This window comes from Gossypium arboreum, chromosome 9 (genome assembly GCF_025698485.1).
Source record: "Gossypium arboreum isolate Shixiya-1 chromosome 9, ASM2569848v2, whole genome shotgun sequence".
Lineage (NCBI taxonomy): Eukaryota > Viridiplantae > Streptophyta > Magnoliopsida > Malvales > Malvaceae > Gossypium > Gossypium arboreum.
Window position 1 is genome coordinate 15,125,180 of NC_069078.1, and position 72,089 is coordinate 15,197,268.

Genomic DNA, 72,089 nt, shown 5'->3' on the forward strand with positions numbered 1-72,089 from the left:
TCAAAATATTCGGTCATTATTTCATCTAATGTTTATAATGACTAGTTGTCCTTTTTGAAGAAAAAAGTATTGATATATTGCATGATAATATCTACCATAGAGGTTGATCCAACTATCATACGATTATAAGAAAATTCTACTTACTTTCAAGAAGTCTCCTCACAACAGACCATTGATGGAGGTCGTAGTCTTGTTTAGGACCTTCTCCCACTAAATATTTCAAAAGCATGCAAGGTTTTTGATTTTCGGTTTCAATTATAACTGATCAATATATGCATGACAAGTACATGTGACATTCTCCCTAATCTATATGACATGCTTATCCCATATATGCATGAATGTACATTTGCAGTCATATAATTATCATAATGCTTATCTCATAAAATTAAAAGTATAAAATTAAATGACTCAAACCAACTAAAGTTTCCATGATTCCATCCTAGAAAAATAAAAATTGCAAAATTCACCAAAAAGCATACTTTGGGTCTTCAATTTTGCCACCATAGACTTCTGTTGCAGTACCAATGTAACATTCCGAAATAAGGCCTAAACGGAACAGTGGTTGCGAAACCACAAAATCGAGGTAGAAAAATTTATTTTATTATTATTTTGAGGTTCATGATATCATTGCATGATTGTTTGAAAATTTCGTGATGAAATTCTATGCATAAAGTGCTTAAGTTGAGATTAGGGACTAAATCGAATAATTTGCAAAACTTGCATTCTAGAAGTTTTTAGTATGAAATTGCTTTGGAATATTAATTAGGAGGGTTTAAATAAAAATTTGACCAATTTCTAAGTTCATGGACAAAATAGGACATTGATGAAATTTTTGAAAGTTTAATAAGGAAGGGCATTTTGGTTATTTGGATATTAAATGAAATAAAAAGGGAAAAATAACACAAAATTCATCATCTTCTTCATTAGCACGAAATTTCAAGGGTTCTCCATAGCTAGGGTTTGTTTCAAGCTTTCAAGCTCCATAGTAAGTGATTCCAAGCCCCGTTTTTAATGTTCTTTACGTTTTCGGAGTCTCGGTAGCTCGATATTATGCTAGCAATAATTTAAGTTAGGGTTCATATTTGGAAAAATACCCATAGGTGAAAAGTGTTTATTTTGATATTTTATGATAGAATATGAGGTTTTAAATTATGTTAGACAACTTGTACTACTCGGTTTTAAGTGAAAACGAGTAAAAGGACTTAATCTGTAAAAATACCTAATAGTCATAAGTACATGTTAGAGTGTGAATTTGATGTTGTCATAGAAGGGAAAAATGATCAGCATGTCATAAAACATAAGAAAATAGGATGAAGTTTAAATTACGAGCCTTGGGGAAAAAGTGCAAATATGTGAAAGTTTAGGGGCAAAAATGTAATTTTCCAAAGTTTGGGTCAAGGACTGTTTTGATAAATGTGAATATTAAATAAGTTAAATTTTCTATTATAGATCAAGAAGAGCGAAATTCGGGGAGTAGATCGGGGAAAAGAAAAAGTAAAGGACTAAATTGTAAAGTTTAGTCACATTTTGTATCGAGGTAAGTTTACAGTAAATAAATGCAATATTCTTTTATTTTACATTATTATTGTCAATTTGCAGCATTTATATACTTATTTTCTTTGAATATTTAAAGTCGAATTAAAGGCGAAGTGACAGAGAAAAAGCATTAGGAAGCCCCGTTTGAACCTTAGGAATGTTAGGATATTGGGGTTGACAGGACAGGACAGGACATAAATGAGCATCCATATCAGTTATATGGCTTTGGAGACAGGAATGAGCCATGTAAGCCCATATTATATATATATATATATATATATATATATGGCATTGGAGACAGGAATAATTCATGTAAGTCCATGTCGAAGACATGGCATTAGCGAGATATTGATAGCGGAATGACCTAGTATCCTTAGTATTCCGAGTGGTTCAATAGGTCATTGTACACGTTAAATTACAGTGAATTATCAGCAAAAGGGAAGGTAGATTATATTTATGAATAGTGAAAGGTCAGGTAAGAAAGAAGGTAAGTGAGTAAAGAAGAAGGTAGAAAATGAGAAGTAAAGAAAGTTTATGAGGCTAGGTGACATTATGTATAATTATTCATTATGTTGAATGTTGTAATTTATTTGCTTGTAAGCTTACTAAGCCTAGTGCTTACTCTCTTTATTTTCTTTTTCTTATAGTTTTTATCAAGCCACTCGGGGATCGAAGGAAACGTCGGAGACCCGATCACACTATCGAAGAAATCACATTGGTATAGTTAGACGTTTCGTTTTGTGTATGGCATGTATAGGAACTTGGTTTCTTTTGATATGATATGATCAATGAATGATGTGTAAATACTTGCTAGTGATTAGCTAATAGAGTGGCTGATGATATACATGTTTAATAGTATGTATGATTAAGTAGTAACTATCACATGAAAATTAAGAAAAATGTGAAAGTAACTTAAAAATAGATTCAAGTATCAGAAATAATGGGATTTTGAAAAATCACAAGAAATTGTAGAGACATGGGTTGATAGTAAATAATATATGAAATTAAATATCGTTTTGTCTATTTTCATATGGAATAAGCAAAAAAGGTAAAGGTTTTGTATTTTATAGGGTATCTGAGTTTTGGTGAAATAGGGCCAGAGCGATTTCTAGATCCCCTATTCCAACTTTAGAAATTCACCATAAATTTTACAAAAACAATTAGGTGGTGTAATTTATATGGTTAGAATCCTTATTGAATCTAGTTTTAATAGAAACAAACGGTATAGTCATATGATTTTTGTAGAGAGAGAAAAGTGGTCCGTAGTAAGTAGATGCCAGTGCAGTCAAATTCTAAAACAGGGGTAACTTTAACTAATAAACTGTACTAATTGGCTTAGTCAAAAATTCTAGAAAAAAAATTAGTAGATAGATATATGAGTCTAATTTCAGGAAAAATTTACTGATCTTAATTTCGAGTTTTGAAACTCAAGAAATGAATTTTTAAGCAGCCATGACGCAAAAAAACAGTTTATTTCGAAAATTAAAATAAGTGGTTTAGAGTTGTTTAAAAGGTAAGATAAGTTTAGTAACACCTCAAGCTTGACTCCGGTGACGGTTTCGAGTGTGGTGGTGTTACAACCAATTTACGTTTCCGTCGTCGTTTCCATTTCCGTGTCGTCGTCGTTAGACCACCACCGGACACCGTCGAACCACCGCCAATCACTTTCTAGTTTGGCTAGGTTGGGTTTGCATCATTTCAATTGGTTTGGATGTGTCTCGATTTTTTAGGTTTTGCTGGGAATAATTAGGTTACAAAATTCCTATGTCCACTTCTGACTCACATATTTTATTCTAAATAAATAATAAAATAAAACCATGCGTGGAGATGATAGTCCATGATCTACAATATATATGCCCGAGATAATAATAAATTACAATTAAATTTCTAGGAATTAAAATTTTGGCAAAATTACTTTATCATCCATAATGAAATAATAAATAATATCATACATTCATTCACATACATTCCCTTAAACATGCGTGCAATTATGAGAATGCCACATCTGATCAAATATAAGCATACATCAAGAATAGAGAGAATTCCGGTCTTGATTTACACTATAAATATATCACAACCGTAGCTCTGATACTAATTGTTGGAAAAAAATTCGATTCGAAAATAATTTTCTTGCACAACAGAGAATAAAAATTTTGAAAACTGACTTGATTTGTGATATTTATAGCAATAACCCTACACCGCAATTGTACCTATGTTTTTAGATAGACGGATCCTTGTCGTTCCTGGCTTTCAACCAAAACATTTTCCCCGCTATTCTTATACCACTAATTGCTTCAAGTGTGGTTTCGAACAAATTGAATCAAACATAAAAATTAAAATTAATTTTCTTTTCTTTTGGGGTGAAAACGAAAATTCTATTCTCAAACAGAAACTAACATAATTTGTTATTTCAAAAAAATATATTTAATAGTTGAGAATAAATTCTCTCTATTTTTCAGTAGAGTAACAATATCTAAAATTTGTGTTTATAGCCCTATTAGTGCCATCTATTTATAGGGAAGAAGGTAGAACCTTTGTTGAATTAGAGAAGTTTATTTCAAATAGAAAAAAAAACTTATTACTTAGAGAAGGATGGGGGTGGGCGGCACACCTTTAGTATTCCTACTAGGGTTACCGCCTCTTCATATTCCATGAGGGGATTTTGGGCCTCTCTCACATCAAGTTCAATTACAAGTATTTTTTGGACTTTTCGACCCAGTACTTTGTAATATGATCAAACCTGTTTTTATGTTTCTATTTTTCAAAATAAACTTCAATATTTATATTTAATTAAATAATTTTCTCATCCCAATTTTACCCCCAGTAAAATTATGATGATTTTACCCTTGATAAAATTTTCGAGAAAATATATTTAATATTTCACCATTCAACTTGTTCACTATGATCGTATAGTTTATTTTCATTTCTAAGCTTTAAAATAGCTTAAAAACACAAACTCAATCTTACAATCATTTTTGAGAAATCCTTGTTCATTTCTAGATGAATTCATTTCTTATTTTCATTTTCATTTCCATTTTGGAGAAAACCAAATACATTTCCAAATTATTTCATTTCTCCTTTTTCTTTTTCATTTTGGAGAAAACCTTAATCATTTTCAAATGTTTCCTATTTCTCTATTTTTCCATTTCACCATTTCTATTCAATTATGTTTATTTGATTCAACATGCAATTCATTTCTAGTTTCAATGAGCTAGTGAATGGACCGATTAGACATATGCAATTGAGGCTAAAATGGTTTATAATTAAGTTCCAACTTTTCACCTATTAATTATAAGCTCATTTAGTCATGAAGTAATTCCACTATAGTATTGTGACTGAGCTCTCCCCAACGGTATTCCATCACGAAAGCAACTTGATTAGTGCTTGTCCAATGACCTTGTTATAAATGTGTTACCATTATAGGATATCCTTAATCTCTTTGGGATAATATTCGTTCTCCCAATATGATCCTATTTTATCTCATAGTAACCATTACATCTTCCTTCATGAAAAGTCAATCACTATCAATTTGAGATCAAGTCATCTATCACAAAGACGAACGACTCGTGGCCAAGTTTACTTTTCATCAACCAAGTAATGCCAATGAGAGGATATCATTCACCCATGTCTTTGGCTATGAACTCCACTGTTGTGAATGATGCTACAGATTACAGAAGTTGTACACCCAACACATCAACTTTCAGTTCCTTATCTATTTGAACTTAGCCTTTTACGTACATCAAAGTGTACGAGTCACACATACATAGTTTGTCATCCATTCAAGGATTTAGGTATGCCACACTATGAACATCACAACTGAATAAATCCATAAACAGATTTAGGATCTATTCTTCTTCGATTCAGTCCGAAGTACTATCAGTCTAGTCAGTCACATCTATGTCTCTATCTTCTAGGAGTCATCCGATTAGTCTTTCAATCAATTTGCTCATTTTTAATTAGACTAAGGACATGTTTAGGTTTTTCTACTAACATAAGTTGTCTTTTTGTATTACGACCTGACCACATAATACTACTTAATATTAATTTAAACATCAGAAAACTAATGAGCAATATTTTCTTCCATTTTACTTTGCGTGCAAAAACCATTTGATGACAATCATACAAAGTATTAATGTAAATCATGAAAAAATTTATTAATTGATCTATTAAAAAAATTACAAGTGTACGTTGACGAAAATACTACACTTAGAGCACCAAATCCAACACCTTAATCCTTTAGTTTAATATCATTCAACTTTGTTAAATTTCATCTATAACAAATCTTATCTTTGTTGTTTTTATTTATCCTTTTTGCTACAATTATTTTGTCCTTTAAGCTTTTACAAGAAAGTTTGGTTTTTATTCACTTTTCTTTAAGTTTAAGTTAATGTCTTCTTTGCTTGAATTTTTGTTGTTTATGTGTTTAGAGATGTGTATTAGTAGCTAAATCTTAGGTGGTTGGCTGATGAAAGTGTTGCCTAGTTCGTTTTTGGTTTAAGGACTAAATCGTAAAAACTAGACTAAATCAAATAGACTTCAAAACTTTCAATTGACGACCCTAAGAGAAAACCTAGGTAAGTGAGGTCGAGAAGATATCTTATCCAACACCAATTTGATACTCTCGGATTCGTTGGTGAGGTCGAGAGATAAACTAAACTAATTTGTCTAAGTTGGTAAAATGGAGACCGAGAGGTAAAATTGAACTAATTTAGAAGTTTAAGTGGTTTAGTTCTCTAGTCTAAAGGTTAATTAACAATAGAGAAGTTAACCAACTACTATATGTTATTAGTTTGTTAATTTCATAAGTTTATTTATTTTACATTTTAGTCCTTTTTAATCTAGATAATTAATTAGCTTAATTAACCTCAAATTATGCATTGCCATAATATAGAAGTTAGTGAGCAGCTAGCTAGACTCCTTTAATAGCATGTCCACGGTATAGAAATCATTAAACCCTTGACTCTTTTAGGTTCTACCTTTGTAATATACTGGTGTTCCATTGGACACTATAAATATTACAACTAACACTGTATGCTTGCAGTTAAAATCAAACTCTTAAATTTTTTTATAAAATTGTTTATTTTTCTATACAGGCATGTATGCGGGTCAAGATGTTGGCGTCGCTGCCTAAGAGTTCGTGGTGATTCTTAACAATTGATGCATGTTTGTAGGGAGATAACTAGCCAAAGCTATGTTTATAGATACAACACTATATTTTTGTTTTAATGATTTTCTTAATTTTGATGTGTTGATAATTGACTAATAGTCATGTTTAATGATGAATATAGGTGGCTCGAAGTTCTGTTCATTTGTTATGTAGATGGTGCTTTGACGCCTAGCTAGGGGTATGATGGCTACGATGGGGGACAAAGATATAAGTCTTTGCATGATTTTTATGGTTTGCATATGGAGTACATAACTACAATTAAGGATAGGTAGGTAGTAACTCGATGTATGATTTGTATTACTTGTATTCTTATGAGGATAGGAGTAAGTAGTGAGAAGAGCCTAATGAAGATTGCTGCCTAACCACTCGGGCTGACACATTTGAGGATGGCATGTCTAAGTGCTATGGAACCATGAGAACCATACAAAACTAGTTAGACTTAGTGTTAGAAGCCGACCAACATCGAGCTAGGGAGAATGTTCCTATGGATGAGTGTGTCGAGCCAGAAAATGTTAAAGTTAAGGAGGAGGCTCCCTATTCAATTGTTGAACAACAAGATTTGAAGGTCGATATTCAACAAGAAATGGAGAATGGAGAAATGAGTGAAGCATTGGGTATTATTGATGAAATCTCTAACTCCAGTGAGGAAAGTGTGGAGAAGTCATTACACTTTTTGGACACCATAGTAGAAATCCCACACCACAAACAGATCGAGGATGTGCCCCAACAAAGGAATATTCAAATGGAGGTGGAGAATTCAAAAGAAGTTGAACTTGTGATCTTGCCATTGATGATCCCTTGAAAGGTGCAATTGAATAGATTCTGTTTCAATGAGAAGTGGCTCACAATGTACTTATCGAAATGATTTAAGTAAATATGGGATCAATTTTTTCATTCACGAAAGGAGGTCTTTACCTATTCAATCTATGTTAAGATGGGATCTAAGTCAAAATGACAGGTGAAAGTTTCTAGCATTCCGTGGTAGTTTAACTTTTAGGGAGTCACTTATTGCCCGAAAAATCATTTCTAAGTTGTCATTGCAAATTTGGTTTGCTGTAAATTATTCAATTATTTGAGTGAGAGTCCATTTAATTTTTGTGTATTTGGGAGTTTAAGTTAAAAATTAGGAATTTTGGGTATTTTATCGTGATACCCATAGGTCAATATCGCGATACCACAGATAGTTTTGGTGGAAAGCCAAAACATCCTTCAATATTGTGATACCAATCCCTTGGTATCGCGACATCCAAAATAGTTTCAAAATTAGTTTTGACCCTAAAATACATAGGGACATCAAGACATCAAGTGGTGGATATTACGATACTGAGGCTAATTTTTCCTTGGTATTACGATACCCCAACCTCGATGTCCCGATACCTCTGTTGGATTCTGCAAAAAGAAAGACTCATTTTGGGTAACATGACTCGTGATTCTCCCCCATTTAACCTGAAACCTCAACCTTGAACCCCATTTTCCTTTAGTTTTAAGCCCTAACTCCATAAAACTCTCCCTCAAAATTCGAATCCACTGAAGACTACTAGTTACATTTCTTTGCAATTTCTTTATTTTTTATGCAAAATGTAACTAAGTAATTACTAAACTATTTTGGATGAAATTGGGTTTTTCTTTTGTTTTTGCCATTATTTCTTTATGTATTTTGTGTTTTTCTATGTAGGCCACCCACAAGAGAATTGCACTACAAATTTGAGCTTCAACGTGAAGGTGGATGACCTAGCTTACATTGATGATCGCTCACAATATTTAGGGAAGTTCAGCAACCTTCTTTCTTTTTGAGGCTTACACATTGGGGACAATAAGAAATTTAAGTGTGGGGGGACTACACATGTTATTTTGCTTTGTTTTTATGTGTGTTTTGCATGTTTTTGGCTTTTATGCCATTTTTTCCAAAAAAATTTCTAAAATATTTTTCTTATTTCTTTTTATTGTTAGTGTTTTTGCATGGTGCTTGGACAGTAATTTGGCAGTTGGCCATTGGTTGTGAATATTGAATAAGTATATTGGACTGTCAAGCATGTATATTTCGATTGATATTAGATAATTTGGTATTCTTAAATGTAAACTAGTTAGTTCAATAAATTAATTTGCATAATAGACTAGAGGAAAACGTTTTTTATGGAAAATGTATAAATTGTGCCATAAGATAAATGGATTGTATAAAGGCTTGTAGATAAATAAAGTTTGAATCGATAGTTTTTCATTCGAATAAATGTAAGCATGATAGAGTTTGTGTATTGTGAAATGTTTTGGGATGGACCTAAGTCATTGTTTGTATAGCCTAGAGCCTAAATGCCTAACCCGTATGCTATATGCCCTTTGTTCCCATACTTTGAGCCTCAAGTATCTCTTTTTTAATGAGCCTGATATTTGAAGCCTTGAGCTTAAATTGAGTTGACAAACTCAACCACTCTCTATTCCAAATACTAAAACATACTATGGAATGGATGTCGAGCCATAGATATCGGGTGTAGGTAGAGACATTTTGGTGGCTTTGTTTGTGTTCTTGAAAGAAAAAAGAAGAGGCTGCTTGATATAGTGTATATAAACTTTTGCTAAGTATACTTAAAGGAAAATAAATTGAAAAATCAAATTCTTGTGAGAGTTAAGAGCATGGTGAGTGTTAAAAGCATTGTGAGTGAAAGAATGAATTGTCACCCCCGAAAAATATTAAAGGTTTGGCATAATTGAAATCCTGAGTACTTAATTAGAAAATTTTATGTTTAAGCGGGTTCTAGTGTAATTATGTGAACCTTACGGGCTAGCTAGGTAAATAGTGATATATTAAATTTAGTTTTGTCAAATTAGAACTAAAAATTTTGGTTAGTGGAAACATTATGATTAAGGGTATTAATAAGACCGAAACATTATGATTAAGGGTATTAATAAGACTGATTGACTTCGAATCAAGGGAAGTGGTGGTGGAAAAACTATATATAGGGAGGATTTTCATACTGATATTCATTTTCTCTTGTCCTTCTATCTTCTTCTTCTCTAGTTCATTCTGTAAGAAAGGAAAACTAGAAAACAAGTTGCATGTAAGGAAGAATCTAAGGTGATAGTATAAACATTTGAGAACTTAGCAATCTGGTAATCTTTCTAACTCTTACGTACATTTTGATTTAAGTAAAAGGAATGAAGGTCAGGAAATTTTAGCATAATTCATTTTGAATTGTGATGTTAAATTTATATATATAAACTATAGTTCTTCTACATGCATATGGATTAAGGTTTCTTACATATGTATACCTTCGTCTTGATCTCTAAATAATTGTTATTTTTAGCCAACCAAGAAAGAGGAGACCTAAGTGATAAAGGGAAGGCTAAGCAGGTGTAAGCTGTGTCAACTTAGGTATTGTGTTGGTGAATTTCTAAACCCAAACTTTCTGTGGTTGTTTTAGATATATGTATTGTGTTTATATGTTGTGGATGACTTCTTGCTTTGCTGATGATGAGTTGCAATATCATGGATAATTTATATAAATTTTTGTTTTACAGTTGCATGCTCGATTATATTCTCTAGTTCATTATTTGATAAACTTTCATTAGGAAAAATAATTATTGATAAAGTTACCATTGTCATGGTCTGCTTGATGATATGTTGTGTTTACAATAAAATGATCAATTGAATGCTTGCTATATGCATATCTTAATTATGAATGATATGCGGTGTATAGAGGGTTGTTTTGGCGAATGAAAGATGAAGAAAATGCCACGTTGTGCACTATGTGCCATGTGTTATCTGGCTTTGTGGAGGTTTGAGTGGTTAGTACAGAGAATGTATATGCATGGTTTTCGAATTTGCGGAAGTTTGGTTGGATTATACAGAGATATATGCGAAAATGAATATGATAACCCAATGTGAGTTCTATATATGTATGAGATTCTGTGAAGTCTAAGGCTTTAAGTATCGTATGTGTAAGCAAGTCCATGACCATGACGTATGAAAGATATGAAAGTCCGTCAGATTTATTCAATACGTTTATGATTAATGTAACGACTTAAAAGTCAGTGGTGTAAAAAAGTGTGGTTTTGAAACCCCGTTTTTGTAAATCAGACTTGTAAATATATTTATTAAATATTTATGAAGTTATTTTAGAATTGAATTGAATTTCAGTCAAGTAATTTTGTTGAAATAGTGCTTAATTAAGGTACAATGACTAAATCACAAAAGCGTCAAAGGTTCATTTTTTAAGGAATCTTTAATTAGAATACGACTAAAGGACTTATGAGGCAATTAAACTATTGTTTTTTTTATAGTGGACGATAAAAAGAGTTAATTTTTGAAAATATTATAAAATTTTAACTTGAAATAAATTAAAACATAAGAAAAGAAATGATAGTAGTGGAATGAAAAACAAAGCGTTCATTCTCTTTTCATCCTTCAAATTTCGCAACATAAGGGAAGGGGAGAAGACGAAACGACAAGGGTTTCCAAGTCTTCAAACTTCAATTTGGTTAGTTCAATTTAATTTTTTTCTTGTAATTTTTATGTTTTCAAAATCTCGGTAACTCAAACAAGTTGACCCATGTCATATTTTTCAATACTGTTGAAGAACTACGAAGTTCCCATTGTTATATAATTGAAGCTTTTGATGATATCTTGATAGGTTTTAAGTTTGGAGTTGAAAAGGACTAAATTGTAAAGCCAGTTGATTATTTTTTACAATAGGGACTAAAATGCACAAATTATGAAATTTTTGGTATAAATGAGAAATAGGAAGTCCTTTATGGACTCTAGTGATTTTGGTATAATATTTACGGTTTAAATGTGAACGATATGTAAGTCACGGTTTTAAAGACTAAATTGAATAAAATGCAAAAGTTACATAAATTTGAATTGAATGTGAAAATGGTTGTTTATTAATAATTTTATATGTTATTTTTAATTCGTAGCTAACGTTGACCCGTATTCCTCGAAAAATAAAGGAAAAGACAAAGTCATCGACGAATAGCTCGGAGTTTACAATTTGTGTTTCTATAATCTAAACTATCTTGTAATTGTTGCATATTGATTTGTTGTGCATAGTAAGGATATAAGGTGAGATTCCTTGGTTTAAATGAAATGAAATGGATTGATTTGAAATGATTGATGTTATGAGGATTAAATTGAATATTTGTGAAAAATGTGTATATTTAAACAAATGTGAAATTGAGTATATATATTAAGGTGATTTATTGTTGCTATATGTTGCATGAATGTATTCATGATGAAAAATAAATGTGAATTGAGATATTGGCTGATAATGAATTGAGTAATGGATACCCTATTAATTTTTCGAGTAGAGTCAGATATAGTTGGCTGTCATAAGATAGGAAAGGTTCAAGGTTACCTCGACTACGAGTTGATAAGGCATTTGGTTCCAATTTATTTCGGTTAAACAGATGAGACAGTGGGTATCAAACTTATTAATAGCGCTTGGCGCAACCATTTGCTTCAGATTTATCCAATGAGGCACTGGGTGCAAAACTGGTGTGTTGGTTGGATCCGTGTATTCGTCCGAGTCCAAGTCAAGTTAATAGGGAATAAATGGTAAAAGTGAGATATTTGATATTGAAATGGAAAATAAATGAGAAATAGAACTAGAATGAGAAATGGAGTACTTAAATGTGAAATGGTTTGGAATACTGATAGAAATGTTGATTTGAAATTATGGTTTTGGAAATTGAAATGGAATGTATCATCTTATGAATTGAGATATCAAATGATTTGTGAAATAGATTTCCATGTTTCAATATTAGTAAAATGTATTTGAAGTGACCAATGAATACATGAACTTGCATATTTGACATGTTAATTGCATAGCATCATCTAATTTTAACTTGAGCATTTTAAATGTGTTATGTTTTGCTTCTTTGTTTGGATTATAGAAGTACCATTGAGTTATACTCAGTGTATGGTTTTGTTTTTCGTGGGCAGGTTAGGTACCTTATAATTCAATCATCAACTCAGAATCCAACATCAATCCCAAACTCATGTGTTGGTTATGATTTCATTTTGGTCTTGGCATGTACCTTTATGGTTATAATGATCATTTTATATTTTGTTGGCATTTGGAGAGCATGCACATAAATATATATATGTATGTGTTGGAAATAGTCATGTAGTTGCTATCTTGTTAAATACCTTGGTTTTTATGCTTAATGATGTAATGGTTGATAAAATAATATGCTATGTGATGTGTTTTGGTTGATAATTGGCTATGGAATGATGGATGGTATGTTTAGGTTATGTTTCGGAAATGATTTGGTAAGTTTGATGCTTAAAACATGATATTGCTTGAATGGTTATTTGATGCTTGATTAGGTAATAGTGAAAGTGCCATTGAAGTTTTATTAGGTTGGTATGTATGTGGTCTTTTGGTTGGTTTTAATTGTTGATTGAGGTGCCAATTGTGGCATATTGGTCAGACACTTAGGTTGGTTGTTACAAATGATGATTTTGGTTTGATTTATACTTTTGAATTGTAGGGATGTGGTTTAAATGGTTGCTTGTTGCCCAAGTGAATGTAGGTTGAATAGCTTGTTTTGAAAGGTATTTTCAGGTACACACAGTCTAGTACACAGCCGTGTGCCCTATATGGTTTAAGGCACGGCTGTGTGATCTGTAGGATTTGGATGATTTTTGGTGCACACGGCCATAGTCTATTACACGGTCCAGTGACATAGTCGTATGACATATTTTTGAATATTTACACTTTTAACTCACACGGTCTCGGTGAGTGTACACGGTTGTTCGCACGTCCGTGTGACTTTAACCCCATACAACATCATTTTGTTGCACAGCTTGCCTACACGATTGTATTTCCCATCCCATACGACATTAGCATTTTCACACGGTTAGGGGACATGGCCGTGTGACCTTGTTTGCAAATTTTCCCATCTTTCTGTTTTAGTTTCAATTTGATTTCTATATGTTGTTAGGTTGGTTTTAAGCTTTCGTAAGCTTAATATTAACCTGAAATTGATTGAACTACATGATATACTTGCTAATATGTGATGAAATGATATTTAGTTGAGATTTTGAGCTACAATTTGCATGTAATTGTTTTATATTTATTTGTAGTATCCTATTGCTTGGTTTTGGAAACCGGACCAAGTAAGGGGTGTTACAATTAAAGTTAAATGTGAGATTTCACCAAACGAAGTCCATGACAAAGTTTGCATGTTTGAATCCGCATGTTTAAATCTTTTTTATCAATAAATTTTCTTCTATGAATTTGCATGAATGGGCTGCTATATTCTTGAATCCTTATATACGAGTATGCATGTTTGAGTCCGCCATATTGTGAATTTTTTCAATGAATTTGTATGCATGAGCCGTTGCATCCATGAATCTTCTTTTGGGTTCGTGTGTATAAGTCTGTATATAAGAGTCAGTAGGGTTGTCCACCACGTTAATTCGAAATGACTCTCTCTATTCAGTGGGTTTATATTAAGATCTTATGTAAGAAGTCTATACGAAGAGACTATATGCCTTACGATATTTCACAAGGAGAAATTTTCATGCATATTGTATTGTGCCACTATGTGGTTTATGCTCAAATAGGAGCTGTGAAATATGATCTCAAAAGTTTAAGCTAAGTAAGATCTTGGCGAGTCTAAAAATTTAAGTAACTTATTTTAGAACTTACTAAGTTCCTCATGAACTTACCATGTTTCTTTTCCCATTTTAGGTAATTCCAAACTGTAGTTCATGGAGAATTATAGAACTAAGCCAGAACCTCCAAAGCCTTGTGTGAGCATGACATCTTTTATTTTGTAATATGTGTAGATATCGGGGCATTGCGTGGTTTAAAATTTTGTTTTGTGCTTGTATTAGAACTTTGACCTCCTCTAGATGTACCAACGTCTAGAGTAGAAATCTTGCACAAAATATATGAAAAAGTGGTATTTGCAAGTATACTGGTCAAGTTGTAATATAGTTACAACAGAGTAGATGAGTACTCTGGGGATCATACCCAAGGGAGGCGACTAAATGAATTCTAACCTAAGTATAAATAAATTTAATTAGTATTTTAGTTGAATTATATTACAACCACATAAAAATAAAGGATTTTAAGGTTCTTAATAAAATAAAAAGAAAAGAAATAATGAGAAATCAAATAGTAAATTTATTAAATCTGAGAATGGGTGATTAGCTTGCTTCGATAATCATAATCAACTGTCGCTTTGGGTTTTCTTGTTAAATCAACTAGTCAATAACCAAGCAGGATCATCCGATCTTCCACTAGAACAACGAGTTGACAAGAACAACTTATCTCTCAACCTCATAGTCCAAACTAGCTCAGGGTTAAAGGGTTCACGGATAGGCCATAGAATCTTGGATTAATTCCCACCTTAATGACTTCCTAGGGTTGTCAGGCCTAAGGTTTAAGTTCTTTCTTTCCTGAACAGTTGATCTGATAAGAGAACCCTTTAAAATAGTTAATTAATCATACTTCCACTCACTAATCCCCCACAAGAGGATTAGTTACTTATGGATCTCATAAACAATATACACTTGATAAAAAGAGTAGCCATGTATAAAAATTCAAGAGCATAAAGTTTAGAAAAAGCCTGATTTGTATTAAAATAGAATGCCAAATCCTCACAGAGTTAGATCATGTTTCACAAATCTAATTTCTTCTACAAAAGGAAAAGAACAAAACTAAAATAAACCTAAAGCCTAAAAAGATAAAAGCTAAAGACTAAAATTAGGAAGAAAATTAAACAATATCAAGATTTGTCCATAACATGTGTTAATTGAGCCTATTTATTGACTTTAGAGTGGTCGTCATCCTTAACCCTATGTTAGATGTTGTCCTAATGCTTAATGTTTGATTGTGCGGACCAAAATGCTCTTGGCTCGTAAATATTTTTTGCACAGAAGTGATGTTATGTCTAATATCCCTAAACCGGGTCTAGTAGTTTCAGGTATATTTTTTGGATTTCGAGTGTGAAACTAGGAATTTATGGGGTTTCTAGTAATTTTTAATTTAATTTAGGAGGTTAATTTTGTAACAGCCCATTTTTGGTGAGATCGGAACAGTGGTTTCGGGACCACAAATCTGAGTCAAAAATAAAATTTTATTTTATTTTATTTTATTTTATTTTATGGTTGGTATCATGATAGGAAGGTCACATGAAAATTTTGGTACGAAAATTTTACCGATTGTGTGTTTAATTAGGGAAAAGACTAAATTGCATAAAATGCAAAGGTTGGGTTCTAGTAGCTATAAGTATCAAATAGCTATGTAATTTAAAACTTAAGGTCCTTATATGGTAATTAGACCATTGAAGAGTAGTTAGTAGATATTTTAATGACTCATCCATGGAAAAATTAGAAAAGGGTAGGACTAAATTGGAAATCAATAAAATTAATAGATGATAATTAATTAAAAAGAAAAAAATAATCCATTTTCATATCATCTTCCCCAATTTTTCTATGGAAACCTAGGAGAGAGGAAAAAAACTTTTCAAGCTTAAAAAGGTATGAAATCAAGTCTCGTTTTTAGTAATTTCTATATTTATGGAATCGGGATAGTCTAATCTTTCTATATAGGGGCTTTATTTGAAAAGTTATCAATGTATGAAATTTGGGTCATGGATGAATATGCTGAAAATTAGAAATTTATGATAGAAAATGAAAAGTTATTCATAGATAAACAACTTTTACAAATCAATTTTTGATGAAAACTTGATTTAGGGACTAAAATAAAAAAAAGTGATAAAACCCATGGAAAATTCTAAAATTTGTGAAATGTATGTGCTGTAAATGTAATATATAAATTTCGGCTAGGCTTGGAAAGAGGGTTAAATTTCATGAATTTTATTTTTCGGGCTTAGGGACGAAATCAAAATTTTTGAAAAGGATGGGGCAAAATGATAATTTTGCCTAGGATGTAATAGAATGCAAATGTAAATAAAATGTGATAGATTAATAGTTAAATTTATCCATATAGATCCGAAAAGACCAACTACGGAACTAGATCGAGGAAAGCAAAAGGTTTCGGATTAGTTGACATTCAAATACGAACCATTTTCAAGGAAAGTTCGTGTAACTTAAATATGTATGTTAATATGCTTGAATTGAATTTTATGATTGTGTTGATATGTGTGAGATGATATATACATAACAAAATAGTCCTAAGTTGTGAAATAAGGACAAATTATCATGTTCTGGTTGAACGTTGAATTTCGGTGGATTAAGAATAATATTGCATATGTTGCAGATAGAATTTAGCCTGGACGAGTAATTCTAATGTAAGCCTTCTTGAGCTTAGGTTATAAATTGGATTTAGCCCGGATGGGTAATCCAAAATTACGCACTCTAGAGCATATGATGCGGATAGGATTTAGCCTGGACTAGTAATCTTGCTGTAAAATGTACGGCTCAAGAGTGTACCTTTTTATTATGAACCCTAATTGGTACTTTTGTACATGTGTATTACCTGAATATCTATCGAAATTTCAATAGTTCGACAGAAAAGACTCTTGAAGTATGGAAAGGTGAAATTAATGGAAGCTTGTAATGTGATAAGCTCATGTATGTTTACATGATATTTATATGTGGTTATGCAATTAACTTGTTTGATTAAGTGTTTGTGTTTAGATAAACTCACCCAAAATTTATGGAAAGTATGACTATGTATGCTTGTATTGATAAATATGATTGGTAAGTTTATTTTCCATTATACGAACTTACAAGCATAAAATGCTTACTCCGTTTAATTTTCCCTGTTTTATAGTGCTCAAAGCTTGCGAAGGTTGGAAGTCAGTCAGAGCAGTCATCACACTATCCACTATCTCATTTTGGTATAAATAGAAATCTCATTTTGGTTAATGGCATGTATAAGCTTATTTGGCCAATGATGGCTTGTAATTGTTATTTTGTAATCTAGCCACTGGGGTGGCTAGTGATGGTCTAAGTTTGACTATTTTTTAAGTAATATTTTGGTAATCACATAATTGCTTATTATGTGTGTGTTTGTTGGAATTATGTTAGCATATAAGTTGGTGCATGAGATAATACCACATGATTAATGGCAAATTTTATGTGAATATGATGTTGGATAGGTGGATATATACTTTTGAGTTTTAGTGCAGGAAAATGGTAAGTTTTAGGTGACAAATGAGGCTAGGAAATGGCTTTATTTTGTCCACACGGGTAGACACACAGACGTGTCTACTAGCCATGTGAGGCACATGGCCTGTTCATACGGGCGTGTGATACTTGAAATGTTGAAATTTTCTAAGTTTTTAAAATTTTCATATGTTACCGATTTAGTCTCGAATGCATGATTTAAGCTTTATATGTTCGATTTGAGCATATTAATGTGAATGAATGATATTTACTAAAATGAGATGACATTTGATAAATAATTATTCTGAATTGAGTTACAAGTTCGGTAATGCCTTTTAACCTATTTTGGCGACTGTTACGGGTTAAGGGTGTTACATTTGTTGGTATCAGAGCTACGGTTTAGTCGATTCTAGGACTGACGTAGCGTATGTGAGTCTAGCTATACATGCCATATATAAAACTATGATAATGTGATGACTCCTGACGTTTTCAAATGTGTTTTTATATAGTAATAGATCTCGAACGAGCTGTAGCGAATGACGTAAAAAGTAACGTGTCAGCTCCCGCTCAAGGGACAACACCTACTGAATCTAGGCCTGTGACAAGTAGTCACGAGGGTGAGGCTAAAGAAGCCTTCTTTCAAATATTAAACGAGTGGTTCACACAGTACATTCGTACGAACCCAGCTGTTCAGCGACCTCCACCCCTACCTGTTCCCCAAACAATCCCTGTAGTTCCTCAAGCTATTGATCCTCTACGATAAAATAAACCACCTGTTGATAAGATACAGAAACATGGAGCTGGGGAATTCAGATCCAATGTTAATGATGACCCTAAGAGAGCCGAGTTTTAGTTTGAAAACATGATTCAGGTATTCAATGAATTATCTTACAGACCTGAAGAATATTTAAAATGTGTAGTATCTTTGTTGAGAGGAACCGCATATAGATGGTGGAATACCTTGATATCTGTAGTTTCGCAAGAAAGAGTCACTTGGGATTTCTTTCAAGTTAAATTTAGAAAGAAATACATCAGTCAAATGTTCATTGATCAGAAAAGAAAAGAATTCCTTGAATTGAAGCAGGGTCGTATGTCGGTCACAGAATATGAAAGAGAGTTTGTACGACTCAGTAAATGTGCTTGTGAATGTGTTTCTTCTGAAGCCATAATGTGTAAAAGGTTCGAGGATGGATTGAATGAAGAAATCAGAGTGTTAGTTGGAATTCTTGAGCTGAATTAGTTTGTTGTTTTGTTTGACCGAGCTTGTAAAGCTGAAGAGCTTTGCAAAGAGAAAAGAAAAGTCAATTCTGAGGTTAGAGATTCTAGAAAGAGATTTGCAGACAAATCACATCAGTTAGCATCAAAGAAATTTAGAGAATATCATCCTCGTTTTACGGCTTCTAAGATAATTTCGATTAGAGACATAGATGTGAGACATTTCAGTTCTAAACCTCAGGCAAAATCCGTTGCTAGTATGGGAAGCTTTAGAAATGCTGGACCTGAATGTAAGCATTGCAATCAGAAGCATTATGGTAAATGTAGATTAATGAGCGGAGCTTGCTTTAAATGTGGATCTCTTGATCATTATCTCTGGGACTGTCCAGAAAAGTTTACAGCTGAAAGAGAACAACCGATGAAAGTAAGTAACACGGCTACTAGAAGGAGACCGCCCCAAAATACTGCAAAATATGAGTGGTAACCGAGGCACTACAAGAGATTTGACTGTGAGATCTGAGGCACAAGCACCTGCTAGAGCTTATGCTATTCATGCACGGGAGGAGGCATCATTGCCAGACGTTATTATTGGTACTTTTTCTCTTTTTGATACTGATATAGTTGTGTTGATGGATCCTGGATCAACCCATTCATATATCTGTATGAATTTAGTATTTAAAAAGAGTTTACATGTTGAGTCTACAGAGTTTGTAATTAAAGTATCGAACCCCTTAGGCAAGTCTGTTTTAGTTGATAAAATTTGTAAGAATTGTCCTCTGATGACTTGGGGTTACTGTTTTTGTAACACCACTTACCCGTACTCGAGATCGGGACAAAGTACGAGGCGTTACCAGACATATACTTGGACACATTTGGAAAATACAGGTTATAAAATTTCATTCTAATTTAAAACCGACTAAACAACATCATAGTGTCCCGATTATGGACCTACAAGGTCCAAAACATACATTAAAAGCAATCAGGGACTAAACCAATAATTATAGAAAATTTTAGAAAAATTACTAGGGTTATGCCTTACACGCCCATGTGGAGGTGAAGCACACGCCCATGTCCCTCACCCATGTTGAATTATTTGGATTTATTTTTCAATTCGAACTTACAGGGGTCTTCACACGGCCAAGCACACGCCCGTGTTCCTAGCCCTTGTCACCCACAAGGCCTAGACAAGTCTGTGTTATCGCCCGTGTCCAAAAATCCGGACATTCTGTTTATGACATCATCATTCATTTTGAGACATACAGCCAAGGCACACACCCGTGTGTTAGGCCGTGTCCTCTACACGGTTGAGACACACGACCGTGTCTCTACCCGTGTATTTACTACCATGGAAACTGACCTAAAATTTTTAGTGCAGGGGACACCCGGCCGGGCAACATGCCTATGGGGCTGACCGTGTGTTACACACGGCCAAGACACATGCCCGTGTGTCTACCCGTGTGGACCTTTTTAAGGCTATTTTCCAAGCCTTAGTCGCCCTCTATCATCCATACACACTTAGAGACTTCAATGGTATTTAACATGGCCTAATTATACTCTTAAACAACCTTGACATGACTCATTGCATGTTAACATCATCTCGTCGGTTTAGTACATGCTAAATTATCCTTTTCGTATTAGGGATTAACATAGCACATTTTACTTTTTACACTTAGGCCATATTATAACCATATACCTTTATATGCTATGTCCACTCTTAAATTATTAGGTTCCATTCCAATCGTCCAGTCATGATAAACCTCATCATTATATCTTATGAAACATTTAAACATAGACATGCATCATTGGTAGGTTTACTACCTACATCAATATGAGTCATATCTCATGGCCATATACAAAAGAATAAGTATATCATGTAGGCCATTTCATTTGCTAGCCAAATGACACATATAACAAAATAACCAAAAAACTTATACATGCCATTAAACAAATGGAAGTATCTATATACCAAAGCAGGACAAGTCGATAGTGTGTTGATTCTCTAACCGTCTTTCAATCTTCACGAGTCCACGAGCTCTGTAAGGTAGGGAAAAGTGAAGGGGGTAAGCATTTATATGCTTAGTAAGTCTGGATAACTGAAGGTAAACTTACCAGTTAATTAGCATACAACCATATTAGGCACTAATTCCAACAAGCATGAAATAGTTTCCCTATCACATGCACTGAATCATCAAGTTAGTCTCATAACAATACATCATGTCATTAGTCTTAGATGAGCTCATCAATTCAATATTTCCATTTCTATTTCTCATGTTAATCCCGTTGAATTTCTCGAAAATCTTGATGGATAGCCCAATTACCGTCAAGTTATACAAATAATCATCTCTAGTACGCACTCCCGTGAACCTTTTATCTTACGGCAGGATTACCAGTCTAGGTTAAATCCCCTGTAGTATCAACTCATAGAGCAATATCGGGATTACCAGTCCAGGCTAAATCCCTTTCTACAACAATTGCTCTCATAAGCTCAGATCTGAATTGTCAGTCCAGGCTGAATTTAGTCCTCAATCGGATTACCCGCCGGGCTAAATCCTTAATGCACCAATATTCTTTGGGAGGATCGATCACTCAAGGAACACCCGTCTGAGCTAGATCCTTTCTATTTTGAGATCGTCGGATTACCCGTCTGGGCTAAATCCTTTTCTACAACACATGTAAGATCTCATGTCATGTAAGCCATAATTTATCCATCGAATTTCTTTTTCTATTTCAACCGGGACATTTATCATTTTTCCTTTACACAAGCACATTCATAAATTATCATGGGATGAATATCTAAATTTTCATACATTCAAGAATACGCATGTTTAAGTATATTAAGAGTTTACTTCGGATTATACGAACTTACCTGGTAATGGCTTCAGTTTCATATTTCGGTTATTTCGAAACCTTTTGTTTTCCATGATCAACCTCTGGAATTGTTTCCTCGAGGCTTATATCAATAAAATTAGATTATTAATACATCAAATTATTCGTTTTAGGCCTAAACTCACCCCCGGCCAAAATGACCATTTGCCCCTAACCTTTCACAATATTTACAATTTAGTCCTAAGTCTTGTATAATGAAATGCATGAAATTCCTTGGCTACCCAAGCCTAGCCGAATGTATTATATACTAGCACACATTTTCCTCTATTTCACATTTCTACCCCACATTTTATACATTTTTCATTTAGGTCCCTTTTTGGTGTTTTCATGAAAAATCACCGAGCAAAAGATGTTTATCTAACATCTAACTTTCATAACCCTCCATAAATCATCAAAGAACAACCATATCATACATGGGTCAAATTTCTAACATGAACCCTAGCTTGAAATATGGGTAGAAATGGATAGAGCATGTTACGAAGGTTTTAAAAATACGAAGAACATTAAAAACAGGGCTAAGGAACACTTACTATTGAGCTTGAAATGTTGGAAAACCCTAATTATGGAGACTTCCTCAAATTTGACAGCATGGAGAAGAAAATGAGTGAATTTTTGCTTGATTTTCCCTTTTTATTTCATTAATTAACCAAATGACCAAAATGCCTTTTCTTACTAACCTTTCTAAATTTTCCTGCATGCCCATTTTTGTCCAAAAACTTAGAAATTGGGTAAATTACTCTTTAAAGACCTCTAATTAATATTCCAAAGCAATTTCATACAAATTGCTTCTAGAATCCAAGTTTTGCAATTTATTCAATTTGGTCCTTAATTTCCAATTGGACACCTTACACATAAAATTTCTTCATGAAACTTTAACACATGCTTATTTTCATATCCTAAACCTCATAATAATCATAAAATAATTATTTTAACGTCAGATTTGTGATCCTAAAACTACTATTCCAACTATGCCTTAATTCTGGATGTTACAGTTTTAGGGCTGACTTGATGCTTCTACTGTTTGATGAGTTTGATGTGATTCTAGGTATGGACTAGCTGACTATACATGATGCGATTGTGAATTGTAGACAAAAGACTATCGAATTGAAATGTTAAAATGGTGAAATTCTTCGAATTAAGTCTGATGATTCGAATGAATTACCTATTATGATATCATCTGTGTTAGCTCAAAAATATTTGAAAAAGGGTTATGATGTAAATCTTGCATATGTATTGGATACAAAAGTGTCTAAATCAAAGATAGAATCTGTACTTGTTGTTTGTGAGTTTTCGGATGTATTTTCAGAAAAATTATCAGGTTTGCCTCCGATTAGAGAAGTTGAATTTGGTATTGAATTAGTACCCAGAACAACGTCGTTATCAATAGCTCCATACAGAATGGATCCAACCGAATTAAAAGAGTGGAAAGCTCGGTTGCAAGAATTGACAAATAGAGGTTTTGTACAACCGAGTTATTCTCCCTAAGGTGCACCAGTATTGTTTGTGAAAAAGAAAGATGGCACGATGAGAATGTGTATTGACTACAGACAGTTGAATAAAGTGACTATAAAGAACAAATACCCCTACCACGGATTGATGATTTATTTGATCAGTTGAAAGGGGCTATAGTATTTTCAAAGATTGATCTAAGATCGGGTTATTATCAGTTGCGAGTTAAAGAGTCTGGTGTGCTGAAAATCGTGTTCAGAATGAGGATGGACATTATGAATTCCTTGTTATGCCCTTCGGTTTAACTAATGCTCCTGCCATTTTTATGGACTTGATGAACCGGATATTCAAACCGTATTTAGATAGATTTTTCGTTGTATTCATTGATGACATTCTAATCTATTCATGAGATGAATCTGAGCATACCGAACACTTGAGAATTGTTTTACAAACTCTACATGATAAGAAATTATTTGCAAAGTTTGGTAAATGTGAGTTTTGACTTAAATAGGTTAGATTTCTAGGACACATTGTTTCAGCTGATGGTATTAGAGTTGATCCAAGCAAGATTTCTTCTATTGTTGATGTTTCTCCAAGAAATGTATCTAAAGTCCGTAGTTTTCTAGGCTTAGCAAGCTATTACTAAAGATTCGTGAAAGGATTTTCAATGATTGCGACACCAATGACACGACTATTACAAAAAGACGTGAAGTTCGATTCGTTAGAAAAATATCAACATAGTTTTGAACAGTTAAAAGTACTGTTAACAGAATTTGTGATTTATAGTGACGCGTCATTAAACGGTCTAGATTGTGTTCTGATGCAAGAATGAAAGGTTTTGGCTTATGCTTCTCGACAATTGAAACTGCATGAAAAGAATTATCTGACAGATGACTTAGAGTTGGCTACAATTGTGTTTGCGTTGAAAATTTGGCGACACTACTTATATGGGGAGAAATGTCACATTTATACAGATCACAAGAGCTTGAAGTATCTGATGTCACAGAAAGATTTGAATTTGCGACAATGAAAATGGATTGAGTTATTGAAAGATTATGACTTTGTGATTGATTATCACCCGGTAAAAGCTAATGTTGTTGCTGATGCCCCGAGTCGAAAATATTTGTTTACATTAAGAGCATTGAACACCCAATTGATTATTTGTGATGATAGGTCTATTTTAGCTGAATTAAAAGCTAAACCAGTATTTCTTCAACAAATCTGTGAAGCTCAGAAAAATGACAGTGGATTACAAGCTAAACGAATTCAATGTGAGCCTATTTCTGATTTAGAATTTCATATTGGAACTGATGACTGTTTAAGGTTTCAGAATCGAATTTGCATACCAAGAAATACAGTATTCGTTTAGAAAATCCTGCATGAAGCACATAGTAGTCACTTTTCTGTTCATCCAGATAGTACCAAGATGTATAACGATCTAAAACAGCTGTACTGGTGGTCGGGTATGAAACGGGGTATATCGGAGTTTGTATCGAAATGTTTGATTTGTCAGTAAGTCAAAGCTAAACATCAAGTACCATTTGGTTTACTACAGCCTGTAATGATTCTCGAGTAGAAATGGGATATAGTTACAATGGATTTTGTATCAGGATTGCCCTTAAATCCGAAAAAGAAAGATGCTATCTAAGTTGTCGTTGATCCACTAACTAAATCTACTCATTTCATACTGGTACATATAGACTACTCACTTGATAGATTAACTAAATTATACATTTTTGAGATTGTTCAATTACAATGAGTGTCACTATCTATTCTTTTTGATAGAGATCCGAGATTTACGTCGCGATTCTGGAAGAAACTGTAAGAGGCTCTGAGAACAAAGTTGAATTTCAGTACTGCTTTTCATCCTCAGACTGATGGTCAAACCGAAAGAGTTATTCAAATTCTCAAAGATATGTTGAGATGTTGTATTTTAGAGTTTGAAGGCAGTTGGGAGTTGATTTAATTTGCGTATAACAACAGCTTCTAAACAAGTATAAAGATGGCATCATACGAAACTTTATATGGCCGCAAATGTCAAACTCCGCTATGCTGGACTAAATTGAGTGAGAAAAAGATTCACGAGGTTGAATTGATCAGAGAAACTGAAGAAAAAGTGAAAACGATTCGCGACAGTTTAAAGGTAGCTTCAGATCGACAAAAATCCTATGCAGATTTGAAACATAGAGAAATTGAGTTTCAAGTCGGGGACTGAGTATTTTTAAAAGTGTCACCGTGAAAAAAGGTTCTTCGATTCGGCTGTAAAGGAAAGTTAAGTCTATGATTCATTGGGCCGTATGAGATTATTGAGAGAATAAGGCCTGTAGCATATCGACTCGCTTTACCGTCAGAACTTGAAAAGATCCATAATGTTTTTCATGTTTCTATGCTACATTGTTATAGAACCGGTCCGTCACATGTGGTCTCTCCGATAGATGTTGAAATTCAACCCGATATGTCGTAAAACAAAGAACCGATCAAGATTTTGGCTCGTGAAATCAAAAAGTTGAGAAATAAATGCATAGCCCTAGTAAAAGTTCTTTGGCATAAACACGGGAAAGAGAAAGCTAAATGGGGACCCGAGGAAGCTATGTGAAAATAGTACCCTAACCTTTTTACCGGTAAGATTTTCGGGGACGAAAATACCTAAGGAGGGAGAGTTGTAACAGCTCGTTTTTAGGTCAAATAGGAACAGTGATTTCGGGATCACAAATATGAAGTCAAAGTATTTATTTTATATTTTAATAAGGTCTACAACATGATAGATTAATTATGTGAAAGTTTCGTAAAGAAATTTTACCGTTAAAATGCTTAATTTGGTAAAAAAGACTAAATCGCGTAAAGCGTAAAACTTGTGTGCTATTAGTTTAATGTGCCTAATAGCTATGGTTTATTAAATTAGAAGTCCTTAAGTTTTAATTGGACCATTGGTTGTTTAAATGGACAATTATGGACATTATTATGCTTGTTTTAATGGTTTTATTTAAGGTTAAAATGGTAAATTAGTTAATAAATGTTATAATAAACAAAAACAAAATTTATTGTATATCATCATCATCTTCTTTAGCCGAATTTAGCAAGAAGAAAAGAAGAAATTCTAGGTTTTCATTCGGCTATGGTTCATTAGCTAATTAAGGTATGGTTTTTGCTTGGTTTGTAATGATTTTTATGTTTTTTAGATCGTTGCTTTGTATTCTAGCTGACCCATGCCTTAATTTTTGAATTTGTTCATGATTTTGTGAAGTGCAATTGTTGAATACTTGAGTTCTTTAATTTTTAATGATAGATTATGGCAGCTTGATGGTAGTTAAACTAGTTTTATAAAATGATTTTTGAAAAAAATACAAAATAGGGATTAAATTGTGAAATTGTAAAATGTGGTGGCTAAAAGTGTGAAATAATGAAAGATATGGGTTGCTAGTAGTATATAGTAAATTCAGCTAGGCATGGGTTGGTATAAAATTGCATGAATTTGCAATTTTATGTGATAAGAACTAAATTGTAAAAATTAAAAAGTATAGGGGCAAATTGTAAATTTTCCAAAATATGAATTATGGACTAAATTGAATAGATTGAATGCTAAATTTATTGAATTTGATAATATATAGATCAAGATAAGCCCAGATCAAGTTTAGATCGGGGAAAAGAAAAGATCGATGAATAGCCAATAGTTTTTATCCGAGCAATACGAGGTGAGTTCATATAATTAGAATCAAACTTTTATATATTTGTAATTATTGAAATGAATGTGTATAATTGATATACTTGAGATATGAATGCCTTATCGATATAATCTATTGGTTATTGAGCCCTGTTGAACTGTATGAATTCATAGGATACGAGTGACATATCACTAGTGTTACCGTTTTGGTCGAGTTCCTACATTTGTTGCGGACTCACCACAGCTCGTATGATCTTACTGATATATCAACTCGTAAGAGCTTACTGTTTTTAGCTCATTAAAGCTTACCGTTTCAGCTCAATAGAGCTTACTGTTCATCAGCTCAGGAGGAGCTTACCAATCATGGCTTAAAAGAGCATAAATGATAATGAATTGACAGATTATTGATGTTATCACCCGAGTATCCTTTGAAGTTCTAATAGGTTCAATGGGCATAAACTATGTTTATATAGATGAGTACTGTTACTGAAAAGATTATTGGTTATAAGATTGAGAATGAAATGTTGAATGTTATATATATTGAGTATTGAATTGTGATAATGGATGATTTTATGTATTAATATGACTAACCTATGGATGAATGCTTGTGTTAGATATTTGGAAATTGTATGGAGTTTACCTTAGTTATTTGTATTGATTTGGTATAAATGGTAAGTTTAATTCTGAATTATACGAGATTACTAAGCTATAAAACTTACTCTGTTTCTTTTTCTATGTTTTATAGAGGTTCGATAGCTCGCTCATTTCGGATAAGTCGGAGTTGCACATCACACTATCCAATTTTTGATTGGTACTTTTGAACTTGTGAATATATGTAAATATGGCATGTGTAGGCTAGTTTAAAAGATGTTAATTATGTTATTTGATATCAAGGTTTTGGTATATTTTGTGTATGAGTTAAGCCATGAGATTTGGCTTATCTTGGTATTATATTTTGGTTGAATATAAGTGTTCAATTATGGTATGTTTTGGGCAAGAAATAGATGGATTGAAAACGTGCAAATGATGTCTTGATATGTATTTGGCATATGAATGAATAAGGCATGGTGTTAATTAGGTATTTGAATACCAAGTTGAATTGGTATAATGTGTGTATGAAATGTTATGGAATGATTTCCATTTGAGTTATAAAATGTGGTCATTTATGTTTGTAAATGCTTATGTATATAGAGTGGCAAAATAGCTTTGCAAATAGCCTATTTTTGTCCACAATGGCAGAGACACGACCGTGTGTCTCAGCCGTGTGTTACACACGGTCATGTTGCACGGCCGTGTGTCCCCTGATGTTGAAATGGAATGAAAGTTAGCATGCTCCACACGACCTCACACACGGGTGTGTGATTGGCCGTGTGGTACAAGTTAATATGTATGCCCTGTTTTCACACGGTATAAGACACGGGCGTGTCTACTAGCCGTGTGAGGCACACGGACTGTTCACACGGGCGTGTAATACTTAAAATGTTGGAATTTTTCTAAGTTTACAAAATTTTCATATGTTACTGATTTAGTCCAAAATGCATGATTTAAGCTTTATATGTTCAATTTAAGCATATTGAATGTGAATGAATGATATTTACTGAAATGAGATGACATTTGATAAATGATTATTCTGAATTGAGTTACAAATCCGGTAATGCCTCTTAACCTATTCCGGCTACGGTTACGAATTAGGAGTGTTACAACCTGACCACGCTGCCGTGTGACCCCTGTTTTATAAGTTTTCAACTATTTCCCAAATTATTTTTTTTTGTTTCAATTTAGTCCCAAATTATTTCCAAACTAATTTTTTAGGGCCTCGAAGGCTCAAATTAATACCCAAATGTATATGTTCGCTAGGTTTGTAATGAATTTTAGGAAATTAATGTTAAATGACATTATTGATATGTTTTAATATTAATTGTTCGGATTTGTTTGGTAATGCTTCGTAACACTAATTCGATGACAGAGACAGGTCAGGGGTGTTACAAAGGAGCTTTGTTGGAGGGTAGGCTCAAGCACGAAAATTTCAATTAATGAGGACACTTAGATCTCGGGGCCTGATAACTATAGATTATCTTGTTCTATTCCTTGCATACAAAATTTGAAAGTGGCAAATCTTATAAATGTTTATACTAAAACATGGAAAAAGGAGTTAGTAGTCAATACCTTCCCAGAAGTGGACACGACTAGGATCCTTCGTACACCTTTGGTGATGAAAGTTCACGATAACCTGATTGTATGGAGTGATGAGCCCTCGGGGGAGTTTTCAGTATGTAATGCCAATAAACTATTACAAAATTTTCCCGATAATCCTAATGCTTATGCTTTATAGACCAACTACAGGAACTTCTACAAACAACTTTGGAGCTTAAACCTCCCTTCTAGAATTAAAATTACACTGTGGCAGATTTCTTGAAACTTTTTACCTACTGTAGTAAATATGCAAGTTAGGAAATTGATATCTATTATAACTTGTCCCCTATGTGGAGGAGGCGCTGAGAATTTGGACCACTTATTTCAAGATTGTCCTGTAACGGTCGAAGTTTGGTTAGAATTGGGATTATCGTCTTTTGGGAATAAACCAGAAATGGATTTCTTTGAGTGGCTCACCTGGGTATTCAGAGTGTACTTGAATCAGCAGAGGCAAGTAGTTTGTGTTGCGCTTTGGGCCATCTGGAGTGACAGAAATGCCAGAATTCATGATCGGAAAATTAGTATTGGTTGGGATATTGCTTGGTTCATTACCCATTATTGTACTAAACTGGAGGGAATAGATAAAAGGAGAATTACATAGGGATTAAGAGAGGTGAAATGGAGTGGTCCTTATGGGTCAATCAATAAAGTTAAGTTTAAAAGAGCGTATGATAGTCGTCGTTTTGATTCGGCATCGGGATAATTGCGTGAAACGTCGAGGGACATGTATTGCTCTCTTATTTGGAGAATCACAAGGGGGTCTCTTTGTGTTTTTCTGCCGAAGCCCTCGCATGTGTCCTAGAAACTCAAACGGGTTTAGAAAGAGGGTGGTTAGAGGTAATAGTAGAAGGCGATGCATCAACAATTATAAAGAAATGCCAGTTCCAAGGAATAGATAAGTCACAGATTGGAGTGCACATACAAGATAGATGTTAGCAGATAGATATCAACACATCGATTTCAATTATACACCCAGATCAGCTAATGGCTTAGCACATATTTTATCTACGAAAACTTTAAAGTGAGGCGAGACAGTTTACCTGGTAGGGGGAGTCCCTGCTTATGTGGAGCGAAAGATAGCCATGGAAAGGGAGCGAGAACCAAACTAAGGTGCTCTGGTGCGACGAGGGAGAAGGGGGAAAGTGGGGAACACTATTGATAGAAATGTTTTGTCTAACACAATTCTTTCAAGATGGGAACCGTCAACAAAGCGAAATGACCACAGATGGTTGGGACGGGTGCCAAAATCTTCTAATGGGGCAAATTGTTGGTGACATTTACTCTAGATTGTTCTTTTATTGGACCTTTAGTTTTGTTTGGGCCTTTGGTTTTAGTTTGCTTTGTCTCTCCGTTTACACTTTTAGTTTCTTTAGTTTCGGTTTGCTTAGTTTTGGTTCTGGTACTTTATATTTGGTTGTTATGTTTTATTATTAATAATAAGCCCAATCTGAATATCTTTCAAAAAAAAAAATCAAGTTTTATGTTTCTTTTCCGTAATAAATTATTAATATAAAATAAAAATAATTACAATTGTAATTACAATTACAATCATTTTATTGATAATTTATATATATTATCATGTAACTAAAATCTAGACCTATACTAAATTACACATATTAACTACCATTTAATTAGTGTATAAAAATCACTTAATTATCGTTTTGATTAAAGCTAAAATTTTGCATTTCTTAATGAAAAAGATATTATTTTCATTGTTATTCATTATTATTTTGATATGCTTAATTATTCTTATTTGATGTTTGATACTTTTATTTGATTCTACTAATACCTACTTACATAACTGTAAATGCATTTTTAATATAATGTTTTGTCTAACAATTAATATTTATTAATACTTTTATTTGATTTTAATAATACTTACTTGTACAATTAAAGTATCAAATAATATTACACTTTTTGGTAAACTACTAAAATTGTCACTTTTGTTTACCTCAAGTTACATTTTAGTCACTTATGTTTGAACCACTTATGTTATCGTGTTGTAACATTTTAGTTACTGAGTTGTTAATTGTTGTTAACAGTGTAACAGTAAGCTGACATGGCGTGTTAAATCATCATTTCAAATAAAAATTTTAGGTTAAATTGTACAAATAGTCCCTATATTTTTTTCATTTTGGGCAATTTAATTCTTTTCTTCTATGTTCTTTTAACTTCTTTTTTTCTTTATTTTCTATTCTCTTCTGCTTCTCCCTTTGTTTTCCTCCATTCTCCATTTCTTTTAACGTAGTTTTTCTATATTTTCTATTTGTTAAAACTAGTCCTTATACTTTTATTTTAGTGAACAATTTAATTTTTTCTTTTTATTTCTTTGTTTGTTAAAGCCGAATATCTTTGATTACATACTCTGTGTGTAAACCCAAAGATTATTTTCGGTCACTGCAAGATGAAAAAAATCGATCCTATTGAATTAAGCAATACCAATTCTTCTTCTATATATAATAGAACACCAAGCTAAATTGTACCAAAGACATTGATTTGCTTACCAAATTGATGTCAAGAACTAAAAACTAAGCTAACCCTAATGAGATCAGAAGGGTTAACCAGATTCATGTGAATCTTCTTTGAAATATCAGCTCCAAGCAATTCTATAAAATCACTATAATAATCTATTTTTGGATCATTTGTATAGCTTCAACAATAACTGTAAAATATCAAAAACCCCAATTCACAATTGTCTATAATAAGCAAAAAAAAAATGATTAAAAAAAAAAGAATTTTTATTTTGGGTTTTCATTAAAGGTAAGTACAAAATTGTCACTCTAAGCTGAAAACATATTAAAAACTAATCAAAAGGAAAACTAAACAGAAAGTAAAGGAAATACCTAATACCAAAATAAAAGTATAGGGACTAATTTTAACAAATGAAAAACAAAGAAAAATTATGTTAAAAGAAATGAAGAACGGAGGAAAATAGAGGGAGGGAGAAGCAGAAGAGAATTGAAAATAAACAAAAAAAAAAAAGAGTTAAAAAACATAAAAGAAAAAATTAAATTGCTCAAAATGAAAAAATATAGAGACCAATTGTATAATTTAATCTAAATTTTTTGTTTAAAATGATGATTTAATGTGTCATGTCAGCTTACTGTTATACTGTTAACGACAATAAACGACTCAGTTACTAAAATATTACAACACGATAACGTAAGTGACTAAAACGTAGCATTTAAAACATAAGTGACTAAAATGAAACCTGAGGCAAACAAAAGTAATTATTTTGATAGTTTACTCTACTTTTTTGGTTGAAAATAAAAACAGATTTAATACATTATTAAAATACCACTAAAGCAAATAATATCATACTTACTAATTATATATTCTATTTTTACATGATATTAATTAATCTTTTTCTACTTTTTTCTGATGTTATTATTCTGGTTATTAAATTAAAAGAAAACTCAATTTAAAAAACAAATTATCATTCTCAGTGACAACTAATTAATTATTTTATTTAACAAGTTTAGAATTTTTAATTATTTTAATTTTATAAATTTTGTATTTTAATTTTATTACTTTTAAAACCTCAGTTCATTGTCTCAAATATCTTATTCACTTTTATTATAAATTAAAGGAATCATCATTTAATTAGTAATATATATTATTTGATACGTTAGTATTTGGTATATTGTTGTATACTCTCTTTCTTTTCTTTTTATTTCGCAAGTAGATTTTTAATATAGTTTAAATATAGTTTTGTTATGTGTCTTTTTTTTAAATATAGTTTTATATATTTTACTATATCCTTATATTACACTTATTACCCTTTAATCCTACTTATGGAGTCTAAAACTCGATCGACAAGATATCAAATAATTACCCTTCCTTGATATTATAAAATTATTATTTAATAAATTTAAAATTGCGTAAAAATAAATAAATAAGGTTTAAATATTTCAAAGATTCATGAACTCTTTGGAAATTTAAAATTTAGTCCCTATAATTTAATTTTGAGATATTAAGTCTAACTACTTTTTTTGTTTAAAATCTCGGTCCCTCCATCTAATTTTGTTGTTAAAGTTAATGGTGTCAAAGTAAAATAACTTTTAACCCTTAATATTTACAATTTTTTCAATTTAGTCATTACCCTTTAAAAGTAAATAAAATTTTAAATTTATTTTTAATATTTTAAATAAAACATAAAAGTATTTTTAAATAAAAAATTATGAAAAAGTAAAAACTCTTTAAGATTTAAAAACATATTTTTAAAAATATAAAAAATTTAAAATTCAATATTATCTAAACTAGACTAGCCACCAATTGGACCAAGAACCGATTAGGGTATCGGTTCAATGAGAGGTAAAAATAGGTTGACTCACAATTTGGTACGACCTAATTGAACTGAGCTAAAAAATTGGTTGAAGTGGTAGTTGAACCAATTTCGAACTAGTTTAACCAATTGATTCCTAGAATGATTGGTCTAACTGGTTTAAAGCAATTAAATTATTTTTAAAAATAAAAATAAAAATAAGATATTATAAATTATAAATTATAAATTATAAAAATCGGTTCAACTATTAGTTCAATTAATTTTTAGCCCAATTTAACTAATCCTTACCAGTTTGCGATCTATCGATTTTTAAAAATTTTAACTTTGTTTTTATCAATTTGGTCTTATATCCTTTAAAAGTATTTAATTTTTAAATATTATTTTTTGTTCTTATTTTAAACAAAAAATTATATTTTTGAAAATTATATATTTTTAAACAAAATATCTTTCAAAATAAAAATTAAAAAGTATTTTGAAAATACAAAAAATTCTAAAATTGAATATCATCTAAACTAAACAGGACCAATTAAATCAAAAACCTGCAAGTGTATTGGCCCAATGAGAAGTAAAAAATTGATTAACTTGCGAACTGATATAGAGGGATTGAATTGAGATAAAAAATTCAGTTGAATTGACAATTGAACCGATTTTTGTTTTTTAAAATATTTTTTATTTTTAATTTTTTAATAATTTAGTTGATTTGAATCGGTCATTTTGAGAACCAATTGGTCAAACCAATTCAAAATTGATTCAATCAATGTTTTAACTCGGTTCAACCAATCCATATCAGTTCTCAGGTCAACCGGTTTTTACCTCTTGTCGGACCGATGTCTCAATAGGTTCTCGATCCAATTGACCAATCTAGGCCAACTTAGATAATATTGAATATTGAAATTTGTTTATATTTTTAAATTCTTTTTATTTATTTATTTTAAATTTTTAAAAGTTTTTTCATTGTTTATTTATTATTGTTTTATGTTTTTATTTAAAATTTGAAAAAGAATTAACTTTTTAAAATTTAAGTACTTTTAAAAGATAATGATCAAATTGAGATATTTTATATTTGAAACCACTAATTTTAACGGTAAAATTAGATGAAGAAATAAAATTTTAAATAAAAAAATACAGAAACTCAATGTCTCATAATTAGAATACAAGAATTAAATTTTAAATTTCAAGACAAAAACCATAAATATAACATTCACTCTCCTTTTATTTATTCAACGTTGTTCACTTTAAGTTCATACATACATGTAAAATAGATGGGTAGATAGTTAATATTTATTATATATTATAAATATATTTAAGAAAGTAAAAATAATACATATTTTCTATAAGTTGATTAAATTTATTGTTTTGATTATATATTTCATTAACCTATAACCCACCAACCAACTTAATCAAACTTAAAATTGAGTTGTGGTTGCTACATATATGTATACAATCACAATTTGCTCATTATTTTCCTTCCCAACAAATAACAATTTAAAGTATTAAAAAAAATGAGATAAGTAACCTCAAAATATTAAAATGAACAAATGCACGAAAATGAAATTTATTTTCAACAAGTAGTAGATGAATAATTATATTTGAATATCTGTCTGTCATTATGATTCATTACTCAATGTAAGTAAGAAGGTGGCAATTGTTTGTTAGCATAAACTAAATGCATTCCTTGTTCCTGTTCTCAACATCACTCACTGTTGTTTGCCCATTTTATTTCCTCTGCGGTTCCATAACCCATAGAAGATGAAATCAGTGCTGTTTCAACAGAATTATTTGGTTATGTTTGAATAATGCTTCAAGTTTTGAAGAACACTCAACTTGGACACATCGTCCCACCTTCACTTGCAAGTTGAGCATCCTTTGAAACTTCAGTTGAGAAAGCTCTTTCCGGAAAAAAAAAAAAAAAGCTTACGAGTGCCTCTTGTCACTCAGAGGGCAAATTAAAGAGGCAAGGAAAGTTGAGAGCTCTATTTCGTAATTATGATGGCATGCTATGCCATTGCCGACTGCAATGCAGTCTATTTATTCAATTGAAGAAGTGGAAGTATGGTTTGGCTGAATCTTTTCGATGTCCAAAAAGATTATTTAAACTCAGCTTTTAAAGGGCAGTGCCCAATCCATAAGATGAAAGTAGCAAAATGAAGGACAACAAATTTCATGATTTTGAGTTAAGATGGAATGGAGTAACAGAGTATGTTGTGTGATATAACAAAATCTTTCTCCTGTTTCTAAACAAAATCCCCCAATGCATAATATAACAAATTAGCAACTTTCACAAAGCTACATGCCACATACACCAAAATATAGAGCTCATAAGAGTGCTGATAAAAAAAATGAAACCCTCAAATTGAGAGATATATATTAAAATGTGTGTTTGTGAGTGTACTTTTTTCAGCAATCCGTACAAATTGCATAGCTGCTCGTCAGATCACGTCTTCCCACATCCCACATCCCACATCCCATTCCCCATGTCATGTGATATGAAGGATTTTAGGGTTCCAACAACTTCATTGGCACGTGACACCTGACTCAGATTCATACATGTATATGCTTCACTCACCACCCTGACTTCAAATTCAATTACTATGTTAGTATAGAAGAAAACATCATAATCCGTAACTTTAAACCATAACAGCACAGCACAGGTGGTAAACTCTAAATTCACACTCACTGTTATTATTGTACTCAACATTTTCCACCTCCTACTCCTAGATATTTAATACTACGTCCTCATCATGCCATTTCTCATTTGATCTTGAATTAGTCCTCTGTTAATTGTAAAATAAATTTCGTAATATCAAAGCACATGAAATAATGTGTGTGGATGAAAGTGTCCCAACTTACCAAGGCAGCAGCATTAAGCTGAATTAGAACCCTGTCTTGCCTTAAACACTTGTTCCTCAGTGGTTACACCAATAATCTCATTTGCACGTTTCAGTCCAACACAATAATATCGTCCAATAGAATCCTGAATTCAAAAACATTCACACATCAATTTACCCACAAGAAATCTATTCATTAATTTGAACCCAACAAATGAATGTATTTAACAAATGTGAATATAATTAAAGTTTGTAGAGGTGGAATATAAGGACCCGAGAAACAATTTTCAACTTCTCTAGCTTGTCAACTGCATCATCCACATCAAAGTTACAGCTCTCCTCAAACTCCTCTTTTATTAGTTCCTCACACCTTAGATCCAAATCCTATATTGAATTATTAAAAGGTTATGGACTAAAAAAGGGGACCTGAATAAAAAACTTGTCAAATTGAAGAATATCTATAAAACGAGAAATGAAGAAAAACCAATTATGTGTACCTCCATGGTGGCTTTACCTTGCTCCATTAGTATAAAGAACGAGATGATTACCTCTTTCACCTGCGGACAAGGGTGTTGTTCAGAATAAAGGAAGTGGAACAAAAATGAAAATAAACAAAAAGTAAGCTCATTTGAAAGACTCAAAGTTCAACATCATATCTTATATGAACTACACAACAGAGAAATAGATACTATATTTTCTTTGCTTTCAGCAAGAAAATGTACTAAAATTTCTGACACAAGAAAGATAAAGGGAGAAAGGAACCCAAAAAAAATGCAACTTACTTCCTGTTGAATTACATCATCACACAAGTGAAGTAAAGTACCCCTTCCACTATCGAGTTGTTTGTCATACATGGACTGTGTTATTAAATTCTGATATGTAGCCATGTTTGCTTGAAACCTAAATGGCAATATGAAAATAATATCATCATTAATTGGTCAAACAATTGAAACACATAAAGCAAACGAGACACTGAGTAATTAAATATATCAGCCTAGAAAACCAACCAGAGGCATGTGGAACAACACATAATTAAGAAGACATCCCTTTACCGACTTATATTTCTGAATGGATCCATCAAGATCGAGTCCCACAATAATGGGGCTTCCACATGCATTAATATGGAGGAAAACATACGAGAAATAGTGCATTCAATCAATATGAATAAAGACACAGTAACCAATTACATGTATTAACGAAAGATGGAGGAAAACATACGAGAAATATATCTTGGCACAGTAACCAATAACAGCTGACAAAATGGCAAAAATGACCCAGAGATCAGCTTCAGGCATTTGAAGAGAACTAAACAAAGTAACCTGTGCATAAAGACACAGTAATAATGCATTCAATCAATATGAATACCAGGCGGAGAAGAAACAATGGTGGAAAGACAAGAACAGGTGACAGAGAAACATCATTGCTTAACTGACCAGCCCCACAACAGCAGAGGCAAGGAACGTGACCCAGTCCATAGGAGTTAATCCAGGACTTTTCTTTTCAGGCTGGTAAAAGGAAACAAAAAGAATATCATACGCATGATCACATGCTGTATAAAAGCTTTAAGCAAAGAGCTAAGAGAGACTTACAAGGACTATTTCCAGATCCGCCATTGGAATATTTTTGAAATGTTTTACATATATCCCTCGATCCATATTTGGTTTGGCACTTGCTTTCCTGGAAGTTCACCTCACTTCTTAGATTTCTATGAATTGCTCTTCACGATATTTATTAAACTAATTTAGAAAGACACTAGATCAAAGGGTAGTTTAGCCTTTTTTCCTAAAGAAAATAAAATTTCTGTCATGGTGCCCTTTTCCTTTCTTTTTTCTTTCTAAACAAAGATCATTCTCTCAAGACCAAGAGATTAAGAACCTAAGGTACTTTCAGAATACTCTTCCAGCAATCAATATGTTCAACCTCGAAATAAAATAGACCAACAATCTGGCTGTCTAATATATCCACATCAATTAAGTAAGAAAGACACCATTGACAATTTCTAATTAATCTCAACTGGAAACTTGCATGCTAAGATGCAACAAGCAGTACCTGTAAACAACAATTATCCTATCAAAAGTAGGCTCTTGGATTGTAGTCTTGCCCACCAAGTTATTGATGCTGCTTAATACAGAATAAGCAAGTTATTGAGCAACGACATCACCAGAAATTCAAGAGGAAAGAAATACACAAATATTAGTGCTAAAACTTAAACATAAAGATCAAGAAGTAGTTGCATGAAATTTGAAAATTTTCTGGACTAATTCGAAATATAATGATGATGACAAGGAAAGCATATTTCAAGTTGCTTAGAAAGCTACCATACAATATATGGTATATATGTTCATGAATAAATACTGTCCTCCAAAATAACAGCATAAGAAGATGGTACTTCACAACCTTAGGTCCATATTTTCAAGACGGATCCGTTCAACAAACAAATCTTCACTGTCCGTTTCAGGGTTAATTTCATCATCCTTCGCTGGCTCTTTCTTATTTCGTCCTCTTGATCTTCTGCTCAAAAGCTTTTCCAACCTGCAAGGATCATATATCTGGAACGCATTAAAAGGAAGAGAAAGAAAATGTACAAAAAATCAAGTTTATAAGGAAGAGAAGATAGAATACTAAAAGCATCTCATGTTCAACTCTGTATTTTGCGCAGTAAATTAACTATTTAAGACTCTTAATAAGTGAAGACTGCAGATTGGCCAAACATTAGCTCAAACCGCCAATCATAATAATTCCAAGATATTTCGAGTTGGCAAAAAGTTTGTTAAATTTCATTCCGTAGGTTTAATTTCAAATTACCTCTAAGCAGCTGCATCTAAAAGTGCTTTAACCAATAATATACCATGACAACTCATAAAAGGTAATGATTTCCCTAAACATACTCACCGGGTTAGTCTTAAGAGAAAGGCCCAAAGACGTGCAATAATCATGTCTACCTTCTCCATGAAAAAGTAATCAGTTGTACGATCAATTCCTATCCCACGTCTGAAGATGATGTACTAAAGACAAAAAGAATTATGCTTTGCTTCAGAGAGAGATCAACTAATACATCTGAATCAAATATGTACAAACAAACATCTGCTAAGTTTCTTCGATGGTATGGTATTGAAATGGCTCTGAATTTGTAATAAATTTTATGAATATATTATATCTTTATAGTAATTGGATAGCACGTACAAAATAATTGTGAAAATCATCTTACACGGGTCTCAAGCATAATATTGTGCCATTAACCAAAGCAAGTCTCTGGACTCTGGTCCATCTAATCATACAAATACATAGCAAACACCACATGAAAAATACTAAGAGAAAAAACAAACTAGTGCAAACTAAAGGCACAATAAAGGAAATAAGTTCAAAATCAAAATCCTTTCGGTTTCATCATTATTGATTTTGTTGCATGTTGAACTCAAGAAAAGAGAACCTTCTACCTACTAGTGGCTATCTGAAACAAAATAAACAATGATGCAGCTTCCATTCTAAATTGTAACCACAACCTTATCAGCAAAATCTGGGAGGTTTGGTTGGGGGTGCTCTGAAAAATATCTCTTCAAAAGTGTCTTGTCAATCTGCATTCAGTGAAAACAAAAGGTCAAGATAAATATAAAAAAAAAAAAAATGAAACTTAATAGCACAGAACAAAACACACACTATATATTCAAATAAAGACTTAACAAACGGCCATGATAATATACAAAACACACTAAGTTGCAGATGACCTTAGATTCATCAACTGTTATGGGAAGATTAAGAAGATATTGCCCTGCATGTGCAACATCAATCTCCTCATCAGTAGCTATCTTAAAATTACTCTTCTCCATCACCTGTGACACCAAAGGGAATTTCAAATTGCAATGTAATGCGAAATTTGTAGTAAAAAAGAGTAGCAGTTGTCGTATTCAAGTTTAGTCATGTTAGGGAAAACATCAGAGACACACTAAACATAAACGAAATTCAAGTCATCAGCTTGTTATTATACAGACTTAATATATATTTCAGTGACAGCATTGTGAATTCCTGTTCCAATTTGGGGTTTTGGAAGAAACAACAACAAGAAGAAGAAGGAGAAGAAGAACACCTGAAATAAATATGTCAAGAAATTCTGTTCAAGTACATCTACTTCTTCAGAAGATAAATTTTGCTGCTGCAATTTCCGAGCCCCATTTACAGGGTCAAAGAGGGAGTATAATTGCTGTGAACATGAATTGAAACTAAAATTAGAACAAAAGGAAAGAAACACGAACAAAAATGGTTGAAGGAATATGTTAGCAATACCATTAAATCTTCAAACTGGAGAAGATACCAAGATCGTATTGTGTACTCCACTCTCTTGCAGAACTTCAGAAACTCAGCCCGATCAGAACTATGTTCTGCAACACATGAAAACAGTAAAGACTCCAGTAAAGAGAGGAAGTGGAGAAATGGGAAGCATACCAATAAGGTTGGCCAAAGTCATGATGAGCTTGGGCTTGAGAATGGGAATGACGGCTTCACGCTCTAGTCGAATTACATCCTTGTTTTTGCTGCCCATTGCAGAGAAGTGTGAGTTTGGGATTCAAAGGGCAAACCGAAAGAAAGGATGAAGAAAATAGAAAGAAGTATATGACTTTATGAGATTGAGATGAAGAAGGTTAAAGTATGCCGGAAGTCCCTCTGTTATATCGAAAAATGCAATTTAATCCCTATAGATTAAATTAGGAGGAGGGAAATATCCCCTCTTTAACCTTTGTTGGCTTTCGCTCTTGTTAATAGTTAATATCGCGAAAAAAGTTGAATCATTATTTAGAGATATATGACAAGCTTGATTTTTCGAGCGTACAATCCAGCTGAATTTTTATTGACAAAAAAAAAAAAAAAATCAGCTGAAATTTAGTTGAAATTTCTTTGACAAGAGGGAATTTACTTTTTAGGATAAAAGAGGGTCAGTGTAAAATATATTTATTATTTAGGTCAATTATATCATTAATGGTAAATTTTTATTATGATCACTTAAATTAAAACGTTTTAATTTAATTACAAAACTATTTAAAAGTTTTCAATTAAGTCTTGGGACTCTTAAAATCGTTGCATTTCTCTGTTCACAATCAACCAATCAATCATTTTTAATACATTCTTCTAAGGTATATTTTTATACTTATTGATGAGTACTAATTCACCATCTCGTTTATCGAATCGTTGTTTAGAGTTCGTTAGCGTAATTAAAAAATAAAAACTTAATTACCTAATGACTTACATAAAAACTTTTGAATAGTTTAATGACTTAAATGAAAACTTTCAAATATTTAAGTGATCAAATTATAAATTTTTAGTTAAATGATCAAACCGATAACTTATCCATATTTTAGTGATTAATGGTATAATTTGCCTATTATTTATTTATGTATTATTTTATTTTATTTATTTTTACATTTTAAATATAAAGTAATGAAAATGTTAAGTATTAAAGTATTATAAAATTAAATATATTTTATTTCTTTTTTAAAAATATTTAATTTAAATTAAAATTAAGTATTTTAAATTTATATTTGATTCAATTATATATTACTCTTGAGATAAGTTTGTTAAATTATATTTATGTAAAATTAATTAGTTATTGTTATTTAAAAGGTTTTAGTGGATTTTTTATTAAAATATAAAAGTAAAAAATAAAGGAAGAAAGAAAAAAACGAATTTATCCCAAAATTATTAATATTAGATTAATAGACCTTGAGAATTTTAAGATTTCATATTTCAATCTCACTTTATATAAATCTTATATGAATTCTCAGTACATATTTATTCTGGTTTATGTGCTAACATATAAGTAATTATAATTTAATATAAACTTACATATATTATTTAAAAATATTATTATTCAGATGCAGTTTTGTAATTGCATTTATGACTGTTATAAACCTTAAAATTATATTGTATTAAACATATGATTATATAAATATCAAAGACTCCTACTATACGTGGGCCGATAACTGGCAAGGCCAAGACGCTGTATTGAAAAGGCTTAATAGAGCCTTCACTAATTCGTTATGCTTTACCTTTAACCTCTTAACGAATGGTCTTTTCAACGAAGGCCTTACTGTTTCGAAGCAATGTGGATTACCCACCTCTAGTGCCATGACATTGTTAGTAATGCTTGGAGCAATTGCATCAGGCCCAATCGTGAGTTGTTTAAGAGTACAATCGCTTAGGGTACAAAATTAAAAAAAGTCTAAAAAATTATTTTTAATTTTTAATGTGAGAAAAAATATTTTAAATTAAAATAAATTAATTAAATACTTACTGCTTTCAATTTTTTATTATAAATGCTTTATTTCTTAAGGTCCCAAAAAATTTTCAATTTTTATTGTATTACATTTTATAATTTTTTTTTTAAATGGAGTTTAATTTATTGTTTCATCTAAAACCTCAAAAGTATCAAGAACGAGCTTACCTAGCATTGCAGGATCATCTTTCTCTTGATTTGTAAATTTAAAATCAATAGTTCATCTCTGCAAAGATAGAATAAAAAGATATTTGGTGATCCTAAAAAGTGTAAATTAGATATTGAATCTTCTTTGAATGAAATATAATTTAATTTAATGTTTGGAGAGATCAAAAAGCAAGAGACTGAGATCCAAGACCAACATAGTCTTGTGGAATAGTAGCATGAACACATCTATTGGTTTCAAAAATCCATTTTCATTTGGAGCATGTCGAGTGAGTGCAATACTAAAAAATAAGTACTAAAAGCAGGAGGGCTTGGAACATAAATTTTTGGAGATTCGTGATTCGCCTAATATTTGATTGATAATCCTTTGGATATTAAATGCCGCTTCTTAGAGCATTTGAAAAGTATTCTTCGTAGAGAAGAGACTAATGATGTTGACTCCATCAAGCATGCCTACCTTATCCATTAGGCAAGGAATGAGCTTGACTTACCATTCTTGGAGAAAAAGTCAAAGTTGCCGCCTTTCAAATTGGTCCCCTTAGGGTCCCCGATATCAATGGTAAACCAGGCATATTCTAACAATGATTTTAGGATATCATAGAACTTCTAGCAACTTGATCCACTCTTATGTTTTTGGATTTTAGTTTCTTAATAAAAAAGCTTGATAAAACCATTTTTACCTTTATTCTTAAAGGTGAATCCCAAGTTATGCCCACAGACTAGAGACCCATTAACCTTTATAACGAGGCATACAAAATCACCTCGAAAGTCTTAGCGAGTAGGTTCTCTCTCAATTCCAAAATGCCTTTGTACATGGGAGACTTGTCTTCGTTAATATGATTCTTGGAGGTGAAGTTCACAACATTAGGAGAAAGAATAAAAGAAAGAGCTCCTTAGCTGCTTTGGAAATTGATGAGTAAATCTTTTGATGTTGTCGGATGGGTATTTCTCAAGGCGATACTTGAACTAATGGGTTTTGGCTACAAACGAATTTCCCTTATTCTTCAATGCGTTTCAACAGTGACTTAGGTTAATGGAAGCCTGTGGGGGCACCTTGCCATGATCTCAAATAAGGAGACCTTTTATTCTCGTATTTGTTTATACTATGCCAAAACATTCTTTCCCTGATGCTAATAAAAAATAGAGTCAGGCAATCTCTTAAGAGGAATCACAATTTACCGAGAACACCCTCTAATTAATCACTTTTTATTTATGATAATTGCTACATTTCTTTCAATGTTGATATTGATCAAAACAAACCAAATTTTTATCAAAACAAAATTTAAATTACTTGATACTGATATTAAAGCTAAAATGATACACACCAAGCAATACTACTGATAGTGCTACAATACCAACAATCATGATCTCAACTCAAAGCCAGTACAAACATGTTTTAAGATAATAAATTTTCATTTCGTACATGATTGGGAAATACAAGCAATTATAATTTTTCATTTTTTATCTCAGTTGCAGGCTTAATCATCTGTCCCACTGCATTTGAGATCTCTTCAACAAACTCAACAATCACCCCATCAAATACTGCATGTACACAGCCTCCCACACATTGCTGCAAAATATTAATTAATGCACTAATTACACAAAAACAGCTGAAAATTAGAACATGATTTAGCTAGCCCATATTGCTGTGCAGGGAACTTACTTGAGCGTGCCATATGTGAGGAGAGAGAGATTAGAGTCTTTGATCTTTGGCAATGCTCATGAGTTTTTGAATACTCCTTTGATCTCTGAAACAATCCCTTGAAATCCTCCTTCCAAGCTCACATTTATGGCCTGCTTCAGCGAATTCCTCCTTGTATCGTTATAAATTTCAGTCCCACCGTTTGTTAAGAAGAAAACCTGTTGATTACCCAAACAAAAAACAAAAAACAATACGTACATCTCATACAATTTACACTATGTACCTGCAAGATGAGTTGAAGAACATGGATAAGATGGTGTTGCTGATAAACAACATTGTCATCAAATTTCAACTCGATGTTGGAACCTAAAGAAGGCTCAACTTTTTGGAAAGCTTCTTCAAGTGTACACAATGAATCATCGGTTTCAACATCCCATTTTCAAATTTTCCCATCATCTGTTTTCCTTAATAAGCATTTCCTTTCTTTCCCTTCTTCTCTTTGGGGTCCGTAGCTAAGAAATTCTGCTAAACATAACTCTGAAACTCTTTCTCTATCACATTTCCCTAGAATCACACGCACTTTATGTTTTTAAACTATCACTGTAAATAAAATAAGGTAAACTACAAAAATAGTAACTTTTGTTTGTCTCAGGTTACATTTTAGTCACTTATGTTTGAAATGTTACGTTTTAGTCATTTATGTTATTATTTTGTTACAAGTGATCACTCTTCTATTAAATTCTGTTATCTTCCTAACGGTAATCCTACGTGACAGTTCAACTAGATTTTAAGTTCATCCGGCTAATACATACTTCATCTGGCTAAATTATGCATTTGATTTACAATTATAATTACGTTCTTCAACCGGGAGAAGGATGACTATCATTTGTAATATACATCAATGAAACTTTTTACTATCGTACAGTTGTTATTAATACTCAGATTTATAACAAGCCATATGGAATGTTCAGTTCTGTTTTATTTTAATAACATATGAACGATGTCGACATTAATATTTAAGGTAAACTCGTGGATTATATAGTTAATGAAAGTTGGTAATATTGTAAAGTTATTTTTAATACTCAGTTTTATAACAAGCAAACACCAGGAACAAGAAAGTCCAAAATCCGCCCTCAACGTTTGCACATTTTTGCATGTAAGTCCTTATACAATTTACATTCGTAACCCGAAGGACGTATGAGTATATCTGTTAATACATACTTCATCCGGCTAAATTATGCATTTGATTTATTATTATAATTACGTTCTTCAATCGGGGGAAGGATGACTATCCTTTGTAATATACGCCAATGAAACTTTTTAATATCTATAGTTGTTATTAATACTCGGATTTATAACAAGCCATATGGAATGTTCAGTTCTGTTTTATTTTAATAACACATGAACGATGTCGACATTAATATTTAAGGCAAACTCGTGGATTATACAGTCAATGAAAGTTGGAAATATTGTAAAGTTGTTTTTAATACTCGGTTTTATAACAAGCAAACACCCGGAACAAGAAAGTCCAAAATTTACCCTCAACGTTTGCACATTTTTGCATGTAATTCCTTATATAATTTACATTCGTAACCCGGAGGACGTATGAATATATATGTTAATACATACTTCATCTGGCTAAATTATGCATTTGATTTACTATTATAAGTACGTTCTTCAACTAGGGGAAGGATGACTATCCTTTGTAATATTCGTCAATGAAACTTTTTAATATCGTACAGTTATTATTAATACTCGAATTTATAACAAGCCGTATGGAATGTTCATCCTCACACTAATATATATAGATAAACTAAAATTATATCTTGTGGAGCAAACTTATAGAGTAAAATTTTCATAAATTATGCATAAGGTATTCATGGTAAAGACAACCACATGTGAAATTAAAATTGATTACTTTCATTTTGCAGACCAAATCTGCAACTAGTTGAAGTAAAAAAAAAAGTATAAATACAGGATCAAAATAATGCAGTGCTTGTTTATTTCTTTCTCTCCTTTTTACAATGCCTTGAGTGAAAATAATTGTTAACTACGAGACAAAAGATTCTGATTTTTCTAGCACGAAATTGCTTATATTATTTGGTAATTAATTTCAAATTTACATGTCTGTTTCATATTTTATTTACACCCATGATTTCTTCCTCGTGCTCTTCAACCCTATTAGCTTCTTCTAACCAGCTCTTAGTAGGAGTGGATCGACAATGCATAAGAAAAAAAGCATTTGTAGGTGGGACTACAGCAACTTGATCATCAACATGGTCGAGGGAGCATTTACAAGCAATCACAATTCTTAATATCAATCTGCAAGCCTGAGAAGATTGCAGATTTCAAAAACTTAACATCAATCAACATGATTTTGTTGCATGTCTAAAAGAACATTGAAATAAATAACTTATGGAATAGGGGTAAATTTGAGCAGAATATGACCAATTCTCAAAGAAAATTAAGGTGCACATAGCATAGAAGGGGAGACGCAGGGATCATAATGCAGCTAATAAGGGTGAATCAAACTAAAGCATTAAAATGATTTGTGGAACAAATTAGACACAAGGGATGTACAGTTCAGATAGAAAACTTAACTAAATCTACAGCACAAATCTCATGTCTAGCGAAAGCAGTGAAACTGAGCCAAGACACCACTAAAACAATCGAGTTTTGACACCTTTTAGACCATTTCATGCAGAAAAGAAATGCTTCGCTGTAATCACTTGCTTATCTGAACATTCTTTGTGCATCCTCCAAACAAAAATCCTAACATTTGCAAGCATGTTTACCCTCTAGTTTGATGCAAAAACAGTAATAAGCCAATTTCAAAGACTGCAATCTCCTAATAATATATTTCATGTTGAGCTCCATGTTGGGAATATCTTGAAAGTTAGATTACTAGGAAGAACAAAGATACAAACGTTGGACAAAGGAATTGAGTGGAACCAACCTGACATAATCAAACAAACTGCTAGAAATTTCAGACTATTCTAAATAACACAATATCAGAAAGCAACAAAGAAATAAGGCAAAGAGCAACAGCATGGAACTGTAAAAATTCAAAAACATACTTGATGATGTCTCCAGAACAGCTCTCTGTGATTGATACAATTGAAGCAAGGAACTTGATGTTTGACCTAATGCTTAAAGTCTCTGCTGCATATTTTGTTGTACTTGATTGGGCTGCTTTTGCAAACCCAACTGTTGCTGCAACTGAGTAGGCTGTGATTGCATCTGAGACATCAGTTGCTACTGCTATTGTGGCTGTTGGGATGTCTATCCTCGTATTCGTTAATAAGAAAGATTTTCATTTTCTGAATAAAGGATACAACCTGAATCTATTCTATATCAACAACAATGATAGTACAAAAGATAGAGTGATAGATTACGAGTTTCCGTACAAGATTTTGCACATACAAGAAAATCAAAATAAGTGAAATAATTCCATCTAAAATGAAATTAATCAAAGAAAGCCAAAACAATTCCAGAATAGATGATTGAGAATGTAACTTTTTTTTATATTAGTTCCATATCAGCAGCAAGAAAGAAAAATATGGAATATCCACAAAGGGATTGTGAACAAACAAACCGATTCAGATCAGAACAAATCAGATTGAGAAACCAATTATTCAAGAATGTGAAGAAGACATAAATTTGTCTTAGAACAAACAAACAAACAAACAAAAATTGGATTGAACAAACAAACCACTTGATTTTAAGTCTTAGAACATAAATTTTTCGATAAAGAAGACATACCTGGACCCTCCATTGAATCCTCTTTTATTTTTGTATGTGAATAAAAAATTCTGATGATAATAACTTTTTTTAGCCAAATGAAAAAGAAAGCTAAAAAAAAAGGTGAGATGAACGGTTTTTTCAACTAATATTTAGGATTTAAAATTTTTAATTAATTAAATTTATTTAATTAAAAATCTATTCTCATCCCATTTAGAAATCCAAGTTGGCACTTAAAATCTAGTTGGACTACCACGTAGGCACTTAAAATCTAGTTGGACTGCCACGTAGGATTACTATTAGGGAGATAATGAAACTTAACGGAAGAGTGATCACTTTGAAACAAAATAATAACATAAGTGACTAAAACGTAACATTTCAAACATAAGTGACTAAAATGTAACTTGAGACAAACAAAAGTGACTATTTTTGGAATTTACCCAATAAAATATTTAACCCTTGCTAGTTTGTACGGAAATTATTTATAATTCGGTTGAATTATGATTTCCATCCTTGTAAAATATTTGATTTAAAAATTTAATTTTACACTTAATTTAGTATGACTTCGTCCTCTATTATTATTTATGTTCTAAATCACTAATACCTTAAAATATTTATTAGTTGGCTGATTTATCGAAAAGTTAAATGTTTCTATATGATTTAAAATGTGAAATTATGGTTATTTAAATAATATTCTTCTGATTAATTTTTCAATCTAAAATATTTCATTTATGCTAACGAGGCATTCACTGTGTTGAAGTCCTGAAATTAAAGCGGAGCAAAAAAATGGAAAATCGAAAAGAACCAAGGTGTACAATTTAAAAAATATATAATTAATTTTAAGTTTTTATAATGCTAAAAATAAAAATAGTAAAAATAATTTAAAAGTTTAAAAATATATTCTTTAAAAGAATATCATATAAAACTTATTAATTGTTTTTATTTACTTAAAAGTTAAAAATATTTATAAAACTACTTTTAAATTTTATTAAATAATATTCAAAATGTATAAAACAAAAGCTCATTTTGTAGAATAGATCCAAAATTAAAAATTCAATTCAACCTCATGATTTGATTTTTTATAAAAAATTAACTTTAGATGACTAACAAAAATTTTAAAAGTGTTAAGATTAATTTGAACTAAAATATAGCTTTAATAATAAAAACATCAAATTATATTAAATAAAGTAAAGTAAAATTCTAAATGTTCAAATTAAATATAATACATGTTGGAATTCATAATTTCAACTATATATTTACATATAAAAAAATATAATAAAACTTAAAATACATTTTTCAGATAATATAAAGTCGTCATGGAAAAAGACAGGGCAGTCATCCTTTGTCACCTATAAAAACACCATATTATGGCTTTTTGTAATTTCCACTCTTTGGCCCCTTTTCATTTTCTATCACCATCACTCATAAAATCTTTGTTTTTAAAACCTCACAAAGAATCGGCTACTAGTTAATCTAGTTATTACCTTTCGGTCTCTAATTAACTACTTATTCCTCGACCTTACAGTTTAAACCAGACCAAGCTAAGTGATGCTTGATAGATTATTCTTTCGACATCATCTATCTAAATAACTTCTTAGGGTTGTCAGACCTAGGGTTTAAGCTCTCTTAAACTGAACCAATTGATCCAACAAGAAACCCTAAAGCATTTGTTAACTAGTCCCACATTCACTCATTAATCTCTCTCGAAATTTAGTTCTTCATAGATCTAATTACAGAAATCCCTAAACTGAATTTAAACATCAATGCGATACAAAAAGACAAAAGAGAAAAGAAAGAAATTGATTCTAAATATTATTGAAATGCAGAACTTGAAGAAGATCTGTAATAATGTTGAGTGATTCATAATCTTGAAACAATAACACGAACAATTGAAAATGAAATTGAAAATTGAATTTCCAAATTACAAAGCAAAAACCTAATTTAAGAACTAAAACTAAAGATGAAAGGGGAGAAGTCCCCATTTAATTTTTGAGCATTTTTATTCATAGGAGTCATGTTAGATGATTAATTTAGACCTGATATAGATGACTAAACATAACTAAGTCGAGTTGTGTAGATGAAAACAACATTAATGTTTTAATTAGCCTCATCGTAGCCCTGCCACGACACACTTAAGCCCGTGCCGTGACATCGTCGACAGTTTACTCCTTTGTGGAGCGCTTAGGGTTATATCGCGACATCCTTTGGTGCATGTCACGACGTGAACGATAGTATGCTCCTTAGGTAGTCTAGATGGTGTGTTGCGACATAAAGACAATGTGTTACAACATAGGGAGTAGTTGATCTGCCACAAATTGTAGTGGCAGATTCGATATTTTTTGGCACTTAACAAGCTTGTTTTCTAGGAATTTTAATATATTTTATTGCATTTTCGCATTTCTTAGTTTAGGATTAAAATATTGCAAAATATGAGTTTTTATGCATTATTTCAAGTTACCTGACCTAATTGGGCCAATACCGGCCTTAAGGTGGTCGTTTTAACAATTTACTTGAGTGTGTAGGAAACCTAATTTTAGGGATAAAAGCGTAAAGACTGGAAGTCAAGTCAAAACACAAGCTTTCGGAGTCGCAACACAACCAAGCTGATCAAGAAAATCATATTCAAAGTTGTATGTCATGACATGCAGAAGTCTGTGTCGCGACACAGGTGCGATGTGGGCCAAAAATAAGCAAGGGTGTTTTCATCTGCACAATACATCTTTTCATGTAATTAAGGCTGGTGTTTATCCTAATTAGTGCTACTAAACTGTCCTCTAAATAGTTAAGTTGTGGAAAGCTTTGGGAGCTTTTTGCCACATTAGTTTTAGGGTTTGTTTTAATATATTTAGGTTAGGCTAGTTCAGTTTAGGTTTTAATTTATTTTTCTAAACATTTTTATTTCTTGTTCTTTGGCTTGGATTCAATTTGAATCCAAGTCTTTGCAATTTCAATATTTCAGTACTTTTCTTTTATTATTTGTTTGCAAACGACGAGATCTCGAGCACTATCAAAGGATTTTGCTGTTCCGAGCACTCTACAATATCATACAGACAATTTCTATCTTTTCTCTTTTATATTACTTTTTGTTTTTACATTATTATTCTAATCATAGAAAAAGATGATTCTTAAGATGATGAGTGGTTAAATCTTTTGGGAGATTAACGAACGGAAGCGAGAGTGATTAACGGAAGAGTTAGAGTTTTTCCAATAGGATTAGTTGGTGTAAATACATATGTTCTTAAACCCTAGGCTTGATGACCATAGGAAGTAATATAGGTAAACGGATCGAGAGATGAGGATACTAAGTAAATTGTGTATTTATCTAGTCAGGAACATGAGGCCAAGAGGTAATATTGTCTAGGTAATAACTAATCTTCTCATAAAAACCCTAATTCTAAAGTTGATTACAACCACGGAAGCGAGTTAATCTTGTGTCTGTTATTCAAAGGATTTTTGTTTATTAACGTTATTTGCGTAGTTTTGATTTTTAATTTTATTCCCTTATCTTAATATTTAATATTGGTTGTTGTAATATGATTTTAAATAAGTATTGTTTAGACCTGTTGCTGTAGATAATAACATTTTTAGATTTAAATCAACCTCCATTGGGTACGATCCTCGGAATACTTCCCGGTGTTCCATTGTAACACTGACCTATATTACAATTTGACATGTTCACTTGCAGATACCACATTTAATTTGTATTTATTTATTTTAATAATTTTAACTCTAAATGTTTGCACATTTGGAGGCAGTTAGCAGTCCACTGAATCCTTAGCTCAAGTTGGGGTTATGTGTACTCAACTAGCACTTTACTCATTCCTTATGCCTGAATCAGCCTAAAAAGTCATAAAACACTTATGCAAAAGAATGTGATGTTCATGTGGAATGACCAATGTAAGGAGATTTCAAGAAATTGAAGGCCATGTTGACAGAAGCATCTGTAATACCCCAAACTCGACCGAGTAGGTTCAACCTTAATTTGGCGAGCTACTTTAGCCACCGGGGTGACTCTCTATTAACTACCAACCTAACCTTCAGCATACCACTTACTACATATATTATGATAAGTTATAACATAGCAACAGAACAAAATCGTACATAGAATGTAAACATGGTAGTTTAGCGTACGTGTTTTCAAACATGTATGCGAGTACATAGAAATTATTATTAAGGTTCGCATATCTAAGTTACATATGTGTTCACATAACAACAATAAGCATGAGTTCGCACAATAACAGTAGTTCGCATACCTTCAAAGTTCGCACTTAAAACCAAGCATCATAGGTTCGTATGTAAACACTTTCGCAGCACAATGAACATTCATACAAGGGTTTTCAAACTTAGGTAAGGTTCGCTAAGTAGTAAGATTATTGCTTCTAAGGGTTGGCATGCATATAGGGGGTCACAAGCATACAACGGTCGTAAAAAATAATAATTTAATAAAACTGGCTCGTATATGATATTAATACATACTTTGGCAAAATTGAAAGAACACAACATGGGATGCATGCAAGGAGAAATAAAGAAACATCAAACTTTAATCATGCTGAGAAGAAATTAGTAACAAAGGTTTTACTTCACAGTTTGCAAAATAAAAATAAACTTAATCTTTAAGGGAATTGTTTCAATAACATAATCAAATTATACTAAATCTAAAACCACATAACTACAACCCCATTGCTTATTTCCCAGGTTTGTCAATATTTGTACAGGAATGAGCCACGCCAAGTCATCTACCTTGCCACTACCATACGCGACCTACTTAATTGAGAAGTAAGAGATGAGTGGGTGAGTTCATTGCGAACTCAGTGAATCATCAGGAATCTCATAACTAATGTAGTTGTATTGATTGGTCCTGGATCGACTCATTCTTATATTTGCATGAATTTGGTATTTAGTAAGAATTTGCCTGTTGAGTCTACTGAGTATGTGATTAAAGTGTCGGACCCCTTAGGCAAATATGTTTTAGTTGATAAAGTTTGTAAGAGTTGTCCTTTAATGGTTCGGGGTCACTGTTTTTCGACTGATTTAATGCTTTTACCATTTGATGAGTTTGATGTAATTCTTGAAATGGATTGTTTGACTCTACATGATGTCATAGTGAATTGTAGATGAAATATTATTGAATTGAAATGTCAAAGTAATGAAATTCTTTGGACTGAATCAAATGAGTCAGGTGAGTTGCCTACTGTGATTTCGGCAATGTTGGCTCAGTGGTATGTAGGAAAAGGGTGTGAATCTTATCTTGCGTATGTACTGAATATGAAAGTGTCTAGATTGAAGATTGAATCTGTGCCGCTAGTTTGTGAATACCCAGATGTGCTTCCAAAAGAGTTGCCTGGGTTGCCACCGATCAGAGAAGTCAAGTTTGCTATTGATTTAGTACCGGGGACTTCACTGATATCGATAGCTCTGCATAGAAAGGCTCCGATTGAACTCAAAGAATTGAAATCTCAGTTGCAAGAGTTGACAGATAAGGGTTTTGCGAGACCGAGTTTATCGCCCTAGGGTGCACTAGTGTTATTCGTCAAGAAAAAAGATGGATTCATGAGACTTTGTATTGATTATCGTCATCTTAACAAGGTTAGGATAAAGAACAAGTATCCCTTACCGAGAATTGATGATTTTTTCAATCAGTTGAAAGGGGCAACAGTGTTCTCGAAGATAGACTTGAGATCAGGCTATTACCAGTTGAGAGTTAAAGATTCGGATGTACCGAAGACCACGTTCAGAACAAGGTACGGACGTTATGAATTCCTTGTTATGTCGTTTGGATTAACAAATGCTCCTGTAGTTTTTATGGATTTGATGAATCGAATCTTTTGACCGTGTTTAGATAAGTTTATATTTATTGATGACATCCTGATTTATTCCTGAGATGAGTTTGAGCATGCCAAACATTTAAGAATTGTATTACAGACTTTGAGAGATAAGAAATTGTTTGCTAAATTCAGCAAAAGTGAGTTTTGGCTCAGAGAAGTCAGATTTTTGGAACATATTGTTTCAGCAGAAGGTATACGGGTTGATCCGAGTAAGATTTCGGCAGTTGTTGATTGAAAACCACCGAGAAATGTATCTGAAGTTAGACGCTTTTGGGCTTGGCTTGTAACACCCCGTACCCGAGTCCTTCACCGGAGTCGAACATGAAGTGCTAACAGACATAAATATATTTATTTTCACAGTCCGTTTAAAAATTTCCAGCTAGCTGGCTAACTGTGTCACTGTCACCTTAAAAATCATATCTTGAGTTTCACAACTCGAAAATCAGTTTCGTGATTTTTCCCTGAAACTAGACTCATATATGCATCTAAAAATTTTTTTCTAGAATTTTTGGTTGAGCCAATTAGTACAGTTTATTAGTTAAAGTCTCCCATGTTACAGGGATCGACTACACTGACCTTTGCACATTACAACTTGGATATCTCCCTGTACAGGGCTTCAATACTGATTCTGTTTGTTTCTATAGAAACTAGACTCAAATAGGAATCTATAAATATATGGCATGACTCCTGATTATCTCTGGTTAATTTAAAATGAATTTCCAAAGTCGGAACAGGGAATCTAGAAACCGTTCTGGCTCTGTCCCACGAAAACTTCAATATCTCCTAACATACTGTTCATATGATCGTTTCATTACTTTCCTATGAAAATAGATTCATCAAGGTTCATTTACAAAATTTATTCACTATTTAATTCCATTCCTACTATTTTTAGTTATTTTTCACATCCACTTCACTGCAGCTGTCAACCTCTGTCTTTAAGGTAGATTTTACCTACTTCATAATTTCCTTGATTCAACTAGCCCTTTTAGCATACATGGCACAAAAGATGATCACGGTTAACCATTCCAAGGGCTAATCGATTCCAAACATTTCCACATCTCTTAATGAACAACATACAAAATGATTATGATACCATGCCAAAGTATATATAAGCCATTTTCGCATGGCTATCCAAATTTATACAAAATCAAAGGGTCTATGACCAACAAACGAAAGAGTAGTCCTATACATGCCATTTCAATGTTCAACCAAAATTTGTACCAAAAGGGGGCTTTGATAGTGTGGGAGACTTGACTTCCAAAATCCGAGTCCGATGGTGACGAGCCAAAATCTATAAATCGAGAGAACAAAGAAACGGAGTAAGCAATTTATGCTTAGTAAGTTTTGAGCAAGGGATTCCAGCACAACAAAAACATAGCATTCATATAGCTAAACGGATAATTTCATATGCACACATTCTCAATATCATACTTACTTCACATTACCAACCCTTATGTTCATACACAAAAGATCAACTTAGCCAAAGGCCGGTAGCTCGTTTATCAACTGAGCGAATACTTATTTGTAAGGGCTCAACTAATTCAAAGCACATACGAAACATACCTCATTGCTGGAATTTTGCAAGCTTAACTGAAATTTTTACAGCAAGATTGCTCATTCCCGAATCACGTACCTTCGGATTTTATCCGGATATAGCGACTCGCTTAAAAGCCTTCGGGACATAGCCCGGTTATAATAGCTCGTACAAATGCCTTCGGGACTTAACCCGGATTTGGGAACTCGCACAAATGCCTTCGGATCTTAGTCCGGATATGGTCACTTAGCACAAAGCCTTCGGGACTTAGCCCGGACATCATTCGAATAACCATGCACATTTAACACTAAATCATGACACATTCGTATTTCATTTTCATTAGCAAAACTCAAACACAAGACACTTATCACACTTGCAAATTTCGGCTCAATATCCACACACAAAGAGCATGATTTTGATTTGCTTAAAACATGATCTAATCAAATCATAATTTAAGCTCTATTACTCAAGAACTTACCTCGGATGTTGTCGAACGATTTCGATGGCTATTCGACCACTTTTTCCTTCCCTTTATCGGATTTAGATCCCCTTTGCTCTTGAGCTTAATTAAATAAATAAATCGATTTAATCATTTGAGCATCGAAAAGAGGAACACAAGGCACTTAGCCCACATTTATACATTAGACATTAAAGTCACATACATGTGAAATCATGCCTCAACTCAAGATATTAACCCACACTCCTTTTTTAGCCGATTGTCCTAACCAAGATAAAGGCATCAATATGCTTGCCTCTAACCGAATGCATGCACACCAATCCATCTCATGTGGCGAATATGCATGTTGATGTTGAGGCCAATTACATATTTAATACCACACATAAATGGCATACATTTTACTAACTAATGCATTACATATTGTAGCTCAATACGCATCTATCATTTACTTCATAACCAAACATCATCATAAGTAAATATATACCTTGAGATAGTATATATGTCATACCAATACATCATGTGCAAACATATATACATATAGGTGCAAGGGCCGAATCTCAAGTTGATTATAACCAAATATAAACATATATCCAAAACACAAATCTTACCTACCATGCAATAAGCATAAATCATACTTATGGATATACCATGGCGAATACATCACAACACCATACCATTTCAATTTTGGTCATGGTTAAACAAAGAACTTAATGTCTCACTCAAAAATGCTAAAAAGAAAATCCAAGAGTCATCAACCCACCATCACATATATCATTAACAAGCTTCATATTTAGCATGCAATGGCATTAACACAAAATCCACCTTGGCGAATATCATCCCCATGACATAGCAAAGATTTGAACCATGGGCTAATTAGAACTCAAGCTAGCAACTAAAACATGCATGAATCTCATGGCACAACCTCAAAATTACCTTAATCTAGATACAAGTATGGCCAAACCTCCTCCTAATCCTCTTCCAAACCAAGCATGAAGCAAAAACTCCCTCCTTCTTCCTTAAAATTTTCGGCCAAGAGAAGTGAAAAAATGATGAACACTTTTTTTGTTTTCTTTCCTCAACTCACGGTAATGGGGGATCACACACCTTCTCTCTTTTTTTCTTCCCATTTCTTTATTCCTAACCTTAGTTTATTGTTTCCTCCCATAATGCACCAACACAACATGTCTATGACATGTTTTGCCCATCCTCCTTTGTCATGGCCGGCCACCACTTATAAAAAGAAGGGGTATTTGACATGCAAAACCATTGTTTTGCATGCATGATTCAATTAGTCATCACACATTTCCCTATTCTACTTTCAACGTTTACTACTAGGTCCTTTTTAGTGAAATTCACATTTATAACCCTAAATCAAAACATCAAAAATGTCACACACGAATTAACACATATTATAGGCATCAAAATGAATATTAAATTATTTTTATGCCTCAGTTTTGTGGTCCCGAAACCACATTCCGACTAGGGTCGTTTTAAGGCTGTCACATGGCTGGTTATTATTGACGTTTTGTTAAGGGATTTTCGATGATTGCTACACCTCTGACCAGATTGTTACAAAAAGATGTGAAATTCGAGTGGTCTGAGAAATGTCAATAGAGTTTTAAACAGTTGAAACGTTGTTGACTGAGGCACCAGTGTTAGTGCAACCTGAGTCGAGAAAAGAGTTTGTGATTTTCAGCAACGCGTTATTGAACAATTTAGGTTGTATGTTGATGCAAAAGGGTAAAGTGATAGCTTATGCCTCGAGGCAGTTGAAACCGCACGAAAAGAACTATCTGACGCACGACTTGGAACTAGTCGTTATTGTGTTCGTTTTAAAAATTTGGAGACACCATTTATTCGGTGAGAAGTGTCTCATCTTTACCAATCACAAGAGTTTAAGGTATTTAATGACTCAGAAAGATTTGAATTTATGACAATAGAGATGGCTTGAACTATTGAAAGATTATGAGTTAGTGATAGACTATCACCCGGGGAAAGCAAACGTAGTTACAGATGCTTTAAGTAGAAAGTCTTTGTTTGCTTTAAGGGCGATGAATACACGACTAAACTTATCTGATGATGGATTGCTTTTGGCCAAGTTGAAAGCTAGACCAATATTTCTTTAGCAAATTTGAGAAGCTTAGAAATGTGATATTGAGTTGCAAGCTAAAAGAGTTCAATGCAAATCGAATAGTGATTCAGAATATCAGATTGGATCCGATGATTGTTTGAGGTTCCAAGGTAGGATTTGTGTACTGAGAGATATTGAACTGGTTCAGAAAATCTTCATGGGGCACATAATGGTTGTCTATCTGTTCATCCTGGGAGTACAAAGATGTATAATGATCTAAAGAAATTGTATTGATGGTCAAGCATGAAACGAGAAATTTCAGAGTTTGTAACGAGATGCTTGATTTGTCAACAAGTGAAAGTCGAGCAGCAAGTGCCTTCGGGTTTACTTTAGCCTGTAATAATACCCGAGTGGAAATGGGATAGAGTTACGATGGATTTTGTATCGGGGTTACCTCTGACTCCGAAAAAGAAAGATATTGTTTGGGTCATTGTTGATAGGTTAACGAAATTGGCTCATTTCATTTCGGTACGTACCGATTATTCACTTGATAAATTAGCTAAATTATACATTACTGAGATTGTTAGATTGCACAGGGAGCCTACTTCTATTATTTTGGATAGAGATCCGAGGTCTACGCCGCAATTTTGGTAGAAATTGAAAGAAGCGTTGGGTACAAAGTTGAATTTTAGTACCGCATTTCATCCACAAACCGACAGCCAATCTGATAGTGCAATCCAAATTCTAGAAGATATGCTTCGCTGTTATGTTTTAAAGTTCGAAGGTAGTTGGGAGAAATATCTACTGTTGGTCGAATTTGATTATAACAACAGTTTTCAATCGAGTATAAAAATAGCACCTTACGAAGCATTGTATGGTTGCAAATTCCGAACACCATTGTATTGGACCAAGCTTAGTGAGAAACAAATTCAGGGGGTTTATTTGGTCAGAGAAATCGAAGAGAAAGTGAAAGTAATTCATGATTGTTTGAAATCAACTTCGGATCGACATAAATAGTACGCAGATTTGAAATGAAAGGATATTGAATTTCAGGTTAGTGATAAAGTGTTTCTGAAAGTGTCTCCGTGGAAGAAAAATCTTAGTTTTGGCTGCAAAGGCAAGTTGAGTCTGCGTTCCATTGGGCCGTATGAAATTATTGAAAGAATAAGGCTAGTGGCATATCGACTAGCTTTACTGTCGGAGTTAGAAAGGATCCACAATATATTTCACGTGTCAATGTTGCGATGATATCAATTAGATCCATCGCATGTACTCTCACTGTCAGATATTGAGATTCGACCTGATATGACATATGGTGAAGAACTGATCAAAGTGTTAGCTCGAGAGGCTAAACAGTTAAGAAATAAAGGCATAGCCCTAGTGAAAGTTTTGTGGCAACGACACGGGGTCGAAGAGGCTACGTGGGAACTTTAGGAAGCTATAAGAAAATAGTACCCTAACCTCTTTTCTGGTAAGGTTTTCGAGGACGAAAATCCCTAAGGGGGGAGAGTTATAACGCCCTTTTTAGGTCAAATCGAAATAGTAGTTTCAGAACCACAAGTCCGAAGTACAAATATTTATTTTATTATTTCTTTAAGGTTTACAGCATGATAGAATAATTGTGTGAAAATTTCGTTAAGAAATTTTATTGATTGAGTGTTCAATTGGACTAGAAGGACTAAATTGTAATAGGTGCAAAATTTGATTTCTATGAGTTAAAGGTAGTAAATTGTTATGAATTTTTAGTTAGAGGTCCTTAAATGGAAATTAGACCATTATACGTAGGGTGGACAAAAATGGGCATAAAATAAGTGAAATTATAAAGTTTAAGTGAAGGGTAAATTGGTAATTTGGTAAATAAAGACAAATTAACTAAATAAAAGATGTCCATCTTCTTCAATTTATTCCCCCTAGCCAAATTTTTGAAGAGAAGCCATAAGGTCCGTTCTTGTCCTGTTTGTAATGATTTCTACATTTTTGAGATTGTGGTAACTCGATCTAATTATTTCAAAGACTAATTTGAAGGAAAGTTAAAGTCTAAAATTTTACCCATGTTGGATGTGCTCGTATTTTGATGTTTGATGATAGAAAATACATGTTTGTCGTTGGATAAACAACATTTGTAAAGTGATTTTCGATAAAAAGTCAAATAGGGACTTATTTGTAAAAGGTTATAAAATGTGTAGAAAAGTGTGAATAAATGAAAAATGTGGGATTTTATGTCTACAAGTAATATTCGGCTAGGCTTGGGTTGTGATGAAATTGAATGAAATTCATTTTACGAGCCTAGGGACTAAATCGTAAAATGTTGAAATGTTAGGGGCAAAAATGTAATTTTTTCCATAATGTGTTTTTGGACTATATTTAATAATGTGATGATTAAATAAGTTAAATTTGACATTATAGATCAAGAAAAATGAAGTTCGAATCTAGATCGGAGGAAAAACAAAATAATTGACGAATAGATCCCTTTTGTTATTTTTGCATCTAAGGTAAGTTCGTATTTGAATGCTTTAATTTTCTATGAATTGTGTAAACGACTCTACAGGAATGTTTGACGACGTTTTGGCAAGTGAGAAATCCTAATCAAACCTTAGGAATAGATTAGGATACAAGTGACATGTCACTAGGGTATTATGTTATGTGATCCGCGTGCTGGTCCTGTACGTCTTACCAGTGGCTGAATATACCAGCATATGTTGCGGTTACTTGATAGCTTGTGTGAGCAGCACCATGTAGCTACCTCTTGGCTGACAGCTTGTGTGAGCAGGCCGGTTGATGGCTCGAGAGCGAGCATATATTTGTTATGAGATAGAGGTAGCAATGGCTACATATGTGACACCTTGTGTGCAAGGTTTCCCTAGTATCTGATATTATTATTCTGAGTGGTTCATCAGGTATGCCAATGATGAGAATAAGTATGAAATTATTACGAGATTGTACAGGTATGTACATATAGCTTATGATTATTAAACTCGTGAAATGACGATTTCAAGGTGAGTTTGTGATGGAATGAATTGTGGTCATGAGATTATGGTAAATGTATGGTAAGAATTTTTAAATGTTAAATGTTAAATGTATGGTAAGAATTGTTTACTTCTTTCATACGAGCTTACTAAGCTATATAGCTTACTCCATTTATTTTTCCATGTTTTATAGTATTACCAAGCTAGCTCGGATTGGGGATCATCGGAGATCGCATCACACCATCAAACTGTCATTTTGGGTATCGATGATTTTAAACGTTTTGAGTATATGGCATGTATAGGGACTTGGTCATTTTGAGTATATGTGTCATTATGAATTTGGCCAAATGTGTTGGCTTATATTTGTTTAAGGTGATTTGGTATTTAGCCATGTAATTGGCTTATTTTGGCTAAAATGGTTGTAAGCCTATTTATATAAGTATATGTGCCAATGCCTTTTGTTTATGTGTTTTGTAATGGTTCACTATATGCTTATTTATGGCTATATAGCTTTTTTGTTAAATGATTGATTTTGGTTCACTGGCATGCTAGAAGATCTATATGATACAATGCATATTAATGGTAGTCATATTGAAGCTTGAAGAATGTGAGTTTGGTATTTGGTTTGGTAAAATATGACGTTGTAATTATGTTAGGTATTGAAATGACATGTTTTAGCCTTGATTGTGGAAGTTTTGGTTGTCTATGTAACACCCCTTACCCGTATTCAATGCCGAAACAGGGCTCGAGGCATTGCCAGACTTTTATCATAAACAAACATACAAATCGAGTCATAAATTTTGCATCCAAATTAAAACCATTTGTATTCAATCATAACGTCCCTAATACGAGCCTACAAGGTCCAAAAACATGCTTTGGAAGTGGTCCGGGACTAACCGAGAACTTTAGAAATTTTTACAAAGCTTAGAAACTTTTTGCTATAAACAGGGGTTGCATGCTCGTGTGGTTTTAAGACACACCCGTGTGGCAGACCGTGTGGTCACACACCCCCGTGTCCCTAATCCGTGTAACTCTCTATTTTGCAATGCAAGAATAAATTGAGATCACAAGGCCAAGTCACACGCCTATGTGCTAGGCCGTGTGGTTAATTTAATTTTCATAAAATAGGTGTAGAATTCACAAGTCGGGGACACATACCCGTGCTTGAGACCGTGTCCCTCACACAGTTGAGATACACACCCGTGTCTTTACCTGTGTGCTCAATTCTGAGCATTTCGTTTCTCAAAATTAAGGTACAGGGGACACACGACCGAAACAGATGCCCACACATGGCCTAGACACACGCCCGTGTGTCTACCCGTATGGACAAAATAGAGACTATTTACCAAACCATTTGCCACTCTTATTTACACCTACACTTACACAAATTTAATGGCACAATTCATGGCATACTTAGCAACCAAAACATTCACAATTATAGCTAAAACATGTTAATGCGATACCATCATCAACAATATACATGCCATTTCATTATGCCAAATCAAACATACCAATTTCACATTCAAAGGCATCTACACACACACATTCATCATGTATAATTCTATTTAGATTTTTCTAATATCCCAATGAGCCATACTTAACCATTCATCAACAACCCATTAAGCTGCACTCAGCCTTTTGCCAAGCATTAATGAACTACATCACCAACAAGGCATTGGCACATGCATGCATATATATAATATATACGCTTATAACCATTTCAACCAAAATGAGCCAAGTTACATGGCTAAAGGCCACATCAAACCTTTGACAATTAGAAGCCATACATTTGGCCAAATTCATAATGACACATATAACAAAATGACCAAGTCCCTATACATGCCATATACTCAAAATGCTAAATTTCATCAATACCTAAAATGATAGTTTTGATAGTGTGAGGCGAATCTCCGACGTTTCCCAATTCGAGCTAGCTTGGCAACACTATAAAATACGGAAAAAATAAACGGAGTAAGCTATATAGCTTAGTAAGTCCGTATGTAAGAAATAAGCAAGCCTTACCATACATTGGTCATGAAAGTAACATAACATATGATAACATAATATACCGTGAGTTTCACAATCATAATTCATTTCTTCACCAACTTACCTCGAATTCATCATTTTTCGAGATTCAATAAACCTAAGCTTTATGTACATAGCTGTACCATCTCGAAATGAACTTACACGTATTGTCATCTTTGACATACCCTTGAACTACTTGAAATAATAATGTCAGATACTCGTGAATTTTGCACACTAAATGCCACATATTAGCCAATGCTACCTAAGTCTCATATCTCATAATTGCTCGCTCTTGAGCTATCGATGTGCCTGCTCACACAAGCTGCTAGTCCAGACGTAGCTATATAGTGCTGCTCACACAAGCTGTCAAGTAACCGCAACATATACCGGTATACTCAGCCACCGGTAGGACATATAGGACGAGTACCAGGATCACATAATCACATAACACATGGTAACCCTAGTGATATGTCACTTGTATCCTACTCTATTCCTAAGGTTCAAACGAGATTTCTTACTTGTCAAATCGTCGTCAAACTCGTTCATAGAGTTAAAATCGTCCACATAGTCAATCATATAGTTCATGCAATATTAAAGCATTTAAATACAATTATATTAAAGCTTATTTAACATACGAACTTACCTCGGTTACAAAAACGACTATTAGTTCGATTTAGTCCACAACCTTGTTTTTTCCCCAGTCTAAACTTGAACTTCGTTTTTCTTGATAATCGAGCTTAAAAGTGGCCAAAACCCTAGCTATGTCTTCTTCCTCAAATTTTCGGCTAAGGGACTAATTTGATGAAGATGAACATCTTTTATTAGTTAATTTTATCTTTATTTACTAGGTTGCCAAAATGCCCTTCACTTAAACTTTGAAAATTTTCCCTAACCATGTCCATTTTTGTCCATACTAAGTATAATGATCTAATTACTAGTTAAAGACTTCTAATTTAGAAATTCATAACAATTTACTACCTTTAGCCTATAGAACTCAATTTTTGTAATTATTGCAATTTAATCCATCTAGACAAATTGAGCACTCAATCGATAAAATTCCTAAATGAAATTTTCAAAAAATTATTCTATCATGCTGTAGACCTTAAAGAAATAATAAAATAAATATTTCTACTTTATATTTGTGGTCCCGAAACCACTGTTTCGATATGACCCAAAAACGAGCTGTTACAACTCCCCCTTTAGGTATTTTCGTCCCCTTAAAGTCTTACTAGAAAAGAGGTTTGGGTACTATTTTCTCATAGCTTCCTCAAGTTCCTACGTAGCCTTTTTGACTCCATGTCTTTGCCATAAGACTTTCACTAGGGCTATGTAACAGTCTGGTTTTGACCTTAGTCGGAATAGTGGTTTCGGGACCACAAATCTGAGTTAGAAAAATATTTTTAATATTAATTTTTGTGTCTATGATACGTAAATTGATATGTGTGAAAGTTTCATACGAAAATTTATCTGTTTGTGTACTTAATTTGCAAAAAGGACCTAATCACATAAAATGTAAAAGCTGTGTGCTAGATGTTTAAATGCTTATTTGAGTTGGCTTTCTAGAGTAAAGGTCCTTATGTTATTTAACCATTGGAGATTTGAATGGACAAAAAAGGGCATGTGTTAGGTGAATTTTTAATGGTTGAATGAAAGGGCAAAATGGTCATTTAGATTTATGTTAATAATAATAAAGCAAATGCATGTAAATGGATCATTTTATGTCCATTCTTAACCGAAAATACAAAGAAAATAAAAGAAAAAGAACACCTAGGGTTCGACCATTGTATTCCTTGATTTAGATCGAGGAAAATCGAAGATTATAGAATAAACATTCGAATCGACACCTTCAAGTACGAGGTAAGTTCGTACTTAAAATGTGATGTTAAGTAAGTTTTGATGCCTTTATTCTACATAGGCTGTATATAATTGAATTGGATAATATGGTGATGAATCGGAAGCTTTGGCACTAAGTGTGCGATTTAAACTAGCTTTGGCACTAAGTGTGCGATCTAACTAGCTTCGGCTACTTGTGGCACTAAGTGTGCGATACCGAATTAGTCTCAGTTATTCGAGATGGCACTAAGTGTGCGAAAATATTAGCTTCGACTAACCTTATAGCACTAAGTGTGCTGATGTGTAAAATACGAATAACTTATGGAAAGTCTTATAACATTCAACATGAGGTAAGTACAAAAGTGAATAAGTACGGGAAGCTTCAGGTATGTATAATGCCTAAGTGGTAAATGATGTTATGTATATGAATCTCATTGAGTTTATATAGTTATAAGGATTGAAATTGTGAAAATACTCATAGGTTATCATTTTATGTTTATATACTATGAATGTTTTGAGTACGAGCTTACTAAGCTTTTGAAAGCTTACTCTGTGTGATTACTGTCTGTTTTACAATTATCGTAGCTACTGAAGGCTCGAGGATAGTCGAGGATCGTCACCACACTATTGATCTCATTTTGGTACTTTTGAAAATGTAAATATTTGAAGTATGGCATGTATAGGCTAGTAGTTGTGAAATATGTTTTGTGATGTATATATATTTAGCCATGTGATTTGGCTAAATTGTGTTTGAACTTATGGTTGAGAAAGGTTTATGATATGTGATGTTAATTTGCAACTATGGCATGAATGATGTATGTTTTAACATAAAGAATGGTTGATTGGGTTGTACATGTATGTTTGTTTCCTTGTTGTAGGTTGACCCATAATGGGTGGCAAGTTGGCTTAAACCAAACCTGCATGTAACGCCCCCGTACCCGAGACCATCGCCAGAGTTGAGCACGAAGTGTTACTAAACTTAATTCATCAATTAAACAACTTAAACAACTTATTACCAACCATGCATGACAACCAAGCATATGCACATCACCAATATCAAACATAACATAAATAACTAGATTTATAAGTCAGAATCATTAGCTCACTAAAGACCAATATATTTGGCCAAATTATAATAACACATGTTATAAAATTAGGTCCCTATACATGCCACTCACTTGATAATTCTAGCATATGTGTTTATACTGTCAAGGTGTTGGCTTGATAGTGTGATGCTGCCTCCGACGGTCTCCAACCCTGAGCTAACCTGACAACACTAAAAGAAATGGAAAGGAGGGGGTAAGCTTTATGCTTAGTAAGCTCACATGAAATAATAATAAGCAATTTACTAACATGCTTCCCACAATAAAACTAACTCATTTGTACATTTACACATGTTCTGGTTAAGCTGTTTTCTTGAGTAATAGTCACTAAATCATTTATATTTAGAGTTACAGAACTCCAAATTAAGATCCGTAAATTTTCCCAAAAACTAGACTCATATATCTTTCCATCATAAAATTTTCAGAATTTTTGGTCCAGCAAATAAGTACAGTTTATTATTCAAATTCTCCCCTATTTTTCTGTTTAACAGCTTCGACCTTTCTTCACTAAAATTTATTTATCTCATAGTACAAAACTCAGATGATGTTCTTGTTTGTTTTTATTAAAATTAGACTCATCCAATATTCTAGGAATATAAATTATACCCAAAAATTATTTTTATATAATTTTTAACAATTTTTCCAAGTCAGAACAGGGGATCTCAAATTCATTCAGACACTGTCTCACAAGAATTCAAATATCACATAATATGGAATTCTTTTGCTTCCCCTGTTTCTTTTATGTGAAAATAGACTCAATAAACTTTAATTACATATTTTATTTTAAATTTAATTAAACTTCCACAATTTTTGGTAAATTTTCATATTCATGCACTGCTACTGTCCAACACTGATTTACTACTAAAGTTCACTTTTGCAGAATTTCACTTAATCCATTCCATTTTACCGAGGTTCGCTCAAATATCGAGCATATTGCTCATAAATTTAAATAAACATATACTTGCACTTTTTCATCACATAATCACTTTCACATTTATTTTCACTTAATCGATTTCCGTTGAACTCATCGAATAATAATGATACACAATTGCCTGCACATTTTCTCATTTCCACACTTGTAGCCGAAGCTATCTGGTACGCATAGTAGCCTGCACTTAGTACTACACATGCGACCAATTATCCGGTACACGTAGTAGCCTGCACTTAGTACTACACACGTGACCTAACCATCTGATACACGTAGTAGCCTGCACTTAGTACTACACACGTGATCGAAGTTATCAAGTACGCATAGTAGCCTGCACTTAGTACTACACACGTGACCTCACAATAGCTCATTTGTATCGTTTCTATTCCGAAGGTTCAATCGGGAAATTCCTCACTTTTCAACATTTTATTAAATTGTCCGTAATCAATTTAAATTCATAATTTACATCAAATAACCATTTGATAGGCAGCCACATTTCATATGATATCAAAATATATTAACATAAAAAGAATCGATAGATTATTTATATACGAACTTACTCGAAGTGTCGATCTCACTATCCATAGTACCAATTGTCCATTCATAGTATAATAAGACACAACTCATTAGCAAATCAGCTTTTAAGAATTTACATAACATAAATCACATATTTCATATATCACTTGTCATGTATCATCATTTTCTTGCATTCAATGTAACATTCTTTCATGTCATATTTCCACATCATAAACACCATTCCATCAACTTTTCCAATATATTAAATCATACAATATATGCAATAATAGTAAGAAATATAATTCAAACATAACATTGCATTATTATTGTCATACAAACTTACCTCGATACAAAATATTAGCAATCGAGCCTATTCCTTGTAAACTTTGTTTTTCCCTCGATCATGACTTAAATCTCGTTTCTCTTGATTATTGAGCTTGGAAAGCTTGAAAACCCTATCCATGGCTTTCCCCATGCTAATTTCGGCCTCCATATGGAGAAGATGACCATTTTGTGTTATTTTTCCCATTTTATTTCATAATATACAAATGACCAAAATGCCCTTACTACTAAACTTTCAAAAAAATTCCATCCATGTCCAATTTTTGTCCACAAACTTCAAAATGGTCTAATTACCATTTAAGGACCTTTGATTTAAAAACTCATAACAATTAAACACTTCTAACATGAAAAACTCAACTTTTACACTTTTTACAATTTAGTCCTTTTGACGAAATTGAGTGCCCAAACGTCGAAATTTTTGAACGAAATTTTCACGAAATCATTCCGTGAAATCGTAGACCATAAAAAAAAATAAAAATGAAATTTTCCTCGTCGAATTTGTGGTCCCGAAACCACTGTTCCGACTAAGCCCAAAATAAGGATGTTACACTGCAGTGTGCCATACGGTCAGGGGACATGGGCGTGCCTTGTGGTCGTGTAAGAAAAGCAGTATTCTCTCAAAGCAAAAAAAGATTTCCTACTTAAAGCATCGGCGACTAAATTTGCCTTTCCCGGATGATAATCGATTACCAACTCATAATCTTTTAATAGCTCGAGCCATCTTGGTTGTTGCAGATTCAATTCCTTTTGAGTCATCAAGTACTTTAAGCTCTTGTGATCGATAAAGATACGACATTTCTCACCGAATAAATGGTGTCTTCAAATATTTAAACAAACACAATAGCGGCTAATTCCAAGTCGTGCGTCGGATAGTTCTTTTCGTGTGGTTTCAATTGTCTCGTGGCATAAGCTATCACTTTACCCTCTTGCATTAACACACAACCTAAGCCATTCAATTACGCGTCGCTTAAAATCACAAATTCCTTTCCCGACTCAAGTTGCACTAACACCAGTGCCTCAGTCAACAATGCTTTCAACTGTTCAAACTCTTTTGACATTTCTCAGACCACTCGAATTTCACATCCTTTCGTAACAATTTGGTCATGGGTGTAGCAATCATTGAAAATCCTTTAACAAAACATCGATAATAACCAGCTAAGCCCAAACAGCTTTTAACCTCGGATACATTTCTCGGTGGTTTCCAATCAACAACTGCTGAAATCTTACTCAGGTCAACCCGTATACCTTCTGCTAAAATAATGTGTCCTAGAAATCCAACTTCTCGAAGCCAAAACTCACTTTTGTTGAACTTAGCAAACAGTTTCTTATCTCTAAAAGTCTGTAATACAATTCTTAAATGTTTGGAATGCTCAGACTCATATCGGGAATAAATCAAAATGTCATCAATAAACATGACTACAAACTTGTCCAAATACGGTCTGAAGATTTAATTCATCAAATCCATAAAAACGGCAGGAGCATTAGTTAACCCAAAAGGCATAACAAGAAATTCATAATGGCCATACCTCGGTCTGAACATCATTTTCAGCACATCCGAGTCTTTAACTCTCAGCTGATAATAGATGGACCTCAAATCTATCTTCGAGAACATTGTTGCCCCTTTCAACTGATCAAACAGATCATCAATTCTTGGTAAAGGATACTTGTCCTTTATCGTAACCTTGTTAAGCTGACAATAATCAATACAAAGTCTCATGGATCCGCCTTTCTTCTTGACGAATAACACTAGTGCACCCCAGGGATAAAAACTCGAATTCACAAAACCCTTATCTGTCAACTCTTGCAACTGAGACTTCAATTCTTTCAATTCGGTCGGAGCCATTCTATAGGGAGCTATCAATATCGGTGAAGTTTACCAAATCAATAGTAAACTCAACCTCTCTGATCGGTGGTAATCCAAACAACTCTTCTGAAAACACATTTGGATATTCACAAAATACTAGCATAGATTCAATCTTCAATTCAGGCACTTTCGTATTCAGTACATACGCAAGAAATGCTTCACAACCTTTTCTTAGATATCTCTGAGCCGACATCGACGAAATCACAATAGGCAACTCACCCAACTAATCCGGTTCAACCCGAAGAATTTTATTATTTTGACATTTCAATTCAATAGTCTTTCGTTTACAATTTACTATGACATCATGTAGAGTCAACCAATCCATTCCAAGAATTACATCGAACTCATCAAACGGTAAAAGTATAAGTCAGTCGAAAAATAGTGATCCAAAATCATTAAAGGACAACTCTTGCAAACTTTATCGACTAGAACATATTTGCCTAAGGGGTTCGACACCTTAATCACATATTCAGTAGACTCAATAGGAAAATTCTTACTAGATACCAAATTCATGCAAATATAAGAATGAGTCGATCTAGGATCAATCAATGTAACTATATTAGTATCATAGAGAGAAAATGTACCAGTGATCACATCAGGGGATGACGCATCTTCGCGAGTGTGAATAACGTAAGTTCTAGCAGGTGCTCTGACTTCTGATCTCTTAGTTAACTTTTTCATCACACCTTTGCTACTATTCCCACTTCCAGTATTTCTCGGTGGCCTTCTTCTAGTGGTAGTGTTACTCAGCCTTGCATTCTAAAAACTATATTTCTCTGTCATTTCAGGCCAATCTCGAATAAAGTGATCTTGGGAGCCACATTTAAAACAAGCTCTGTTATTCATTCTGCATTCATCAGGATGTCATCTACCATAGTGTTGACATTCAGGTCTTTAGACCTAGCATTCCCAATGCTTGCTATTGACGCAGTTTGGGCCTTAGAACTCTAATATTGCTTCCCACGATCTCTGTGGGGATACCCGGCTGAAACATTCGAATGAGTATGCAAATCTTTCGATTTGTTTGATGAAGATTGAAATGACTTATTCATCGGTCTTTTTCTTGAGTCTCTAGCCTTAAACTCAACTTTTCTCTTTTCCTTGCTAAACTCTTCAGCTTTGCAAGCTGGGTCGACTAGCATAACAAATTCTTTCAACTCTAAAATCCCATCTTCGAATCTTATACACATGATGGCCTTGGTGGAAACTCATTCTCGAGCATACTTACTGAGCATAACAAAATCTTACTCATATTCAGTCCTAGACATACGACCCTGTTTCATTCCAGTAACTCCTTACATTTTTTATCAATAAACCGTTGACTGATATATTTCTTTCTGAACTCTTCTTGGAAGAAATCCCAGGTAACTCTTTCTTCCAGCACTACAGATACAAAAGTATTCCACCACTGATATGCTGAGTCCCTCAGTAGTGATATTGCACATTTCAAGCACTCATCCAGTATGCAAGAAAGCTCATTAAATACCCTGATAGAGTTCTCAAGCCAAAACTCTGCCCTCTCGAGATCATCGTCAACATTGGCTCTAAATTCTTCGGTCTTTTTTTTTAGAATCTTATCAATTGAAGGCTTATTCAGTTTTAACAATTCCACACCTTGGGGAGCTACGGGAACCGATTGAGGGTTAGGTGGGGGTGGAGGATGTTGGGCAGCTAGATTTGTTTGAACAAACTCGCAAACCACTCATTCATCCTTTGGAAGAAGACTTCCCTAACCTTTCCTCATTGATTAATCGTGACTGGTCCACTTTCAGATGGCACTGTCCCTTGAGCGAGAGCCAGTGCATTACTTTCAACATCATCAGCTACCTCTCAATTGGGATCCATTTACTAGATGAAAACACAATTTAAATTGTCAGGTGTCGTCACACTATTACAAATTATATATGGCATGTATAGCTAGACTCTCACACATGCTACGTTAGTTTTAGAATGGACTAAATCATAGCTCTGATACTACAAAATATAACGCCCCTTACCCCTATTCAACGCCAGAACAGGGCTCGAGGCATTACCAGACTTTTATCACAAGTTACAAATTTTGCATCCAAATTAAAACCATTTGTATTCAATTATAACGTCCCTAATACGAGCCTACAATGCCCAAAAACATGCTTTAGAAGTGGTGCAGGCCTAACCGAGAACTTTAGAAATTTTTACAAAACTTAGAAATTTTTTGCTATAAATAGGGGTCACATACCCATGTGGTTTTGGGACACGCCCGTGTGGCAGGCCATGTGGTCACACACTTCCATGTTTCTAACCCGTGTAACTCTCTGTTTTGCAATGCATGAACAAATTGAGATCACACGGCCAAGTCACACGCCCGTGTGCTAGGCCGTGTGGTTAATTTAATTTTCATAAAATAGGTGTAAAATTTACAAGTTCGGGACACATGCCTGTGCTTGAGACAGTGTCCCTCACACGATTGAGACACACACCCGTGTCTCTACCCGTGTGCTCAATTCTGAGCATTCTTTTTCTCAAAATTAAG

The 72,089-nt window shown here is 33.1% G+C and overlaps 1 protein-coding gene, 1 long non-coding RNA gene and 1 pseudogene across 3 annotated transcripts; all 3 read right to left on the reverse strand.

Annotated features, from left to right (window-relative positions):
- Positions 1–29,044: 29,044 nt before the first annotated feature.
- On the reverse strand, positions 29,045–30,461 carry LOC108451865 (uncharacterized). The gene is made up of 3 exons (XR_001866306.2): positions 30,228–30,461; positions 29,605–29,985; positions 29,045–29,522 (listed from the first exon to the last, which is right to left on the reverse strand). It is a non-coding gene; the product is annotated as an uncharacterized LOC108451865 (long non-coding RNA).
- Positions 30,462–35,631: 5,170 nt separating this feature from the next.
- LOC108450012 (uncharacterized) lies at positions 35,632–40,955 on the reverse strand. 2 transcript variants are annotated; one of them, XM_053019423.1, is made up of 16 exons: positions 40,741–40,955; positions 40,582–40,676; positions 40,385–40,498; positions 40,026–40,130; positions 39,804–39,875; positions 39,193–39,305; positions 38,698–38,832; positions 38,350–38,418; positions 37,890–37,977; positions 37,734–37,805; positions 37,519–37,619; positions 37,083–37,200; positions 36,798–36,857; positions 36,574–36,684; positions 36,323–36,446; positions 35,632–36,046 (listed from the first exon to the last, which is right to left on the reverse strand). In XM_053019423.1, exons 1-15 carry the CDS (start codon positions 40,835–40,837, stop codon positions 36,336–36,338), a joined length of 1,461 nt encoding a protein of 486 aa, XP_052875383.1. In that variant the 5' UTR covers positions 40,838–40,955; the 3' UTR covers positions 35,632–36,046; positions 36,323–36,335. The 2 variants fall into 2 exon arrangements, with proteins under 2 accessions (XP_052875383.1, XP_017602919.1); XM_017747430.2 differs by having other exon boundaries at positions 35,632–36,042; positions 40,741–40,954.
- Positions 40,956–43,994: 3,039 nt separating this feature from the next.
- On the reverse strand, positions 43,995–48,147 carry LOC108451747 (glycerophosphodiester phosphodiesterase GDPD1, chloroplastic-like; annotated as a pseudogene).
- Positions 48,148–72,089: the final 23,942 nt, after the last annotated feature.

Excerpts from the sequence above, each read along its gene's own strand:
- LOC108450012 (XM_053019423.1), bottom strand. The coding sequence starts at position 40,837 with ATGGGCAGCAAAAACAAGGATGTAATTCGACTAGAGCGTGAAGCCGTC. Across the intron at positions 40,499-40,581 it reads TCCAGTTTGAAGATTTAATG|CAATTATACTCCCTCTTTGA; the intron begins GTATTGCTAACA and ends TCATGTTCACAG. Across the intron at positions 37,620-37,733 it reads CCTCTGCTGTTGTGGGGCTG|GTTACTTTGTTTAGTTCTCT; the intron begins GTCAGTTAAGCA and ends CTTTATGCACAG.